General features: G+C 51.8%; 2 protein-coding genes across 3 annotated transcripts in view; one reads left to right on the forward strand and one right to left on the reverse strand.

The window, feature by feature from the left end:
• C19H17orf75 (chromosome 19 C17orf75 homolog) overlaps positions 1–1,669 on the forward strand; it is a 14,452-nt gene extending 12,783 nt beyond the window's left edge. The window contains exon 10 of the mRNA XM_059996414.1: positions 1–1,669. This exon is cut by the window's left edge and continues 465 nt beyond it. The gene's annotated coding sequence lies outside the window, so the exon portion shown is untranslated.
• Positions 1,670–7,023: 5,354 nt separating this feature from the next.
• On the reverse strand, positions 7,024–50,885 carry RHBDL3 (rhomboid like 3). Of its 2 annotated transcripts, XM_059996460.1 has the most exons (9): positions 50,769–50,885; positions 49,241–49,264; positions 35,237–35,395; positions 30,964–31,188; positions 27,633–27,781; positions 25,289–25,401; positions 19,670–19,770; positions 10,818–10,878; positions 7,024–7,852 (listed from the first exon to the last, which is right to left on the reverse strand). In XM_059996460.1, the coding sequence occupies exons 1-9, from the start codon at positions 50,877–50,879 to the stop codon at positions 7,581–7,583; spliced, it is 1,215 nt and encodes a 404-aa protein (XP_059852443.1). In that variant the 5' UTR covers positions 50,880–50,885; the 3' UTR covers positions 7,024–7,580. The 2 variants fall into 2 exon arrangements, with proteins under 2 accessions (XP_059852443.1, XP_059852444.1); XM_059996461.1 differs by lacking the exon at positions 49,241–49,264 and having other exon boundaries at positions 50,769–50,879.
• Between the last annotated feature and the right edge of the window lie 2,091 nt (positions 50,886–52,976).

Raw genomic sequence — 52,976 nt, forward strand, 5'->3', positions numbered from 1 at the left:
AGGGAGTTGTTCCTTAAAAAACTTCAGAGGTGATTTTGTGGCTTCTGTGAGGAGTTTGCTGCAGTATTTAGCAACTTTTCCTCCCAGAAAAATGATAATACTTCTTTCTCAACGTACTATAGCTTCTTTTTAAAAAAGTACTCCTAGTTTTAGGACAGATTAACACCACGACACCATTTCAAAAACAGATCTGTGCATCCTGTGGGTGCTTGATAGACTTTTTTTGTCTGATTGATGATGGATGATGAAGCCAGATTTCGTGTCAATATGCAAATAAATCATGAGTGTGTAGGGAGGTAAATGAGCTTTAAAAATAGATGTACTAGCTTCAAGATAAAACATTATCTCTGATGGAAAGCTACTGCAGAAGTGGCCCCATCACTTTTCTTCATTTGTTCACAGGTATTTGCCAAGAGCCTATATTTTCTTTTTTCTTTCAGACGAAAATGCTGGATTTTTTAAACAGAGGGTTAAAAAAGAAACAAAGTACATAAATTGTACAAGCAAATGTAACAGAGATTCTTCATGTCAGGGTTAATCATTGCTTTTAGTTTTTTGTACATTTGTTGCAAGCCTTAAATTGTTTTATTCTGAATCAATTGAAAGTGTTCTCAGAGCCGTTTATAATTCCCATGGAAGCCAACTGTAGCTACACACATATGACTGCAGTTTGTTCTGCTTAGCTCTTTAATAAATCCATTTGATAATGATTTTTGTTTAGAAGATCAGAAGTCTTGTGTCCTCACTGCCCTCAGGATGCCCAGAGGAACACAAGCCCATAAAAGTCCTCTCCTACACTCATCTAAATTCACATTAAGTGCTGAGTTTTAACTTTCCAAATGACTGACAATGGCCTTCTGCTTTCTCTTATACTGAAGTCTAGAGACATGACTCACTGAGCCATTTCTTTTCTTTAATGAGAAATATAATTCAGGATCCTCATAAAGGCTTTCATATGGTTTTAAACTTTAATAACTTGGATCATAGTCAGCGTAGAAAAAAAAATCCAAGTAGCATCTTTTTTATAGCATTAAATTCAGAATGACTATGGAAAACAAGCGATTTTACGGCATAGCCCTTGAATCTTTTTCTAATGTAGTGTTGCCCACTTGGAAATCAAATTTTTAAATAAACAATGTTAAGACATCAACATTTTGAGTCTGGAAAACATATTTTTCATTTTCAAATTCACATATCATTCAAGAGTCCATGTTGTAAATAGCATTTAAAAGCAAATGTATTACCTGCTTCAAGTCATTTATGGATAGAGTCAAGGCATAATTACATATTCTTTATATGTACTTTTATATATACTTTTTGTAATGTAAGCTCACCACATTACACAGTTATATATAAAACAGTCTTATTTTAAAAGTGTATGATGAACTGTATATCACTACTGTAGACAAGGAAAATAGTGACATGGAGTTGAATATCTTGTGGGCCATGAGAAGAAACTCAAAGAGCTCATGACCAAAAACATGTACTGTATTCAAATTTTAATAAGCTAATATATTAACTTTTAAAGTTTTAAAAAGCATTTGTTCAAGTGTGGAATACATTATGTATTATTTGTGTGCTATACACAGGAAATGTATGTTTGTCACATATCAAAAATGGTCTCAATTTATCTGTAATTATATTTATAATAATAAAACAACTTAGCTTCTCACCAGCACAGTCATTTTTATTCAGTGAGCTCAATTCTCCAGCCTGACATTTTTATTAATTCACAACAAGTTTATGGGGGAAATTATACTCGTTAGGCTAAGGAATTTGTTGAAGAAGATCAAATCACCTGCTGGGAGACACCTTTCCGCATCTTGCAGGAGGCATCAGGCAGAGTGTAGGAGCAATTTCCATCACAATGTTTTATTCATTGTCCAGTAAAGTTTACCTTTCGAACTCAATAACCCAAGTCAATTCCTTTCACTCTCATTCATTATTAACCATGACAGAATGCCTCTCCTTTACCAGAGGATCCCTTATACCAGATGCCAGAAAAGCCTGCAGGCATCTCAGAAATAAGATTCAGTTACTAGGACTACATTTTCCTAACCATGTGTCTTCTTAGTAATGGAAACCCCACTGGCTTCAATGAAGTCTTTCCATTTGGAGGTGTAAGAAGGCAGCTCCAGTCCTATAGCTGCTAAACTTCTTAGATGTGCCTCATGGACTTCATACCACTCTGCGCTGGCATAAATGCTAGATTCTGGAAATTGGGGGTGATAGGGGGTGATAGCTGCTGATTTTCTTGTGACCTACCTCTGGGAGGGCTGACAAAACGGAGATCCTGTTAAGTGACCACCGAGTTAATGTTCCAAGGCTCACGGCTGTGACCGATGGCCCTAGGCCCAGGGCAATGAGACTGGCTCTTTAAACAAACACCCTGATGCTTCTACAAACTTAGTGTCCTTAAAGTTCTATACAAACACCCGAAGGCTAAGAACACGAACTTTGGAACCAGGCCGTCTTGGGTGTGATCCTACTAGCAAGTTACTGAACTTCTCTAAGCCTTCCCCTCATGTGTCAATACGGGTGTATTTATACCCACTTCACACCAAGTAGCTGTGCAATTAAATGAGAGTAAGATTGAAAGTGCCTCTCGCCCAGTGCCCTGGCTCGTAGTAGGTACCCAGTAAATGGTCTTCATAATTACCTCATTATCGGTAAACATTAAGTAATGGGAAGAAAGAATCTTCCCATTACTTAATGGTAGAAGGGAGGAAGGGAGGAAGCCGAAGAGTGAAGAAGGAAGTGATAAGAGGCCGAGTCCAAAGCTGGCTGAACGACTTCTGGCTACCAGGGAGCTTACCTTTAACTGCCTCGGGTGTCGGAACCTGGAACTGAGTCCTGGGAACACGGCTGCTGACAGGGTCCAGACTTTCCTTCTAGGAGAGTCAGTTCTCCACACTCCAGACAGAAGTGGGTTCCTGGACCTTTAGGCTGAACCCTGCTCTCAAGTTTGTTCTGGGGTGACTTCTGCCATTCCAGAAAGCATTTAAAAATATTTGTAAATGATACACAGGAAACGGATGTGAAAACATTTAAGGGAAACGACTCCCACAGTGAATTTAACAGGGTAGTTTAATCCTCCAGCGAAAGTCATGAATGGCAAAACTACATACACTGCCATCAGCTTAGAAAACCTGGTGAGAACGGATCGCCTTCTCAGGTTTCATCCATTCAAAGCCCACTCGATTGTTAAACTTACCAAGCACCAGACTCTACCTTAACGCTTAATGCTCCCCTTCTGTATGTGAACTGTCCATGCCCTTTTACCCTGAGAACATTCCTAATCGCTTCTCAAGATCAGGGTACTGACAGCCTCTAGAAAGACCTAAAGACTAGGTCATTGGGGTAAAAAAGGAAGTACCTAGGATATTTTGAAGACAATTCCTCCAATAATAATAGTCAAAATATTAAGCTCTCATTGGGGTACCATGTAAGAGTGGAAGGGGAAGGCAGGGCACCCACCAGGACAGCTGGCACAGAAGTTCTTGACCTGAAACTATGGATGAGTTTCCTTATTCACAGCCCTTTCCCCCCAAATCGTACACAAAATTGTCTATCTGTGCATTTTTATGGGCAGAGAAATCGTGTTTTCATCAACCAGTCAAAAGAACTCAGTAATTCAAGAAACATTAAGAACCACCAAGCTGGGCTTCCCTGGTGGCGCAGTGGTTAAGAGTCCACCTGTCAATGCAGGAGATGCGTGTTCGAGCCCTGGCCCGGGAGGATCCCACACGCCGCGGGGCAACTAAGCCCGTGAGCCACAACTACTGAGCTCACGTGCCACAACTACTGAAGCCCTGGCGCCCAGAGCCCGTGCTCCGCAACAAGAGAAGCCACGACAATGAGAAGCCCGCGCACCGCAACAAAGAGTAGCCCCCGCTCGCCACAACTAGAGAAAGCCCGCGCGCAGCAACGAAGACCAAATGCAGCCAAAATAAATAAACAAATAAATAAATTTATATTAAAAAAAAAAAAAGAACCACCGAGCAGGAAACACCAGCACCGAGCATGGATGCCCCATCTGTAGCGCATACATCGTAGACCCACCCCCACTGCTGTCCACACTCTCCCCCTCCCTAACCCAAAATGAGATGAAATAGAGTCCAATGCCAGCCCTCCAGGTCACTTCTTGAATAACCAATGGCTTAAAGAAAAAAAAAATCTTTAATGGAATCTGTGCTCAAATAATATGTTACAACAAAAATATACAGAATATACACAATATAAAAATATTTAGAAACAAACATTGCAGCTTGTGTTTTTTGTTTCCACTTAAGTCCTGGGCAGAGGAAGATCAGTGTTGGGCAGTTTTTTAAGGCAGAGGAGTTTCAGAGCTTTCCAGCCAGCACTGGAGCAACATGAATGATGTCAGGAAAGGGTTTCCACTGCACCCGGGAATCATCATTATTTGCAAACTAAATTGGACACTGGGGAAAGAAGATCCAGGCTTGGCGAGCAGCAACTCCCCTAATCCTCTGGGCAAGAATGATTCTCATGGAAGTTGAGAATCCCATTAGCTGTCAAAAGCGTCTCATTAGGGAGTTTTCCTAATTAAAAAATGAATGATGAATGGTGTCATTAAAACGAAATTTCTCCTCTGAAGGTTTGTTTTCCTTTCCCCAGTTTCTGTGATTCCTCTTGCGTTTAGGGAGGGAGGGAGTGAGTCTAGGGCTGCTGTTTGGGGAACCTCAGCTTTCAATCTCTGGAGCCTGCGGATGAAAGGCAACTGTCCTCCACAGCCTGAAGATTCACTCCACCCTCTGCTTCCCAGCACCCTGGCCAGGTGGCCATACTAGAGGAGGGAGGACGGAGGACGACGGGGGCGTGCTGCTGGCAGGTGCTGGGAGCTCGGGAACAGAGGGACTTGCCGGGGAAAAAGCCAAACTCCAAAAGTAAAGCCTTCTTACCGAACAGCTGTCTCCCGGCCCTGGGTTGGAGACCTGAGTGGTGTGGAGTGACTGCCGTCATCACTGGGCAGTCTTGCTTGGAGCGATGGTTGGGAGAGGTGGTGCAGGTGGGCGTTAAGCACAGCAAAGAACTTCAGGGCTGTTTTTGGACAGGGAGCAGCTGGGGCTGGAGGCCTGAGGTGTGGAGGAGGCTCCCTCAGCGCATCCCAGACCTTGCAGGGCAGACTTAACCGGATGGGAGACAGGACCTCCGCCTCAGGCAGTCCGTCTCGGTAACAGGCTTCCATCTGAAACTCTGAAGGAACTGGGTACTTCTCTGAGGGCTTTCTAGGCTCTTCTGGTTCACAGTCTTCTTGGCCCTCTCCAGGCCGCACCAAACAAGAAGGCCCCTCTCTGCCCCCTCCACCCACATCCCAGAGCTCTCAGGTGCCAGGGTCTGGAGGGGAAGCCCCTGCCTTGCAGCAGGGCACCAGCAGCTCTGTCCCTCCAGGAAAGGACAGCGCCACTCAGGGTTAGCAGTGGCGGCAGCCCAGGGCTGAGGCCCCCCCCCCCTCCATCCTCACCCGAGCCTCTTGGCCCCCATTCCAGCTCAGAGTCTCCTAAGAAGCAGACTCTTCCAGCTACACCTGTCTCTCAGGAGGGCAGAGAGTGGCTGGCAGGGCACAGACTGGCACAGCTCAACCACACCCAGGCTCATCCCCCACCCTGGGGCTGGCTGGCAGTCCTCAGCACAGCGTTGGCACAAGTGCAGCAGGACCTCGGGAGCCAGACGCGGGCACCAGAACCATCTATTGTTGGGCAAAGCCAGGGAAGGGCTTGGCATGGCTTGGGGGTGTCCCTGGCTAGGAAGACCCTGACCATTTACGTGGCCCAAGACCCCCAAATGCTTGGCCTGGCTGACTCTGGACCTTGGTATACTTAAGGGCTCTGACAGGCATGTGGCTGCCCCATTCCTGTACGAACGCAGCCTCCTGGGCTGTCAGTGGCTCTGAGTTCCCAGAGCGGTATAAAGGGAATGGCGTAGCTTGTCAAACGCCATCCTCCCCACACCCTCCCCTCAGGGTGGGCACAAGCTTCTATCAGGGGTCATTGCCTCAGCCTTGTTTTGCCACTTGTGTAATGGGTGGGGGGATGGATTTGATCATCTCCGTATTCCCTCCCAGCTCTGAGCATCTGAGTCTACGGGCTGCCCTCACCTCTGACACTCACCCAAGCACCCTACAGTTCTTCTCCAGGAGTAGTTTTCCATCTGAATTGAGTTCCTTTTATGTAGCCTCCTGTGCCCTCAACTCAAAAGGTCACTTGGCCTCAACATTCCTGCTCCAGCCTCTCCTGCGCCCCCAAGGCTCCTAAGGGAGATACAACAGAACTTTTCAGATAGGGAGTCTATTCTAGATGGGAATTGGAGCAGAACTGGCAAAGGCAAGGAAAGCCTGAGCATCCTGAGGGTCCCTGGAAAGGCCCGAGGTCTCCCTCCACCACGGCAAGTCTCCCACGGTCAGTGATTCTCAGAGAGGCTCCCGGGAGCCTCTCTGAGAAAGGCAAGAAAGCCCAGTAGCCTCTCTGAGGAAAGCAAGAAAGAAGGGGGCAAGCTTTTTCCCATCTCTCAGCACCCTCCTTCCTCTCATGCAAACTCCCGCCCCATCCCCCTCTGCCCCTCACAGCCTCCTCTGCTGCCTCCAACTGGCCTCACTTTGTCTTTCCCACCCCACGTGCATCCGCCCACCAGACCACACACACACACACACACACACACACACACACACGCACACACACACACACACTCACGCATGCACACACGTATCAGAACACTGGCTCTATAAACAAAGGACAGGCACATTGTGGGGTCAGGGCAGTGGAAGGGGAGGAAAAGGCCCTGAACATAAGGGTACGGATGCTGGGGCACTGGTGTGAGATGTCAGCACCCAGGAGACACCCAAAGTTGATACCCTTCCTCGGGGGGAACTTGGAACAAAGTTTATTCCCTCCCACTTGGGTTCCTCTCGCTGGGTACCTGCAGGGCAAAGGTGGGGCCTGGAGTTACAGAATCGGCCTCCTCTGCCCACCCCAGGCACTAGAGGCCACATCCCAGCACCCACTGACATGCATGGGAGGGCACCCTGGGCCCCCCAGACCAAAGTCGACATGTCCTCCACCACCAGGCTCCCTTCCACTCTAGAGCTCCAGACCCAACAGCTATGGAGGGAACACTTCCTGGCCCACAGTGACCTCTGGGCTGGACAAGGGCCTGCCTGGCTACTACAGACTCAGGCCCTCCTTACGCGCTTAGGTGTCTCAGGGTGGCGATGAGTGAGAAGGCTGGTGCCCAGTCTATGACAAGGGAGGGGACCCCTGTACACATGGGACACGCCCAGCCCGAGGGGACGGCCACTCTCATCTCACCCCAGGCCTTCACCCTGGCCCGAGGTTTTCAGAACAATCTAGAAAAACTACAGAAGCCACATCCAAACCCTCCAACACGTGCCTTTCAGAAAAATGCCTCCACTCTGTTCAAATCGGAACACAAATATTACAGCGGCCCAGCGTCTCTTGTCCTCGCCTCCCTGGCCTCACTGAGCTGGTGATGAGAAAAAGAACACGGCTGCTCCTTGCCCGACTGCTTCTCCCTCCCCTCCCCGACCAAGGTCCTCCAGGCCCTTAGGGGGGCGGCGGCAGCTTTAAGTCCAGCAGGGTGTAGGCAAAGATGTTCCAGAAGACAGCGAACAGCACAAAGACGGTGTACATGGCCACAAAAATCCACCACAGCGACTGGTCCTGCAGCCTCTGCTCGTAGTTCCTCAGGATCACCACGCCCAGGGTGATGCCTACAGCCACGCCACCCAAGTGCGCCACGAAGCTCGGGTGAGGGCACGGGGGATAGGCTGATGGGTGGAATCGCAGCCACACGGCCCGCCCAAACTCCATACTCACTGCAAGGGGAGGAAGCACAGAGAAGTCACAAGAGGGCCACGGGGCGGGGGCTGAGCAGGAAGCCTTGCAGTCCATCCATTCATCCAGCTGTCCACCCACTAATGCATTCACTACCCATCAGGCCAAGCACTGTTTGCTCTGTGCACTGGAAATATAATCGTGAAGATAACACACAAACCTCTGTCCTCCTAGAGCTTACAGGGTCTGGAGATGGACCAGCATATAGTTACGTATGTAAGATAATTTCAGTAAAATAAATTCTATGGGGAAAAAAATAGGTGAGTTAAAATCAAGGCCACATTTAAGGAGGGGGATTCTTTAGTTTGGGGAATCAGGACAGATCTTCCTAAAGGACTGACATCTGAATATCAAGAGAAGACCCGAAGAAGAGCGTTCCAGGCAGAGGGGACAGCTCTGTGCAGAAGCCCAAAGGCCCTTGCACCCCTGCAGGTGTGAGTCCTGCAGGTTCAGTTTCCCCATCTGTATAAAGTCTCAGCCTCTAGGTACCAGGCTGCACGGCCGGGACATTAATAACAACCTCAATACGTGCTAGCCCTTTACATTTTATAAAGTGTCTTCATGTACTAGTTCAAAACCCTTAAAGAACCCTCAGCACCAGTGCTTTTGTGGCTGGAAGGAAGGGATGAAGGGAAAGAAGGGCAAAGAAGGAATGGAAATAAACAGTCCCAACAAAGTGCTGGAAATTAACCTTAACGGATTCTAAAACGCCCCCATCCCGCTCTCCAATCCATCGTTCTTGCACGAACTTCTTGGGTTGGCCAGTCCGATGGGGATGTACTCTCTTGAAAGGATAAGTGCTGGGAAATTGTGCCATTTCATTACCTACCACCCAAAAAACACCAAGTGTGGGGATTCTTATCCTCATTTGACAGACTAAAGCCTTTGAGGGGAATTTTCTACTTATTCGTTACCAGTTAATTAACCAGGGCACCTCTCTCCACACTAACCGTCCCAGAGATGCCAGCACCTCGAGGGATGATCCTTCCCCAGGGGAATTGCCCAGCCTCCTGGCCTGGACCCTGCAACTCCAGGGGTGGCCAATAGATGGCGGAAAAGGAGCGGCGAGGGACGCCCACAGTACCCTCCCACACGCCTCCCCAGGCCCTGGGGCATCTTCCTGCCTTTGCTTCACAGGCCCTGTGGTCCGCAAACGAGGTTTGAATGGCATTGGTTCCAGCTCCAAAACCACATTTCAGTTTTTATGCTGCTTGGAGTTGGATTCTTCTAAACAGCAAGACATCATTCTGTTCCTTTCCTTGCAAACAGACAAACTCAGTTTGAGCAAACTGGAGGCTATGCTCCCCAACTGCTCCCAGCCCACTGCCCGCCCACGGCCCACCGTGGCCCCGGCTCAAAGATTCTGTGAGTTTTAGGGCTGGAAGTTCCTCTCTGGGATTAGAGATCCTCCAACCCCATCCAGGAAACGGAGACCAGAGGGCCCTGAACGCCAGGGGTACAAGGGATGTACAAGTGGATTTAAGTGGAGCCCACCCAGGCCCCTGCTCCTTTGTTCTGGCTCAGTCTTCCTCCTTCCCACACAGCAGGTAGCTGACCCAGGCACAGACAGTCCAGGAGCTCCTGCCCAGCCTGGCTAAAGTGTGGGGCATTAGAGATGACACAAGCTGGCTCTGAACACTGGCTCTACCACCTCTAGGGCGGGTGACCCCAGGCAAGGAACTTCACGCTCTGAGCCTGTAAATTAAGCCTGACAATAACCCACTCTTCACAGCCATGTTCTGGGGACTGAATGAGAGTCTGTGTGTCCCTCTTCTCTCCTCTGTTCAGACTCATCTTTTCCCATCTCACAATGAGCCTCTTGGCCTCTGGTCTCATCCCCCTCAGTCAACATCCTCTTCATCCTGCAGCCTGATGAGTGACTGCAAACTCAAAACTGTCAGTATCTCTCTTGTTTAAAGGCCTCCAGTGGCCTCCCAGTACATTCAAAATGAAGCCCAATTTTTCTCTTTGCATTTAAATCCCTCCATGATCTGACTCCAATGACCTCTTACATAATCACACACAGTCCTGAACCTCCTGGGGCAGTTTTGTTAACTGACTTGCCAGCCATGACCCTTCACCCACCCGTGTCTTTGTTCCTGCTGCACCTGAAGTGTCCTCTTGCATCCTGTCTATCTGGCAAACACCTGCCTGTCTTTCACACTCAAAATGCAGGTAGACTGACTTCTCCCAACTAAGGCCCCCATGGCACCTGCTCACGGGGGTTCATGGATTAGCTACAGTTTGTGAACCTGCTGAACTGCGAGTTTTAGAGTGTGTGTGTGTGTGTGTGTGTGTGTGTGTGTGTGTGTGCGCGCGCGCGCGCGCATGCGCGTGCATACCGGCACTTTTCTGGACAGGAATCCTGAGCTTCCAAGGAGATCTCAAAGGATCAACTCCATGACCCAAAAGGTTAAGAAGTGATTTCTCTCACAAGGAAAAAATATTTTTTTCCATTTCTTTAATTCTTTATCTGTATGAGATGACGGATGTTCGCTAAACTGACTGTACTAATCATTTCATGATACATGTAAGTCAAATCATCACGCTGTACACCTGAAACTTACACAGGGCTGTACGTCAATTATATCTCAATAAAGCTGGAAGGAAAAACATTTTTTCAAATAAAAATACTAAAACCAGAAATTTTTTTGAAATAAAAGCCAAAAAAGGTTATTCTTCTTGATCTGACCATTGAGCTGGACACTAATCCTGCATGCCCTTTCCCGTTTGCAGATTATACATCAGTGAAAAGTTGAAGAAAGGTTAGGTAGCAGCATCGTAGGCCAGACCCTCTCGTAACATCCCCACTGTGTTGCACATTGTGGACACGTCTCCCTTTTCTTTTTGACCACGAGTCCCAGAAGGGCACAGGCCGTGCCATCTCTACATCCCCCAGGCCCAGTACAGGGCTCCCCTCCCCCAGCCTGCCCCGTCAGAACTTACTACAGATCAAGGCCACAGCCATCCGAAGCAGCTTGAATTGACACTTCATGCCTGACCAGTTCTAGGGAAAAAGGAGAGAGAGTTCCATTAGTTCCAGATCAGACCACTCCTCTGCAGAGGTAACCCGCTTAGGAAAATCTGACATTTAAAAAAATCATCTTCATTAAATCCTGAATGAGCCGGTTGTGGTTTTGTCCCAGATCACACCAGCATGGCTTTGAGATTTCAGGCAATGGTAAGTTTATTAGCGTCATAAAAGCTCTCAAGCTGCACGAACAGAGGAAGAGAATCTAGATCCTGGGAGATGACAGTCCTTGTTTCCCTCACACAGATGTCTTGACGGTTGCCTCAACTGCTGGGTCCCACGGTTGCAAGGGGATGCAGGACAGCAAAGCAAACCAAGTTAAAGCAGAGCCATCAGGATGATAAAAGAACTCAAAATCCTCCATCTGAGGAACGAATGAGGAGACGACTCAGGGGTCAAGTTCATTGCCGTCAAGTATGAAGCGAGTCAACGCAAGAAAGGGCATATTCAGTGTAACCTGTAAGCGGAAGACTCAATGGATGAAAACTTCAGAGATTTTTTTTTTTAAGCTCAGGATAAGCTTTCATTTCTAATAAGCTGAGCTGTCCAAACAAAGATGAAGTGATCCATGGGATGGTGAGTTTCCCATCATCGAGGGGTTCAACAGGGGCTTCACATCACTCAGAGGGGATGCTCAGGAGAATCAGGCATTGGAAATGGGGTGGGCCAGATGGCCTTCAGACAAATCCCTCTTTCCCCTGAGAAGCTCTGAAACTCTGAACCTCCAAAGCAGATAATCAGAGTACAATTACTCACTTTACAAAAGGACTGTTCAATTTACAAAAGACTGCGCCACAGGGCTCCTTTGAGGGGCACTCCTGCAGCGCTTTCAAAGCTCGATTCCATTTACCCAGAAGCAGAAACGAGCCTGGAATCTTCCTGGAACACATCAGTCCTAGGGTAGGAGGCAAGTGGGGACAGCGAGGGCTTGTGCTCCCTCCCACCCACCTCCCCTGCTTCTAATGCCTGGCCCAGGCCCAGCTCAGGGGCATGTCTTGAACTCCTTTGACATTGGGGGACCCATGCGTGAAACTTGACAGAGGCCCTGAACACTGGCATGTACGATAATGTCTATGGAAGCTTCACTGGACCAAGCAGGATGCCGGGAAGCCGCCAAAAGACAGAGAAATCCTGCCACATTCGGCTTCTTGCCCTTTGCCTCCCTGTTATTCCCTATTATTCCTCAATGACCTGAACCTCACAAAAAGCGAGGTGAGTGACACACGGCCCCTCTTTAGGTGGGAGAGTCGAATCTCTGCTTGCTGACATGTTCTGTGCTAAAGGAGCAGACGGCAGGACAACGCTGTCACCTGCTGGCATCTGCCCCCAGGGGACCCTCGCTGGGAGACAGGCAACAAAACGGGAGTTGGTGCCCTCCACCGGATCTGGCCATCTAACCCAAGCTAGTTCATTTGGCCGAAGGTCGGTGGCCCCTCAGCTCCTCTCCAAGATGAAGCCCAAGGATGGGAGGGTCCTTGGGAGTCACCTGATGGGCCATCTCCACCCAAAGGGACACCCCTGCCAAGAAGCTGACAAAATGGCCCTCCAGCCCCTGTGACCGGGAACTCACCACCTCCTGAAGCAGCCCCGTGAAGGGGCTCCACTCACTGAAAAGTTCTTCCTGCTATTGTCCAGGCAGGCTTTGTCTCCCTGTGAGGTCCACCCATGGGTTGTCATTCTCCCTTAAATGTGACACCCGTGTTCACAGCAGTGTTATTCACAACAGCCAAAAAAGTGGAAGCCAGCCAAGTGTCCATGGACCGATGAATATAGAAACAGAAGGTGGTGTATCCACACAATGGAATAGTACTCAGCCTTCAAAAGGAAGGAAATTAAGACACACGCTACAACTTGAATGAAACTTGAAGACATTACGCTAAGTGAAATAAGCCACTCACGAAAAGACAAATAGTGTTTGATTCCACTTGTACGAGGTACAGACTACAGAGGTAGTCAAATTCATGGAGACAGAAAGTAGAATAGGGGTTTCCAGGAGCGGGGGGAGGGAGGAATGGAAGTTGTTAAATGGGTACAGAGTTTTTGTTTTGCAAAATAGAAAGAGTTCTGTGGACAGATGGCGATTCCTATGGATATAGAACATTTCTAAGATCCCTTTTCCTCATAAAAACCCTCTGAAGGGGCTTCCCTGGTGGCGCAGTGGTTGAGAGTCCGCCTGCCGATGCAGGGGACACGGGTTCGTGCCCTGGTCCGGGAAGACCCCACGTGCCGCGGAGCGGCTGGGCCCGTGAGCCATTGCCGCTGAGCCTGCGCGTCCGGAGCCTGTGCTCCGCAACGGGAGAGGCCACAACAGTGAGAGGCCCGCGTACCAAAAAAAAAAAAAAAAAACTCTGAATATTTTACCTGAAGTCTCTTTCACTGTGTTCTGAGTGACACTATCGGGCAGAGTTAAGTCTAGAATGTATTGGCCGCTCTCTCCTTCAGCTGAGGTCCAGGTCCCTCTGGGCCCTATCTGGGATCTGTCTAAAAAAGCACTGTCTGCATTTTGGGTCTGGCAAGACCACTGGTGTGGGGGCTCAGAATTCCTTCTTTCTAGTGTCCTCGTTTGTAAATCTGAGATAACAACAGTACCTAACTCATTACCCACCTCATGGCTTGTTGCGAAGGTGAAATGAATTAATATGTGTAAAGAAGAACACTGTCTGGCACGTGGTAAGAGTCATCTAAGTGCCTGATAGGATCTGGACCTGGGGCAAAGATGGTGAGTTTGCCCTGCAGAGCGGCTTCAAAACTTCAGAATCTCTGCTAAGTCAGACAGAGAAAGACAAATACTGTACGATATCACCTACATGTGGAATCTAAAAAAATTCAACAAACTAGTGAATATAACACAGAGGACAAATGAGTGGTTACCAGTGAGGGGGGAGGGGAAATATAGGGATGGGGGAGTGGAAGGTACAAACTATTAGGGGGTAAGACAGGCTCTAGGATGTACTGTATAATATAGCCGATATTTTGTTATAACTGTAAATGGAAAGTAACCTTTAAAAATTGTATAAAAATAAAAAAAATTTTTTTAAAAGAAGCTTCAGACTCTCAATGACCTTGGAGGAGGCCGGGGAGCTCCAGTTTTGCAACATGGCTCCCAGGACCAGCTTCATCTACCATACCTGCCGAGCCCTGGAAGGCTCTGAAGTTTGCCAAGCTGATCTGGTCATCCCACCTCTGATCTGCACTTGAGGGCCCAGGAGGGCAAGTGCAAGGTCACAGTGGGTTAATGTCGAGCTTGACAGGGTTCCCAGTCCAGGGCTCTGTCCGCCCACACTTCCAAGGCAGGGTCACATTCTGTCTGTCCATGCTGGCTGCCCCCAGAGCTGAGCAAACATCAGTAAATGAGCAGCCTCCCAGCAGCTGAGGGGTTAAACTAGAAAGTCACTCCTTTCCACCAGCTGCCTCATCTCCCCCACTCCTCCCCATTATTCCCTCCAATAAAATAAGCACAGTGAAACAACAGGAGAGAAGGAAAAAAATCTCACACAGAGCCAGCACTGCTGCTGCTATAAATGTTGAAAAGCCTGCAGGCCCCTGGGGAATATAAACTTTTTTCAGGTCCTTTAATTTCATTCTCTACCAGAGCCTCACAGGGTGAGACGGTAACTCACCAACGACAAACAAGGCAGTAACCAGTCCCCTAGGCATCTTGCTCACCCAGTCAGTCAAGAGCTCAGAGGCTGAAACCCAGGAGAGGTTCTGTTCCCAGACGGCTTTACATAACCCCAGTGGAAACAATTTCTTGTCAAATCACTTCAAGAAAACCCAACACAGGAAACAAGGAAAGCGTGACACAGATAAAAAAGAAAGCACGACACATAAAATTACATTTTATTAAGTAAAAATCCTACAGAAGGATTTTTACTTAATAAAATGAACCTTATAACAGAAATCTTCTGTGACTTTTAGACAACAACCTTTCCTTGTGCTTTGACAGTATGGTTCCATTTGCAAAAATTTAGATCTCAAATGTTTTAGAAAAACATCTATCATATGGGGCAAAGTTAAAGAAAATATCTTGTATATTTAAAAATGAGGGCTACCCTGGTGGCGCAGTGGTTAAGAATCCGCCTGCCAATGCAGGGGACACGGGTTTGAGCCCTGGTCTGGGAAGATCCCACATGCCACGGAGCAACTAAGCCCGTGCGCTACAACTACTGAGCCTGCACTTTAGAGTCTGCGAGCCACAACTACTGAGCCCGTGTGCCGCAACTACTGAAGCCCACGAGCCTAGAGCCCATGCTCCACAACAAAAGAAGCCACCACAATGAGAAGCCTGCGCACCACAACGAAGAGTAGCCCCCACTCGCCGCAACTAGAGAAAGCCCACGCGCAGCAACAAAGACCCAATGCAGCCAAAAATAAATAATAAAATAAAATAAATAAATTTTTAAAAATTAAAAATAAATAAAAATGAAACTCTGTCCTATGGGCCCCAGCAAAAGGCAATTAATAAATTATTCAATTATGTGTGCCTTTATACTGCTAGAATTTAAAATAAGAAGTCTTGATTACAGGTCTTTAATGCCATCCAGATCATTTGCTGAAATATTTTTTAGATTTATTCCCTTGATGTAAACAAGCGTTTTGAAACTCAGAGTGTCTTTTATGAAAAATAAGACATACTTTAATTTAAGGCAGAATCTCTCCCTTAAACAGAGTCCTGAGAACAGAAGTGTTCAACATTTTTCTGTTATGTATCTGAAGCATAAAGGACACATTTTCAGATTATTCTCTGTACAGGTATCAGGTGGAATTTATAAAGATAAAGAATTATATGTATAAAAATATATAGGGCTTCCCTGGTGGCGCAGTGGTTGAGAGTCCACCTGCCGATGCAGGGGACGCGGGTTCGTGCCCTGGTCCGGGAAGATCCCACATGCCGCGGAGCAGCTAGGCCCATAAGCCATGGCCGCTGAGCCAGCACGTCCGGAGCCTGTGCTCCGCAACGAGAGAGGCCACGACAGTGAGAGGCCCACATAACGCAAAAAAAAAAAAAAAAAAAAAAAAAAAAAAAATATATATATATATATATATATATATATATATATATATATATATATATATATGGCTTCCCCTGGTGGCGCAGTGGTTGAGAGTCCGCCTGCCGATGCAGGGGACACGGGTTCGTGCCCCGGTCCGGGAAGATCCCACATGCCGCAGAGTGGCGGGGCCCGTGAACCATGGCCACTAAGCCTGCGCGTCCAGAGCCTGTGCTCCGCAACAGGAGAGACCACAAAAGTGAGAGGCCCGCATACCGCCAAAAAAAAAAAAAAATATATATATATATATATATATATAAATACACACATATACATACAGGGTCTCCCAGCTGTCTGGTGATTTGTCACATGAAAAACATTTTCACATCCAATTTTTTCATGTCTTTCTCACAACTACCTTGTGAAGAAGGGATTACAGATGACAGAACAGAGTCCCTGAGAAGTTAAGGGACTCACAGCTATCAAAATGGTGATACCAGTCCTCAAATCCAGATTTCCTGGATGTCAAGTGCATGTTCTTTTTCCTTTTTGTTCTGATGAGGTGCTTTATTGGGACACACAGACAAGTCTTCATTTTGGAATTAAAAATCAATAGTCTAGGGCTTCCCTGGTGGCGCAGTGGCTGAGAGTCCGCCTGCCGATGCAGGGGACGCGGGTTCGTGCCCCGGTCTGGGAAGATCCCACCTGCCGCAGAGCGGCTGGGCCCGTGAGCCATGGCCGCTGAGCCTGCGCGTCCGGAGCCTGTGCTCCACAGTGGGGGAGGCCGCGGCAGTGAGAGGCCAGCGTACCGCAAAAAAAAAAAAAATCAATAGTCTAAACATATACACACTACTATATATAAAATAGATAACGAACAAGGACCTACTGTATAGCACAGGGAACTCTACTCAATATTTTGTAATAACCTATATGGGAAAAGAAACTGAAAAAGAATAGATATATGTATATGTATAACTAAGTCACTTTGCTATATACTCTTTTTTTTGTTTTGGCCGAGTGGAATGTGGGATCTTCGTTTCCCGAGCAGGGATCGAACCCCTGGCCCCTGCAGTGGAAGTGCAGAGTCTTAACCACTGGACAGCCAGGGAAGTCCCTGCTGTACTCCTGAAACGAATACAACACTGTAAATCAACTATACTCCAATATAAAATAAAAATTAAAAAAAAAAGAACTCTCCCCATACATTTGCTAACATTCTGGGAAAAAACAAATCGATAGTCTATCTATTAGGCTGAACCACATGAAATTGCCGATGCTTCAATGCTTCTGACCCACAGAAATGGCAATTTCACATGGTGTGTCCTAATGTGTCTCTGAATTGCTGGGCACTGAGCTAGCTTGGGTAAAGGCAGCCTCTTGATGAAAGGAAACTGACCTAAGGAGGAAGTGAGTGTTTTTCACTGTCCAATAAGCACCACACAACTTTCTAAGGGAAAGGCTACCTTATGTCACACTCCAGGGGACCCCAAAGCTCCCCGTTGGTCAGGGAAAGCCACGTCCTTCTGTAAGACCGCTGGGCTCTTGGGTGGGACAGCTCATCTGCACAGCCACAGGCTACTTGCAGAAAGAAACATAAACTGGAAGAAAACTGCTCTCACACCCCCCTCCTCAACCGCATGCCCCAGCCCTCGGTCCGGGTCCTAGAGGTGGTCTGCCCTCACCACAGGAACTTCTAGGGCATCGGGGCTGCTTCCCAGGCGGTGGGAAGGGGTGCCTCTGTTTGCCTGTTTGCCTCTTCTTTCTTAGTTGTGCTGGCTCATCCCCTTCATACACAGATGCACCTTGGGGGGAAGGGGAAGGGGAGGGTGGCCTTTCCTCCCCCTGCAGAAAGGAATTGGGGCAGGGGGAGGGGGGAGTGGCAGAAGCAGAATCCAGAGGAAAAGCTGTATCTGGGGAAAGCTGTGGCACTGATACAGAATGACCCATTTAAAGAGCCATGTGAGGCGGCCCTGGGCTCCCAGGTGTTTAGCAGACCGAGCCAAGCACGCTGTGTGTAAACATACTGTCACACACCCACCCGCCCCTGCTGTAGCTCTCTTTCTCTCTCAGTGTACAAAGGGGACTTTGGTGCAAAGAAAGGGGACGGTGCTGAGGAGCAGGCTAGGTGACAGTGGCCATAATAATGAAGAAATGGGGGTGGGACTTCCCTGGAGGTCCAGTGGTTATGACTCGTGTTTCCAAGACCTCCATAAACTGCTGTCGCTGAGCATTCACACATCTGCCACGTGGGTGACGACAGTGATGGAGGAGAGAGGCGAGAGCAAGAAGACCCCAAAGAGAAGCTACTCCTTTCCTGACAGTCCCTCTTGCCCTCCCTCCGGCCCTTCTCTCCCTCCTTCCCCCCAATTTAGTGGGCACCCTCTGCCATGTGTCCAGCCCTACTCCAGGCACTGGGGAAAAGATGAGTAAGATCTGGGCTCTGCCTGGAGGCTCCTGGGCAAGTGGGGGCATCGGACAGGGTGAGCCAAGCACTGCCAGTGACTCCTCTTTCAGCCTCCAAACTTCAGACTGCTTCTAAAACAAGGAAGCCGTCTTGACCTCCTCTGAGACTACCAGGTGGCTTCCAATTGCTCGCCTTGAAGATCCTGTCTCTATTCTGAGTCTACCCCGGCCTCTTCTGTGGGGAGTCAGGAATTAAGTTCACACTTATACTGAGTGGCTATTTTCACTTTATGTCATTGATCCCATCTCATCCCATTTCACAGATGTAGACACTGAGGCACAAAGCAGTAAACTCATTTGCCCAAGGTCACTCTTTAGGAAGTGGGTAGCTGGGATTCAGATCTAGGAGGAATAACAGCTCCTGCTCTTAGCGAGTTACACTAGATTGCTTTTCGGGAAAAGGCAAGGAAGAGCATGAGAAACGGAATGACGGCGTCCAGTCGCTTTGAAGGGCTGGTGGAGGAGAGCGACACTAGAATGACTGCCAGGAGATGTGGGTTCAAGTCCCCATTTTGCCACAGATTTGATTGTGGCTTTGGACAAATCACTTAACCTCTCAGAGCCTTCTTTCCTGTTTGGGATTTTTGATGAGATCATCTCTAAGATCCCTTTACTTTTTTTTTTTAATTTTTGGCTGTGTTGGGTCTTTGTTGCTGCAAGCGGGCTTTCTCTAGTTGTGGTGAGTGGGGGCTACTCTTCGTGGCGGTGCGCGGGCTTCTCATTGCTGTGGCTTCTCTTGTTGTGGAGCATGGGCTCTCGGCGCACAGGCTTCAGTAGTTGTGGCATGCAGGCTCAGTAGTTGTGGCTCACGGGCTCTAGAGCGCAGGCTCAGTAGTTGTGGCACACGGGCTTAGTTGCTCTGCGGCCTGTGGGATCTTCCCGGACCCGGGCTCAAACCCGTGTCCCCTGCATTGGCAAGCGGATTCTTAACCACTGCACCACCAGGGAAGTCCCTAAGATCCCCTTACTTTTAACAGCCAATGACAAACAACAAGTTACAATTACAACGCATGCTAGTGGTCAAGGATTTAAACTTTTTAAAGTCACTGAGTAGCGAACAGTTGGAATAGGAAGATGGGCAAAGCCATGGCTGGAGAAAATATGAATCATATGGAAGGGTCCCACTGGAAGTATCCCAGCAGAGGGCGAGGAGTGTCCTTAAACTCAGCTACTGGCCAAGGCCACCTGGTGCTTGCCAAGCCCGGGCTGGAGCGTGAAGGAGGATCTAAAACCCAGCTCCAACAGATTAACGCCAGGCCCAGTGACAGCAGAGGGGAGGCCAAGAGAGGGCTGCTGGGACAGGGGGTGCTCACCATCACGATGTTGGCCAGATGGGCAGAGACAAGCGCATACACCCCTCCAGAGGAGCCCACCACTGGTGCGGTCATGTCGGCCACAGACACCGCCAAGGACCCTGGTACAGAGAGAGATGGAGAACTCAAGGATGCTGGAGTCGGCTCCCCACCCCAGTCCCCGGCCCTCGGATGCTGCAGCCTCGGGGCTGAGACCCCAGAGCAAGAGGCTCGCTCTCTTCCTCCCTTGATCGCATGTCACCTCGGAGCTTCCTAGAAGATTCATTTATGGCTGAAAGAACCACTTGGTTCAAACTTCTCCTTTTACAGCTGGGAAGCAAAGTCTCAAGGAGAGAAGTGACTTGCCCAAAGTAGAACTCTGCCACCCAGATCATCTTGCCTGGCAATCCAGCCTCCCCTTGTGCTATCTCAGGGTTCTGAGCAACGACAAAAATAGTAGCAGTAGTTCTTGCAGAAACAGCCACCTCTTATGGGGCACTGTGTGTCAGACACCAGCCAAGCATTTTACAGACATCCTTCCCTTTGACCCTCAAGCCCACCCTCTGAGGCAGGCACTAGTAGCCTCACTGCAGAGATGAGGCTGAGCCCAGAGTCACCTGGTAGGAAGGGCTGGAGCCAGGATATGAGTCCAGGTCTGCCTGACACAAAGCCCGTGTGCTCTCGGCCTCTCTAGCAGCCACTCCCCAAAATGGGTCAGAGGTCAACCTCCACCCTCTACCCTCGCTCTCCTCAACAGCATCCAAAAACCTGCCTAGCATCACCTCCAACCAAGTGAAATGACAACAGGCCAACAGGATCTCCAGAGCGGGGCTTCTTTGGAGGAAAAACGTCCTTGAGAAGTCCCGGGGAAGAGAGAAAGATGATGTCATACCCTCTGGGGGAAAGGAATGGTAGAGACTCTTGGTCTGGGGCATGATAAACTTTCATCCTGGGAGGGAAGCTGGGCAGAGAAGAAGATGGGAAATGTGTTGTTCTGGTCTCATTTAAGTGTGATCAATGCTTTGGCTTTCAGGGAAGGACACAGGAGACTAAAAATAACTGGGAGTTAGAACCCAGGGCTCAGAGGATGAGAGGTGGCTGGCCTGGGTGAGTGTGCAGAAATCACCACTGGAAAATGCCCGCAGGCTCAGGAGCCAATTAGCTGCTGCCTGGGTGGAGAGAAGAGGGACAGGCAGAAGGCCAAATTCTGCAGGCCCTACAGGGGTGGAGGGTTCACTACTTAGCAGGAGGCAAGGCCCGGCCCGGGAACCAGAGTGCCTGACACCCTGGGCGTGGAGAGGCCCCTGCAACGTCATGTGCCTTCTCCCTGGCTTGCCGTCACCCCCAGACCACTCTCAAGGCTTCTTGTCTCACTGAGATCCTTGGAGGAAGAGATCCCCACAACAGATTCTTAGTCTCAAGGGGAATGTCATCTCTCAGGAAAATACAAACCATCATGAACTAAGGACACCCAAGTCCTTCTCCCCTCCCAGGGCAACCATAAATCTTTCTTCTCCCCTTTCATGCTTTCCCTCTGGCTTTAATTAGGTATTGATCTATTGTCAGATAACTTTCTTTTTTTTTTTTTTAACTGCCTAGCCATGGGGTCAGCCCTATATAACAGGAAAAAGAAAAAGAAAAAAATCCCAGGGTGGCCAACGGGCAGGCAGCAGGATCTGCATGACAAAGGATTCCCACGCTCTCACCCTCCCTGGCGGCAGGGCTGGCCGCAAAGGCTGCACTGCAGGGCTGCACAGGGCTGGCTGCCCATTAATTACCGTCTGGACAGAGGAAGCCCCAGCCTCCTCGGGGCTGGCCTCTCTCCTCCACGTGAGTCCCCACAAACCGGGCCAGATTCTGCTCCCCCGGCCTCCCTGCTGGGATCCACCAGGACAGGGAGGCGGCAGGGAAGCCCCCAGGGTCCAGCTTCCGTGCACTGACCTTTCCCTCACCCTAAGGATGGATGAGAGTCCTGACCCCAGGACCAGAGGTCAGTCTGGATTGTGGCAGGATTATGGGATGGGGGCGTGACTGGTTACTTGTGTGACCCTGGGCACAGCTCCTGAATTCTTTGGGCTTCAGTCTTCACATCTGTGAAATGAGGAGGTTAGTCTAAGGCTTTCTAACTTTTGAACAGTGAGACACTGTTTTCAAAGAAACCTGACTCACACCCCTACCCCATGGTGCAGAGAGATGCTCTGGCTGAATGGGGATGGGACCTGGGGAGTAAAGTTTACCACCCACTGGAGGGCATCTCAAGGGTTCCTTCCAGATCAGAAATACAATAATCCAAGTCTAGGCCTAAGTCCAGGTTCTGAGGTTCGGATCCTGGTTCTAGAATCTGGAAGGTGACAATCTGGATCCACCTGCCCTCCATTTGTGATAGAAAGACTTTCCTTGGGCTTCCCTGGTGGCGCAGTGGTTGAGAGTCCGCCTGCCGATGCAGGGGACGCGGGTCCGTGCCCCGGTCCGGGAAGATCCCACATGCCGCGGAGCGGCTGGGCCTGTGAGCCATGGCCGCTGAGCCATGCGCGTCCGGAGCCTGTGCTCCACAACGGGAGAGGCCACAACAGTGAGAAGCCCGCGTACCACAAAAAAAAAAAAAGGAAGACTTTCCTTAAGTGACTGCAGATTAGACCTGGACTATAGGGACTAAGAGAAGTCAAGTATAAATGTATGTATGCATATCAATAATGTAAGACAGGTCATCCCAGGACAGAAAGCCAGGGCCAGGCAGGATTCCCGATGAACGGAATGGATCACAGTTCAATAAAGGCCAGTGTGAACTCCTGGAGGTCATGGGGGCAGAGGACGGGGAGAGAAAGGCGAGCCGGAGTGACACGCCACACCTGTACACAGCAGCAAACCAAAGGAGCAGTGCTAGTCAGGGCTATGAATTTTCCCCCGAAACCCTGGGTCCATGCCAGCACGGGGATGAATTGGTGACTTTGCCATAATGCACAGCTGCGATAATTTTAGCCTGGAAAATTTAAAGCAGGTGTTCTCCAGCGTCTCCCTTAGCCGTTAAAAAAACCCCAAACAAATCCAAATAAAAATTGGCAGAACATCTACCTTTAAGCAGTACAACTTTATTTATGTATGTACTCTTTCACTTAGCTTACAAATATCGGTTGCTTACCATGTACCAAACCCTGTGCTAGGCTCTGGGGATGCATCCATCGCTTCTGATCTATATAATCTATCATAAAGCTGGGCAGAGCAGCGAAGAGACTGGATCTTAAAGTATTTAAACTCAGCCCTGTAATCATTAGCCGGAAGTGAGATGCATGTTGGCTTCAAGCATTGGCTAGAAGCACCGGGCGGAGGAAGGGTTTCCACTCCAGTTCTAGGGCTTCTTGGCTGAGCAAATAGAGTCATTTTACCTCTTTGAACTGCCTATAAAATGGGGGTGTCAGCACCTACCTCATAGGAATGTTGTGATGAGAAGAGCAGATAACATACGTGTGAACCATTTATCACATACCTGGACTACTAGACACGCTCAGCAGAGGTTAGTTATTATTGTTACAAAATGCGATGGCCTTGGATTTGGAATATTTTCATTGGGCAGGAATTAGAGAACAGGGGTCAATGTCTATTAAGACCTCCCTTGGTTTCTGACAAATTATGTGCATAAAGGATAAGGCCTGCCTTTTAATTCTCGTAACACTACGACAGTGTTAGAGCACAGCCTTTGAGGTCAGATAGCCTGGATTAGAGCCCAGCTCCACCACTTATGACTGTATCTTCTTAGGCAAGTCACTTAGCGTCCCTAAGTCTCGGTTTCTGTATCTGTAACAGATGGAGAGTTAACAGTTCCCGCCTCACGGAGTTGTGGGGATTAAAAACAGCCTGCACAGGACAGGCACCTGATAAGTATTGGCTATCCGGTCAGGGTCTGGCTGTCTGAACAGGACCCCTTCTCTGAGGAGGGATGCACACAGAGCAGAGAGGGAGGAAGGGGTACAGGCAGGTCAATCAACTCAATCCTGGAGATCAGCGATTTGATATGCGGTGACCAGAATGCCCTCTGCTCTGAATCAATGACTCAGATAGAACAGCACATGTAATTTGCTTTGCAATACAGCCCCACACCCTCAGGTTTAGTTGGAAAGCCCCCGTCTGCCTTTACACCATCTCCTTCTGCACTGGCATCACTGGGAAGCGATACCTGCACTGTCTTCCCGCTGGGTGTCATCTGGTTTGGGCGAGGCCTGAGTCATCTTGAATCTATGTCTGTCTTCTAGGTTACTGGCACTCCCATCTAATTAACTACCAACTGCAAGTGTTACGAGCATCTTTCCCGTTCCTCGCCATTAACCATCTGGGTCTCTGAGTATGTCGGCACGGAAAATGTGGCTCTAAATCCCCAGATGTCGACACTCAGGGGTGTGTCAGTGGCTAAGTAAGTCTGGCACACAGAGATGTTCATCAGACCTTTTTTCAAGGATGCAGAAGGTGCTGGATTCTGGGAGAAGCTGGTGTGAGTGCTGTCCAATGTGGCCAAGTTTTTAACCTCAGCACAGGAGTGAGGGAGACAGCGCTGGGCCCACCTCCCAGGCTGAGGGTTCACGAACTAGCAGACCAGCCTCTCATGGGATGGGGGTGTGTGGTGGGACCCTTCCCTCTTTGATTCCTGAAGTCATTCCACTTACTTCCAGGGTCCCTGCCTGACCACTGTTTACAAAGCTGATGCTGCCCTGCTCTCCTGATGACAACTTCAATGCCACTCAGAAAGGATTAAGATCTTACTTAAACGCACACACAAAGCTCCCCTGGGTACAGCTGTCAGGGGGGAAGAGCTGAGGCGGCAGACCTTGTAAAGAGAAAAGCCAGCGATAAAGGTGGAAACATCACGAGGGAGATCCCTCTGTTCAGAAGCCCAGTTGGTGCAGACTTTTCCTGCAGAAATCTGCTCTGCTCTCCCCACCTCATCCCAGTGCACCTCCCCTGCCACTGGGGAGGGGGATAGGGGGCTGGCCACTACCCTCAAGCCCACAATGATCACTATCATCACCTGCCACGTGCGCTGAGCCAGCCAGGGCCCCAGACTCCTCCAGCTGGCACGAGTGCCCACTACCTCCTAGGCCAGACTCTCTCCGGCCAGCCGTGGGTCAATCAAGGGCCAGCCCGGGCAGAGGCAAGATCCCCCTTAGGGTACAGGTGCTGGCCTGGCCAGGGGAGGTACCTGGCTCCACCCACTCCTTGGATGTCCCCACAGGGATCTCACCTCCCTTGCACGGTTTATTTCATCCTTCACCTCACTCTGCCCTCCTCACGCCTGGCAGGCAGATCTCATCAGTTCCCTCTTAAAGCTTAACAGGGCCAAGAGAAGGTAAGGCATGTCCCCAAGTTCACACAGCTGCAACACGGCAGTGTGAAGACTGAAACTCCGGTCAGTCTGCCTGTTCCAAATCCTGTGCTCTCCCCTCCTTTGTCATCACATGCCTCCCTCTCTGGGTGGCAGGTCCCTTTCCAGTGTCCCCAGGGAAGTGGGGAGATCTGCCTGGAGGCCAAGCCTAGTAGTCAGGAGCCTGGATGGTGAGGGTCCTCCGGAAGTTGGGGCTTGCTTGACCTCATGGGGTCTCCTAGCCGCCCTGGGGAGGTTCACCCCTGGGGACACGGGGCCCACCTGCCTACCTGCCACGACACCAGCCACATAGACAAGCGCAATGCGGGTTGCTCCGTGCACCATCTCCAGGGGTACCCCCACCAGCAGCTGCAGCACCACGTTGAGTCCCAGGTGTTCTATCCTGTACAGAGAGATCACATTCATTCATCCATTCATTTAGCATGCCACGATGCTGGGGATCCAGTAGTGAACAAGACCCTATAGCTGGGAGACCTAGTGGTCTAGTGGTTAGGACTCAGTGCTTTCACTGCTGTAGCCCGGGTTCAATCCCTGGTTGGGGAACTGTGATCCCACAAGCTGCGCTGCATGGCCAAAATTAAATTAAAAAAAAAAAAAAGACCCTATAGCTGTCTTTGAGGAGCTCACAGTCTAGGGGGTGGAGGGGAAGGAATTACAATGCAGACAGACCATTTTAGAGTGTTCCTTCCACCCTCCCTGCCAGCTGGGACAGGAACACAGGTACAGGGCTGGGGGGTGACTGGCAGTGTCTACACTTGCCAATGAGGGGCTAACAACGGTCAAGATCCAGCAACTCTAGGGAGGGTGGGAGGGAGGGAGATGCAAGAGGGAAGAGATATGGGAACATATGTATATGTATAACTGATTCACTTTGTTATAAAGCAGAAACTAACACACCATTGTAAAGCAATTATACTCCAATAAAGATGTAAAAAAAAAAAAAAAAGATCCAGCAACTCCATCAGTTGACACAAGAGAAGCTGAGGCTGTGTGACTTAAAGTCACACAGCTGGTTAGTGGTCAGGCTGGGACCACGGCCCTGGTCTCTGATGTGCGGGACCTGGTCCATTATCCAGGCTACTCAGTCGCTCTGGCTCGCTATTGTATTTGTAAGAGAAAGATGTTTTCCAAACAAGTGCAAGCATGAAAGATATCCGTTAGAGCTTAGTATATCCAAGTTATCCTCCAGTCCCTGTGGTGTCCAGATCTTGGCTCATGAGGAGACTGAAGCATAAAGGGCCTCCCCGCCCCTGCTCCTCAGCCTGTGAAGCTGAAGCTGGGACACAGCAGGCAAGGCATCCATCTGCTCAGGCTCAGAGTGGAGACATCCATCAACAGCCATCCAGAAGTCTCCTCAGGCCAAAGCACCCTTCCCAGCACGTGCAGCCAGTTAGGGGGTGGCTCTTGTGCCCCCTTTAGCGGCTCAGCAGGAAGAGAGGCTCACAGTGGAGCTTCCTCTTGGCCACTGTGGGTCTTTCTGCCAAGGAAAGAGCCATGGGGGCCGGGATAATCCTCTCCCCATTGGCAATCCCGGGGACAGGCACCCACAGGGCTTTTCCATCACTTCTCTAGAAGAGTCTGTAGAAGACACCGCAGAGGTCTGGTGTCAGGGGACTCCGATTTCCCAACTCCATGCTTCTACTATGTAAAAACAGTCTCCAGCCAAGACCATGCTCTTCAAGGGACTTGGACCTGGGTGGTCGCCTGGTCCTTATCATGGGGTAGGAGGTACCATTGAGAACTGATTGCACTCCAGGCCCCAAAAAAGGCCACACGGCTCTACAAACAGAAACTTTAAGTATTGCCAGAGTTCCTCAAGAAGACTCATGCCACCATATTGCGAGACCTCCTTTCAATAAATCTGTCCTTTATTTCACTTATGGGGCACTCACACACATGGTTTATGGACAATGAGCCTGGTGGCAGACCACATTTCCCTCTTTGCTTTGGCCACTAGGAGGTTCAGAATAAATTTATAACCCACTTACAGCAAGTACATAGCATCACATGCTGTGTATATGCTAAAAAGCTCTCTGCTGGCTTTTTAGCATTTTCCTCTCTCTATTTTCCCTTTCCCATACACTTTTTTTTAAAATAAGTTTATTTACTTTATTTATTTATTTTTTGGCTGCCTTGGGTCTCCGTTGCTGTGCACAAGCTTTCTCTAGTTGCAGCGAGTGGGGGCTGCTCTTCATTGCGGTGCATATGCTTCTCATTGAGGTGGCTTCTCTGGTTGAGGAGCACAGCCTCTAGGCAGGCGGGATTCAGTAGTTGTGGCACACAGGCTCAGGAGTTGCAGCTCGCAGGCTCTAGAGAGCAGGCTCAGTAGTGGTGGCGCACGGGCTTAGTTGCTCCGTGGCATGTGGGATCTTCGCAGACTAGGGCTCAAACCTGTGTCCCCTGAATCAGCAGGCGGACTCCCAACCACTGCGCCACCAGGGAAGCCCCTCCCATACACTCTTAATAATTTACTCATACAGTTTGGTATTAGATAAGTTTCAAGAAGCCACCTCAAATCCTGTGTCCAGGTAGATAAAAATAAAAAATATATTTCAATCCAGGCTCTCTGGACCAGTTATTTTCCCACAGGGACTCTAGATAGAGTGTACTCACCCCGCATGCATGAAGATGTAGGTCAGGTAACGCCAAGCCTGTGCTCGGAGCTGTGGATGGTAAACCAGTGAGTTCTTCAGGTATCGTGGATGGGTTACCTGCAGCACAAACTGGTCCAGCGACACCCCATTATAGAGGAAAAAGGCAACCTGGATGAGAGCACAGAATGAAGAGAGCCTGTTACTAGGTGTGAAACTGCCCAGGAACCCCTCTTGTGCTGACCTTTGGAATCTCTACGGAAGGAGGGACATCCCGACGACTAGAGCCAAGCTAGCTCTGCACCATCTCTTACCCCACTTCTGTTCGATTATTTTGTTAAATGTTCACAAAATGGTCTCTGCCCACATTTCCTCGGTGTTAAGCAGGAAGGGTTTGTAGGATTTTAAACTTTAATTCAGATAATAACTCACATACCCACTTGGGGGCTGAGGCAATTCCACATAAGTTGATTAAAAAAAAAAAAACTGTGGTAAGGTACACATAAGGTAAAATTTACCATCTTAACCATTGTAAGTGTACCGTTCAGTGGTATTAAATACATTCATAATGTGCAACCACCACCAACATCCATTTACAGTATTCTTTCCATCTCGTAAAACTGAAAGAAACTCTGTACCCATTAAACATTAATTCCCATACCCTGCCTCCCAGCCCCTGGCAATCACCATTCTGCTTTCTGTTTCTATGAATTTGACTACTCCAGGGACTGCATATAAGTGGAATCATACAGTATTTGTCTTTTGTGATTGGTTTATTTCACTCAGCATAACGTCATCAAGGTATAGCCCTGTTGTAACACATGTCAGAATCTCCTTCCTAATAATCCTCTGTATGTATCTACCACATTTTGTTTATCCATTCATCTGTCAATGGACACTTGGGTTGCTTCCACCTTTTAGCTATTGTGAACAATGCTGCTATGAACATGGGTGTACAAATATCTCTTTGAACGCCTGTTTTCAATTCTTTTGGGTATACACCCAGAAGTGGAATTGCTGGACCATGTAATTCTGTTTAATTTTTTTGAGGAACTGCCATACTGTTTCCCACAGTGGCTGTACCATTTTCCATTCCCACCAACAGTACACAAGTGTTTCAATTTCTTTGAATTTTCACCAACACCTCACATAATTGTTCTTTTTTTTTTTTTGGCTGCACTGTGTGTCATACGGAACTTCCCCGTCCAGGGATTGAACCTGTGCCCCCTGCAGTGGAAGTGTGGAGTCTTAACCACTGGACCGCCGGGTAAGTCCCACATAAGTTAATTTTAAAGATGACTGATGTGTACTTGTTTAAGCCCTAAGAGAGTATTTATTTGAACTGTTTTTTCCTGGAACTCTTTTTCTTTCTTTAAATATTATTTATTTATTTGGTTGCGCTGGGTCTTAGTTGCAGCAGGTGGGCTCCTTAGTTGCGGCTTGCCAGCTCCTTAGCTGTGGCATGTGAACTCTTAGTTGCGGCATGTATGTGGGATCTAGTTCCCTGACGAGGGATAAAACCCAGACCCCCTTCACTGGGAGCACGCCACCAGGGAAGCTCCCTGGAACTCTTTCTGGAATGCAAAATTCACGTCCCTTAATTTTAAGGATGTCTCAGGTATTGATCTGGGCTATAGGAGTGATGTCTTCTCCAGTAACTGATAGGGGTTTTGCTCCTATACTAAATGGTCCCAAATTCTTGTGTTTCTTTACGACTCACGTTTGCTTTTACATTTTCTTTTGTCCTCTCCCGCAATGCCTGGGTGTCAGCATGGTGTTGACCAGGTACTACAACAAGGTTCTTACTTCCTATTGTTGGTTGGTAGGGGGCCCCTTCTAGTAGCTTCCCACCATGTTCACTCTGTTATGGACTCAGAAAACCAGGTTACTAGAACTGTATGTAAAACAAAAAACTTGGGCTTTAGTATAAGGTCTGTGAAACAGTTATTTCATCATTTTCCAGTTTCTTCTGGATTGGTGGCTCGAGATTACACAGCTGAGGTTTCTGAAAATCTGAAACCAATCTGGACACAAGATCTGACTCCTCTGGATGACCTTGGGCAAATTATTTTAATTTACTGGTCCTCAGTTTCCCCATCTGGAAATGGGGATACTAATTCTTACACTTCCACGGTGATCGTGAGGTTTAAAAACGATAAAGTACGTGAGGAGCAGGCATGCACTGAGGGAAGGCAGCTGTAATTAGTGTGTGGTTAAGCCCTCCTGGGCTGAGCCTGGGAATGGCTCAGGCCTCCCAGCAGCTGGACTCCCGGGGCTCTCTGGGAGCCATTCTGTCCACCTAACACCATGGGTACAGGTGGCCTGGGAGCAAATACAGCTTCCAAGACAGCTTGTTATTATTGGTCCTCAAATAGAAGTTAATAAGTAGACCAACACAGTAAGTGCTTGGAAAACAAGTCCAAGAATATCTCAGAAAAATCACAACTTCCACACGTACTTGGATGAAGCCAGAGCAACACAGGAGCTCTAGCCTGCAGTCCAAATATTATGACTTAGAAAAAAAGAAGAGGGACGCCATGAAGCTTAATGATCCTGCAGTTTGATTCAGCAGGAACTTTACAAGAACATATGCAGGGGCGGTAAGTAGGCCCCTGGTTCTGGAAGAGAAACGATGGAGATTGTTAAACGCCCAAGGGAAGCCAAGCATTGGTTAGTTCAAGAGCTGGGGTTGGGAGGCCCGCTGGTTCTTGGGCTGAGGAGCAGAACGCATTCAGAGTTCCTCATACAGGAGCGCTGATGCAGAAGGCGGTACTCTGGATTCTGCTGCATAAGCATGAGACTTTTAGGATAACAATAGGTATGGATGATTTCCTAAGGGGAGAATGTTCTTGCAAAATACATGAAGCCCACATCTACCTGTTCATATAGGCTCCCTCCCATATGTATTTGTGCAATGCTTTTGTGTTCAGAAAGCACCACCTGCCGTTCTCTGGCTCTAAATAGGGGAGTCCTGTGGGAAAAGGAGGGCAGGTCTGGTTATTCCTACTTTACAGGTGTCCCAGGGGAGCACATGACTTGTCCACATTACTCACTCCAGGAGGAACTAAAAGAAGGTGTCTTCATGAGTTAGCCTGGCTAAATCCCCCGAATCAATGAACTACTGACATTGTTTTTGCTGCTGTTGGTTTTGATGGAGGTGGTCACATGGGGATTTTGCTGCAGGGCGTATTGCTTAAAGTAATGATCTCTGTAATCTCTCTACAGTCCGGGGGGTTATAACAACACTTGCGTGCCCTGTAACAGGGCCTGACTTGCAGTGACTTGCCCTTCCCCTCGAGATCTCAGATATCCTCTTGACCCTCCGGCAGTCCCTTCCCCACCCTCGTCCTTGCCTCCAGCAGCGTTACTGTGATCATGAACCAGGGCGGTGGGCAGCAGGTGTAGCTGTCGTAGTACCACTTCCGGTCAATCTCCCGGGGCAGGGTCTCGTATGCCACGTGGCGGATCAGTCGCTGGGAGAAGTTCAGCCCCTTCTCCTCCAGCAGGGCCTTGCTGCAGAGCCTGCGGTTGCCCTGCAAGATGGCCTGGCGGAAGCTGTTGGACCGTTTGTTGCTCATCTACACAGGAAACAGGGCAGGGGAGGGGGGTCAGAACCGGAGTCTCAGGGGAGCCCCATCCCGTTTTCCCAGCCAGCACATTCCTTAGACCAACCAGGCCTGATTCTACCTTCCTCTTTCTTCTGTAATAATAGTTAACAAGAAGTTAAATGTAATAGTTAACAAGAAGCAATATTCACTGAGCTCTTATGTGTCAGGGGCTGTTCTAAGCACATCACAGCTTGGCTCATTGATGCAACTAGTCTGCCTGCTAGATAAAGACGATGAATATCCCCATTCCACCAGACGGGAGACCAAAGCATAGAGAGTTTTAGGAATCCATCAAGTTCAAACCCAGTAGGGCTCCAGAGCCTGTATTCATATCCCTTCCACCCACTTGTCCATTATCCATCACGATTTCCTGAGCAACTACTAAGCATCAGGTGTTGCCAGACATGGGGATACAGTGGTGCTCAAGAAAGATAAGTAACCAGCAATAAGTAACGGTTCAGAGTGAAGGCTGCTGCGGGAGCACACAGGAAAGAGTCCAACCCGGTCCCAAGGTAGTCAGGGAGGGCTTCCTGAAGGAGGTGGCATGAGTGAGAACTGAAGGATAAGTAGGGGTCAGCATCCTTGGTCCCCGGAACCAGAACCCAAAGCTGTGCTTGTGGAAGATCATCAGCCCTGAGTGCCTCCAAGGGAACTGTGATGCTCAGGGAGCCCCAGGACTGGCCCCTCCCCACGCAGAGTCCTGGCTGCCTCACCCAGCGGTCAGCCTGACCCCCAGAGATCAGAGGTGGTCCTACTGACTTCCAGCCTCCCAAGGCTTCTGTTATCTCCCACCCACCCTCCACGACCACACTCTAGACCCTTCCTACGGGGAGATGTCCTAAAGACACACCTCTCCCAACCCCAGAGCTCACAGTGCCACCAGGGGCTGCTCTGTGGTTGCTGGGTGGGGATTATCAATATATTCCCGGGACTGTGGGCACAGCAGGGACATCAGGTTAAAACTGAAGGCGGGAGTCCAGACAGGGCTGGGGAGGTGAGCCAGCCCAACCAAGGCACATGGGTTTGAAGCCCTGTCAGGGGGCAGGGAGCTGGGGAGGATCTGGGTTCAGACCAGGCCAGGTGGAACAAGCCTCCATCTGCAGTGCCCCATCCCCTCTCCTGGGTTCGGCACACACCTGAAAAACCTGGCTTAAGCCTCCCCCATCCAGCAGGCCTTCCTGGATGAACCCCTTCCAACGATGCCCTATTCCCATCGCCTCCACGCCTGCAAAGCTTGGGTCTGGTTCTTAGTGGCCTGGCGGTTCTGTAAATGCGGATGGGACTTGGGGCTCCATGATCACTACAAGCCCAAGATAAGACCATGTCATCAAGTTAGTTTGTAGCCGTCCTCTCCCCCAATCCCTCGATGTGTACATGCACATGTGCGTGTACCACACATATACTCACAAACAATACATCTGCAAGACCCGTGGTGGGAAGGAGCTCAGCATAAACACAGGAGAAGCAGTGTGTACACACATACACACTCACCATTCAGCTGTGCCCCGATGTGCCTAGAACTGTGCCGGGCACAGCAGCAGCCATGGTCTCTGGCCTCACGGAGCATACAGGAGAGACAGATGCATAAATGGCAGCAAAAGAGGATGTCATCTTCATTATTTGGTGCGTAGTATTATCCCCACGTTATAAAGACGGGGATGAGAGCTTGGAGAGCGTAAGTAATTTCCTCAAGGACCCACAGTTAGTAAACCACAGAGTCAGGATTCAAATCCACATCTGCCTGACTCTGGAGCCCATGCTGGCTCATGTGGAGTGCTTTTTTTTTTTTTTTGCGGTACGCGGGCTTCTCACTGTTGTGGCCTCTCCCGTTGCGGAGCACAGGCTCCGGACGCACAGGCTCAGTGGCCAGGGCTCACGGGCCCAGCTGCTCCGCGGCATGTGGGATCTTCCTGGACCGGGGCACGAACCCGTGTCCCCTGCATCGGCAGGCGGACTCTCAACACTGCGCCACCAGGGAAGCCTTCATGTGGAGCTTTTGTGCCAATTAGATAAGGGAGCCTCTCCTTCCAGGTGGATGCACCCATTCCAGGCCTTGCTGAACAAAGCCCAGGCCAGATTTCAGCCCCCATTCCTCTCTCTGCCCAGCATCCTTGTGCAGTCCACAACCTGCACACCCATACATGACAACCCTGGCCACTCAGCTGTAATGCAAAGTGGTTTGTGCTATAAGCCCCTGTGCAAAGCACTGCAGGGGCTCTGGGTAAGGTTGGTTCATTCTGCCTGGGTTGGGGTGGGAAAGGGCTCACAAAGGATGCAGAGGAGTTAACCTGGTGGAAGAACATTAGAGGCAACAAAAACTTTCAAACACTTCTTGTTTAATCCTTGCCACAACCCTGAAGAGGGTCTCCTTTGGCTTCATTTTACAAATGGGAAAACCGGGGCTCAGTTTTGCCACTGAGTGGCAAAGGCAGAGCCTGTCGCAGGACCCAGGCCCACCTGACTCCAGCCCCTGAGCTCTCTGCCCTGCCCAGAGCTTCTCCCCTGGTGAACCCGTTCTTAGTCTTGGCCTCCAGGGCAGCCCTGCTCACAAGAATCCAGGCTATGGCTGGCTGCTCCAGCTCAGAATTCAAATAGAGAAATCTCGATGGTAACAAGTGATCTGCGGTTGCGAATTCACACGGACGACTCCACGAACCCCCAGCTGGAGAGAAGCAGCTCCCCTGGCCCAGCCATGCCCTCACTCTGCCCTGGGCTGAGCAGGGCATGCAGCAAACACGCTGGGGCTGTGGACGAGCCGATGCAGGCTCAACTCCGTGGCCTGGTCTTTGCTGGCACTGCTGGGTTCCCAGTCACGGGGCTCACCTCCACGGCCCATCCCATGAATCCCAACTGTCCCCAACTCCCCTGCTTACCTGAGCTCTGCACCCCCGCCCTCTAGGAGATCTGCTCCCTGGGTCCACTCTGAACAGCAGGTTTCTTCACCACTAAAAGCCCTACAGCTGCTCCCTGCAATCACGCTAACCTCTGGGCAAAGGCAGGTCCTTAATCAAGAGGCAATTAAAACAATGCCAAAGCCCACGCATCCACATCAGAGAGCAAACCTGGCACGATGGCAGGTCCTGGCTCCTCCATCACTGATGCTTTTGAATTCCAAGAGCCTGGGGACTTCACACCAGTCATTTCATGGGTGACAAGAAGAGGGGCGACTGTTTCCATTTCACCAACAGGGAAACCAAGTGGGGCCTTCCGGCCTCGTGTTCACGCTGCTAGTTCATGCAGCTTCTACTCATGTGCCATCCACCCCACAGAGGGATGCTTCCTGCTTAACCCCACTGAACCCCACTCCAATCCCGCCACAGTAGCCCCCGGGACAGCACAGCAGTAACCCCAGTGAGGAGGAAGTCCTGACTCCAAGACACCAGACCACTGGGCAGGACTCACGGGCCTCCCGTCTCCAGCCCCTCCGACAACCCAGGACAGCTGCCGGCAGGTCTGATGAGCTCCGGCCTTCACCCATGCGCCCCGTTGCTCCCGAAAGGTCTGCCCTGATCCTCCCAACATCCACTCCCCAGCTCCTCTCCTGCCAACGATAACCTCCCACCTCCCACTCCAAATCCTTCCTTTCTGTGGAAATGACCCCACTCCCAGCTCCACGGGTGGGCACTGATTGGTTTGATTCAATCAGCACAACCCACTGACCCAATCTAGGCCAACTGGAGGAAGGAAATCCCAGGCCTCACGTGGGAGCTACCAAGTCCCTCTCCTCCCCTGCGTGGTGAGGCCTGAGGGCATGAGGGCTGGAACAGCTGCAGCCACTTTGCTGCCACGATGGCAGGGTCTGGAATTGCCTGGGGCTTTTTTGAGTAGTGCTGACACTGCAGAAAGCAGAACTGACAGATAAAGAGAAATTGGGTCCTTGGTGATTTCCTTTCACCTGCTGAAGCCTGCACTTTTTCAATGCTGCAGACCAACAGATCCCATTAATTATCCAAAGGGATCCTCTAAGCCACACCCCCAAACAGGCCTCTCCCAATGGCGAGGGCCCCAGAGCGCTCACCAGGTTGACAAAATCCTGGTAGCCGATCTGCCCGTCGGCATGGCTGTCGGCGAGAGCCAGCAGCACCTCCCTCTTGTGCGGGTCCAGCTTGGAGCTTTGGCTCTCCAGGAGGCTCCGGAACTTACATGTGCTGATGTAGCCCGTGTTCCCAGGGTCAAACTGAGGGAGAAGCACACACAGCAGCGGGGTCAGAAGGGCTCCGTCTCCCTCTCCACACTGCCCCGGGTGCCCCATCACCGTCACCACTCACAGCTCCTGTCTCCAGCCCTCTGCTGACAGAGGGCCAGGCGGCATCTGGGATGTTTCCAAGGCCCCCAGGGGAAACATCCAAATAGGTCGGACAACCACTTACAACCCCAGAAGGCCCTGGAGACCTTTGAGATCACCCAGCGCAGCCCCGTGGTGCGTGGAGAAGGGAAACGGAGGTTCAGAGAGGTTATTACTCTCTGCCCTTACTCCTGACCCTGGACAAGGGGAAAGAGGGAATGAAAAGGCGATGAGTAGCGGAACATGAGGAAATCTGGGGCCTGGGGCAGAGGGACTGAGCGGGGAAGGCACGAGGCCCCGGGCAGCGGGGAGCACAGCCTGGACAGCGCTTCCGCATCTGCCTGCCAGCCCCTCTCCCATGCCTGCACCCACGTACACCCCACAACCTGCACACAGGGCTCCCCAAAGACACTGTGCTCTGAGTGTTTGGTTGTTTTTCTTTATTTTGGGGCCATGCCACACAGTATGTGGGATCTTAGTTCCCAGACCAGGGATCGAACCCGCGTTCCCTGCATTGGAAGCGCGGAGTCTTAACCACTGGACCACCAGGGAAGTCCCTGGTTGGATTTTTGACGCTGCCCTTTTCCCTCTGCAGCTTTGCACACGTGGGCACCTCTGCCTAAGACTCCCTCTCTCCCCTTGTCTCCCTGGGAGACTCCGACTCACCCTTCCGACTCCTCAGATGTCCCGCGTCCAGGGAGCCTTCCCCCAACACATGGTCTGCATCCCCTGCATGTCAGACCGCCCTCTGGCCTCCACCCTGCACTGGCCTCCATTTTCAACTCCTTGCAGGTCGGTGCACAACTTTCCCCGGGACTTAGAGCACAGAGCCAGGCAGAGTCGCACTCAGTGAAGATTTGTTGGGTGAACAAGTGGATGTTTGGGTGAAAAGACAGGTACCCATTTTCCAAGGAAAGGCTCACAGGTTCAGTTAGAAAAGGGGCTTATTCATCTCTCCCAGAGAAGCACATAAGCTTTCTGTCACCCTTCCATCGCCTCTCCTTCCCTGCAGAGCCCAGTGTCCCCACCCAGTACACACTAACGAGCTGCCAGGTTGCCCAGGGAAGTCTTGTTCACAAACCTCGTCCCCACATGAATTCACTGCACACGGAGGTGCTGCTGAGATTTTAAAAGGCAGACAGACGTCCGCGTGTGCATGACAAGGGAGCCCGAAGACCGAACCCACCTTTCCCTCTTTTCTGGATAAGGTCAGTGAAGACTATTTTCGGAAGGCTGATGCTGTGTGCAGCCTGCCTAAGACAATCCAGGAGAAAGGGCCAAGAGTCACAAGTCATGACTCCTTCAATTCTCCCCAGAACTCAACGAGAGAGGACATCTCTAATGAGGCCTAGTTAAACATCTGCCTGTGCACCCAATCCTCCACCCAAAATACCAGATTTCAGGGATGACACCTCTTCGGTTCCCACCATCGAGTACTTTAGGAAACTCACCTACCCTCCGTTCCAGAAAGACCTTTACGAGTAAAAACGCCTAATATTTGCTGAGTGTTTTCATGGGGCCAAACATCACACCAAGCACTTCATGTAAATATATGATTTCTTTGATCTCCTACCGTGACCTTATGAGCGGGTCCTATGATTAGATCTCCATGTCACAGATGAGGAAGTAGAGACACGGGAAAACGAGCACAGAGAGGTTAAGTGACATGTCTGCAAGTGGCAGAGCCAGGATTCCAGACCCGGGCAGCCCGGCACTGCCTCTAACCACTGGCTGCCGCTGACCTTCAGCCTCTAGGGCCTCTGCTCTGCGGCTCAGAAGCCAAATGTCAAGGGTCAAAGAGGTGAGTGCAGGCCCGGGAGCGGAGGGGCTCCAGGAGCCTCACGGGCCCACTCTACACAGATTTTTTAAGCAGGAAAGAGCTCAAACAGCAACAGTTCTGATCTCCTTATAGCTCAGACAGGAAATGACGCCTGGAGTGGCAAAGTGGAGACGGCAGCTAGGGAGGGTCTCCTTCTCTGCCTGGGACCCCTCCCGTCCCCACAGGCTGGCACTGGCTACACGGACTCACCAGCCTGGCCCCTGCCTGGGCCCACGTGGCCCTCGTACTGGGTGGGCTGACGTGGGGGATGAGAAGCAGCCCCGAGCCCTGGGAAGATCCATCCCCTCCCTAACCCTCCCCTGGTGAGCACGGCAGGGGGCAGTGGGCTGCTCACAGCAGGGAGCCTCTGCTGCCCAGCCCGGGGGGAGGAAGCCAATCCCCGCCCCGGGGGCCCATCCGCGGCTGGGGTGGGGGGCAGTGGGGTGGAGGCGCTGGGATCAGGCAAGGGCCCCTCTCCCTCATTCCAGCTCCAGACAAAGGACCACCTGCTCCCCTGCTCTCCTTCCCCCTCCAGGGCTCCCTGCTGTCGTCCTAGTGACAGGGGCTGCCCTGTGGCTCCTCCCCCTACCCCCCACCAGGGCCTGCCAGGCCTGCCCCTAGCACATTACAGGCTCCAGACCGCAGAGAAGGAGCTGGAAGCCAGCCGAGCCTCCCTTCTCTGCCAAAACTCTACCTTTCGTGCCAGGGCCAGACAGCCCAGACAATGGGGGGGGGGGTCATCGCTACGCTAATAATGAGGCCTCAGGGATGAAGGAGGGGCACTGGGGGAAAGGGTGGGAGAGGGAGGGAGGGGCCAGCTGCCTGGGCTCCACAGATGTACACGGGACACCTTCCAACCACCACCCCAAACACCTGGGAAGATGAGGGCAAGAGCCCCAGCTGACAGGGGGCAGGGGGCACGGGGCGGGGCGGGGTGGGGGGGTAGTGCAGAGAGAGGGAGCGAGGGGGAGACAAAAAGAAACACACAGAGAGGATTCGTGCAGAGGCGGAGAGAGGTGGGTACCACTGCCCTGACGGAGCTTCTAAAGGAGGCTGCGAGCAGCAAGGCAAAACCCCACTCTGGTCTCAGCCACTTACCAGTTTGTGTGATTGAGGGTAAACATCTCGAGCCATAACTGCCTCAGCCTCATTCATCAGGCAGGGGCGAGCGTGCCCTCGGGGTGCGGCGGGTTGAAGCAAACGCAGCGCTGTGCTCTCCAGGGCCCAGGGCCGCCCGGACTCAGCGTCCGGCTCCACTTGCCTCATTCAAAGCGAGGAGGGAGCAGCCCTGCCATGGAGGCTTGGCCGACCCTCCTGGACCTTTGGGCCTCCTCAAGGGCAGCTCTGGGGACAGGATCATACAAGCACCGTGGTTTGGAGCTTTGGGGGTAACAAACCCTACAAATGCAATTTCCTTGTCAATAATGTACTGAAGGCCCCGAAGCTCCCCGTCCTGGGTGCTCCATGACCCAGATTCACCCACTTTGGACTGAAGGGGGGCTCTTGGAATGAGGTCTAGGCTGGGTGGGTTGGAGACAACCTGACTGGGGTTAGTCTGGGGGTGGCGGGGCAGCGGGAGGAATGGGGCTGTGAACAGCCGCAGGCAGAGGCCCCTTGGAGAGCCAGGAGCATCCTTGCAGCTGCCTCCCGTGCTGTGCAAGGCCGGGTGTGTGTGTGCATGTGTGTGTGTGTGTGCGTGTGTGCGTGCGTGCGTGTGTGTGTGAAGGGGGAGCCCACATTCAGCCTGCATGGAGGCTGCTGACACAGAAGAGGAGGAAAACACAAAGTGACGAGTGACCCTCCCACAGCTCCCGCCCACCTGCCTTGGCCTTGAAAAGAGCTTCAAGACTCCAGGGGCGCTTAATCCCACCAGCACCCAGCCCTCTGGCCCCTTAATCCTCTAGGTCGCCAGTTCTCCCCACCCCCGGCGCCCCACACACGCCCTGCCATATATATCCCATCTCCCGCCCTGGGCCCCCTCCTGGCTCACTTATGACCTTGGATGCAAAAAGGACCCACCGGATTCTCTCTGTACTGTTGCCACCCAGGGCTCTTCCCCTCCTCTGGGGCAAGGAGTTGGGGGAGAGTTCTGGAAGGAACCCCGGCCCCAGCTGCTGTGCCATCTTGGGCAGATCATCAACCACACTGCCTCACTTTCCCCATCCACCATGTAGTAGGAACTCTCCCTTCCTGGGGCGATGTAAGGTGGTCCGTCCCCAGCCCTGCATACCTAAGCATATGATATGCAAATGGGGGCTGGGGAAAGAGACATCTACAGCCCACACAGCCCATGGGAGCAGCTGATCTTCAATTCTGCATCCTTGCTCGGCCAAAGGGCTGACGGGAAATTTGGAATCAGGATGAGGCAGCTCACATTTGGGGGGGGAGGGGGGGAGGTCTGTGCTGTAGGAAGGACCTGGTGACACTGGAAAGAAGAACAGCAGGTCAGGAAATTGTAAGTCATGATCCAGGAGAGCTGAACGGAACCTCAGTGGTTTTCAAACTGCTCTGCAGAGTTCTAGGGGCTGGGGGACTTCCGAAGCCCAGCAACGTGGGGCGGGGGTTGCCAAGCGGCCCCGTTCTGAGTTGTTTTCTGTGTTAGCCTTCTGCATACTGCCTGGTTGAACAGCAACGACGGTGGCTGTGTATGCAGAATACCTGCCAGGTATCAGGTGCTAACTCACTGAAACCTCAGGTCACCCCCCTATGTCCTGGTTTGTCTGGGACAGTCCTGGCTTCTTACACCTACTGTCTGAGCATGACTTTTTTTTTTTTTTTTTTTTTTTTTTGGCCGTGCCTGCGCAGCTTGAGGGATCTCAGATCCCTGACCACGGATCAAACCCAAGACCCCTGCAATGGAAGCACGGAGTCCTAACCACTGGACCGCCGGGGAAGTCCCTGGGCATGATAATTAACAATGTCCCTTTCACCCTCAAAATCCTCCCAATTTGGATAATAAATTATGCGGTCCCCCCATTTAAACCTCACAACAACCCTACGAGGTAGGTGCTATTTTACATGGGAGAAAAACGAGGCACCAAGAGCAGAGTTGCCCAAGTTTGAAGAGCTGGTAATTGGTGCAGGTGGACTCACATCCAGGGGGACGGGCCCGGGGCTTGCACTCTCCCATCATTAGGATGCTGTGGCTAAAAAGGGTTCGGGAGACCCCAGTTCAGTCCTCCCATTTGTTCATTTAACAAATACTTGCTAAGGATCGACTACGTGTCTGGCATCACACTAGCTCTATGGACAGGGAAGCAGGTGCAGAGAGCAAAAGAAACTAGTTCAAGGTCACAGAGCAAGTTAGTGGTCAAGATGGAAATAGCTCAGGGTTCCTCCACAGTGGTTGGCTGGTCCAGCATTGCTCTTCCTTGTTTTTCTCTGTCCTGTTCTGTCGTATGAAATATACCTGGCTCAGGGTTTCCCAGTGTGTGTTTCGTGGGACATCAGGCCCAAGACGGTGCATGAAATAAGGGTGCTGTGGTTCCAGAAGTTTGGGAAATCCCTTTGGAAGGGCGTGATGTATAAAACCATATTACAGGTTCTTCAAGATCTTACAGTGGAGAATCCTGTCTGATTCTGTTCAGCCCAGCATTTCCCAAACTTACTGGGTCTTTGATCATAAGATTTTTTCACAGTAACACTCCACGGGACACAATCTGGGGAAAATGCATGAATCCATAGCAGAGTTACTTCTCCCTTTTGTGAAACCAGGCCCCTTTGTCAGTGGTTCCGAACCAGCCTTTCGCCTCCACCTCATGAGTGGCACAGGCCCTCGAGACAGCTGACACTTTGTCCGGAGTCCTCCAGCCAAGTTAGAAGCCTGCCGGATCCAGGCCCCAGCCAGAGGGCTGAGGAGGGTGCCAGGCCCTGGGAGTGGCCGAGGAGGAAGTGACTGGCCTAATGGGCTGAGCTGAGCTTCCAGGGAACCAAGCCCGCAGGGTCTGGGATCTGCCTGCTCAGCACCCGGGACAGCAGCGCCACTTCTCCCCTCCCTGCTGCAGGCCCAGGAGCGCGGCCAAGGCTTCAGAATCCACCCAGCGGCAGCAAAGCAGAAGAGAAAGAAGAAAGGAACACGTCTATTTTATAGCTCTTATGTTACGTGTGATCTGCACCAACTCATTTCCAGGACAATTACATGTCTGCTCCCTTCTCTCTCCCAGGGGGATCTCTCCCTCTCCTTCATCTCGAGAGGTCCATGTCCTCAGTGAGGGGTGTGGGAGCCCAGAGGTAGCACCTGGGGAGCCATTCTTGTGCAGACCTCTCGTGCCCGGAAGGTCGGGACCTGGAGTCTAAGGAAGCCTCCCATCTGTCCCCAGGACAGGCCCCACTGTCCCCGCTCTGTCCACTGAGACAGAATAAGCCCTGGGAAAGGACCCCATGGTATGCGTGCCAGGGCAGAGGAGGGTGCAGGCAACTGCCCCTCCCCACTTAGGGGGTTACCATGGCTCATCTGCTGGCTCCCTGCATCATCACCCGGCTTCTGAGCAGAGCGGAATTAACGAGGCTGCCCAGGGGTTTCCAGCTCAGCAGAGCAGTCCCCATCCAACAGCCACAGCCCACCAGGGAACTCAGGCCCATTCAGGGATATTTACAGCCCCATAAATTAGGCCCAGGCCTGCAGCTGCTGAGGTCAGGAGGCGAGGTTAGGGGAGTAGCAGCTTTCTCTAGCGCTTCTGCCTTGCAAATGAAGATGCTAATTTGCCCCACAGAGAAAACCACCTCACACCATCCCCTGACCTTCCCCCCAGACCTGAAATACTCATTGGCACAAATATTTGATTGCTCTTATTCTCACATCAACCCTAGAGTATAAGTCTGATTCGTCCCATTTAACAGATATGGAAACTGAGGCACACAGAGACGAACGACTTGTCCAGAGGCACTTCAGTGAGTAGAACAGGGTACCATCGGGCCTGCTTTCAGCTGAAGCTAGGAGTGGATTTATAAAGACCTCAAGCCTCCCTGGGAAGAAGAGAGACCAGTTCCTAAAAGCCAGGTTCTGACCCCTCCTGCTCTCCAGTCTCCCCACATGGAGGCACGAGGGGCTCTGGTGCTCCCCTGGGATTTGGCCAGGCATCTGACAGCTGGGGAAGCTTCAGCAATTCGATGATTCCCAGTTACATTATTTCTGTTCTTCCAGCTGCCACCCCAGGGTTCTGGGGGAGGGAGCTCATCCCTCTCAAGGGGCTTCTCCCAGAAGCTCCAAGTCAGGCTCCTGAACATCCCCCCCCATAAGTCAAAGAGCTGAACCCCAGGATCTGAGGTTGGCAGGCTGATTAGGAAGCTAGAACACCCTTCCATCAGCAGAGAAGCGGAGGACGTCCTGGCCTGAATCCAGGCTGAGCCGCTGGACAATTGGCAAATTTCCAGAAAACTACCCAGCTCTCTCTCTCTCAACACCTGGGCCGTGAGAAGAAGAGCTCTCAGACTTTCCCCGGAAGGCAGGAAGCTGGGGTCAAGTGGGGGCCACCTCTTTCCTCCAGGCCTGCCCATCTCCACCCTGAGAGCGAGCCTCCTGGAAGACCCTGCTTCTCCCGCTTCAAACCACAGAGGCCTTGGAGGCACACAGACTCTGAGGGGGCAGCTGGGGGTTGTGACTCAGAGGCAGGCCCCTTGGGTCCCAGGAGCAGACGTAACACCTGTGCTGCCTCGCCCAGGTCCAACCATCAAGGACAACTGGGGACTGAAGCCGAGTCACGGCCATAAAGGTAGGAGTCCCAGGGGAGCTGCGGGCAGGGAGAGCTGGGAGGGTTCGAGCAGGGAGGGGTCTTAACCTGCCCCATCCCACCCCCTTCAGCCTAAACTCATTTCCTCTTGCTGCTTCTCCTGGAATCCACCAAGGGATCCCTCTGGTTCCCCAGAAAAGAGAGATCCAGGGAGAAGGAGGGGAGTGGGTTGTCCACAACTCGAGATACACATCAGCTCACTTCCATAATAGAGAACAGCGCCCTGGGCCCAATCTCACAGTCGATCACCAGGAACTGCCAAATCTGAACACTGGGCAGAGCAGGCCCGCCCTGGGGTCTGGCCACGTGGTGCCCGATGCCTCATTCTCACCCTCACCCTCTGCCATGCAGGCAGCCAGTGAGCGGAGGGAAAATGCTTGGGCGTCCACATTCCCCCAGGCAGCCTCTATCCAAACACTTCTCTCCTTTCTTTGGAAAGTTCAGGGGGAACGTGGTTTTCCAGCTCCTGCCCTGAAGAAGTCAGTTTGATATGGTGGAAGGAACCCCAGACTGGGGATCTGGACTCTTTGATTCAAGACCTAGAACTATTACGTGGCCAGAGGTTATTTTGAAAACAGTGTTAATTTCTTTAAATTCCAGTAACGCGGTAACCACCTCCATATTTATCAGGGGCTCACCACACACTGTGCCACGTGCTGTACACACACCATCTCATCAGGCCTCACCACAGCCCTGAGGGCAGGCAGCTTACTGATGAGAAAACCAAGGCTTGGAGAGGTCACCCGGCTTGCCCCCTGTCACATAGCGAGGAGGAAAACTGGGACCCGAGGCAGACTCCGTGTCCTCGCCCCTGCCTGAGTCACTCAGGGTGCCAAGAAAGCAGACGGAAGCCTGCGAGGCCCGGGTGCAGGAACACCGGTCAGAGAGGGAAAGAAAGCAGAGCCGGGCTCTAGTTCCAGCTCCGACATTACTGCACCAAGTGACCTCAGAAGGTCTCGGACCTCTGTTTCCTCATCTGCAAAGTGAGCAGATCGGACAAGATGCTTCCACCGACCTTCTACTAATCCACAGTCCTTGAGGTGGCGGCAGCCCCAGAAGGGCTCACACAGGCGAGGTGGCCGCACAGTCAGGGCCTGCCCCTGGAGAAGACATCAGAACCCAAGACAACATGTGCAGGGATGTAGCTGGACTTGTTCACTCCAGCATGTGCGTGCCTGTTCCGTGTCAGGCAGGCAGGAAGGCAGCGAGCAACCTCAGCTCCCTTGGCCCCGCTGCTCAACCGCTATCAAATGCATTTCTGGGAGTGGTCAGGGATAAAAGGGTTAATTCAGCATGACTGCTGGGGTCACTGGGCCAGGAGCAGGGTAGGGAAGCTGGCTTTGCGGTAGAAGGAAGTTCACAGACTTTAGGGGCCTGGACGCCACCTGATAAGGGGTTGGAGATGCAGAGCCTGAGTAAGGGAATCCCTCTCTGCTGGTTCATCCTGTGTCCTGGGGGCTGACTCTGGGGCAGGTGCTTTCTGTGCCGCTCTTCACTAATCCATGCAGCAGTCTCATCTGAACCTCTTTCCACCTCCCAGAACCCTCTTAAGCCAGCCTGCAGGGCTGTAAATGAGGCAGGCTTCAGGGTCAGGCTAAGGGAAGACCCTCAGGCTGGAGGCAAGGAGGCTGGACAGGGGAGACACTTGGGAAAAGCAAGCAGAAAAATCCTCCGGGCGCAGAAGTGGCTCTCTCTCCAGGAGCCGGGATTGGGAAGGAGCTGGTTTGGAGGCTTCAGCCTTTCCTATAGGGGCCTGGATCTCAGAAGCAGCCCTGTGCTTCTTCCAGCAAATTCTGGTTCCTGGTCAAAAGACAGCTGTCAAATGTCCACTGGGGGTTAAGACTCTGCGCTTGCACTGCAGGAGGCACAGGTTCGATCCCTGGTCGGGGAACTAAGGTCCCACATGCCACTCGGCGTGGCCAAAAAAAAAAAGTCCACTGGGTATCAGACATCACTAAGAGAGTTTCCACTTCCATTTAACTCCCACAGTCATCCCTGGAGTTAAAGATAACCCTCCCCATTTTAGAGATGAAGAGATTGAGGCTCGGAGAGCTAATGTTGCTTGACCCCAATCACAAAATCTGTAAGGCTTGAACCCAGCACTCTCTGACCCCACTTTCAGGGTTCTCCCCAGCAGCCCACGCAAGCAGCTCTGTGTTGTGTTCGTAGCATGTTTATAATTTTGGAGGGATAGTCAAGACTTGTCTGCTTCCCTTCTGGGAGATTAGCCAAGTTAGGGTCCCTTCTTGAGGTCTGGAAAATGCATGCTCCTAGTCGGGAGGGAAAAAGGGAGACAGGATCAAGTTCCTCTCAATTCTCCCTTTTCCCTCTTGCTTGTTTGAGCTTGGAAAGCAATTGTGCTCTGTTGACCTAACAGAACTCGGCTCCAAACCCTTTTGCTCATTAAACATTTGGAGATCTTGAAGGCATTTGTAAGGGTGAACCTGGAAATGGTTTTCCAACCCTGGAAACCTTTTATGGGTTAACGGGCTCCAGCCCCATACCTGCCATGGACCTGCTATTTGACCTTGGGTCCTTGAGGGCATCTCCCTGGAGTTCAGGGAGGGACTGGGAGTGAAACTATCAGAGCATAACCTGAAAAAGAGGAGCTTGTAGGAAACCTATGGGAGCAATAACTAAAGGGTACATTACCTGGGCACAATTGTCAATATCAGGGGAGAAGATCAGAAATCAAAAATAAACCTAACCACATATACAAATTTACTAAATGATACAATTTCTCAATATATAAAGGAAGGCTTTCTTGGGACTTCCCGGGCAGTCCAGTGGTTAAGACGCTGTGCCCTCACTGCAGGGGGCATGCATTCAATCCCTGGTTGGGGAACGAAGATCCTGCATGCCTCGTGGAGCAGCCAAAAAGAAAAAAAAAAATTAACTAAGTAAATAAGTAAATAAATAAATTAAGTCTTTCTTAATAAGTGATGCTGGTGTAACTGGATAGGAATAGGATCTGGATGGAATAAAGAGTCAGACAATTTTTTTTTTAAATCAGAGAAAAAACAGTAGGAAACAGAAGCACATATTTATGCGATCTGAAGAGGGAAGAAAAGTGTCTCGGCTCCAAAGCAACATAAGGAATCATGAAGAAAAGGCCCAACAGATTCAGCTGTAGAAAAATAAGACATTTTTACCATGATATTACACTATAATGACGGGTTAATATTTATGGTAACTTTAAAATCTAGTATTTAGGGAAACCACCCAAGGATATGAAAAGACAGTTTCCTTAAGGAGAAGTTCAAACAGGAAACAAACACCTGGAACATCTGGGGGTCAACGTGATGATCTTCAGGTTTCCTGTCTGTTGTAATTTCTGGGACCTGTGAGGAAAAACTGGGGAGGGGGTGAGGTTGGGTGGCGTGTTACACCCCTGCTTGAGCAGACCAGACAAATGTCCAGGATGCCGGGGGTGGGCGGCGGCCAGGTAAACATCCAAGGGACTGGGGTCACCTGTTTTCTGCACCTCCAACTCTCCAAAAGGCATTCTGGCCATTGAATTGAGGGGTGACCACATAGGACCAAAAGGCCAAGGTCATGGCTTCGAGCCCTTGGATCCAATTAGGGTCATGTTGGGTCAAAGCTACTCTACATGCTGAAGAACCAGACAGCACAGAGGCACCGGTCTAATTCCATTCCTAACACCTGGAGAAAGGTCCCAGCTGATCCTGGTTTGAAACCAGGTGACCACTGGCATTCCCCCCCTTGACCCAAGATGGGAAGGAGGACCGACTGGGGCCAGCCTCCCAATCCAGTGACCTCGGGAAGGTGAATTCCAGGACCACATTAGTTTACAGGGATTCTGACGGATGTCATGTGAATCCTACCCCATTCAGCAGAGTTTGGCCCATCAGGGCTATTTCTGTAAGAAATCGTGGGAGGGCTGCCTGCAACCACCAGCCAAACATTCTTTCCTGAGTGCACCAAGTTCACCACCACCAAATCCTTCCTTTAAGTAGGCCCAGAGGAAGAGTCAGAAAGGATAAGACCCCTCAGCTTTCCAAATAACCCGGCGTCCTTCTGAAGTTGTACATCCATTTATGAAGTTTCACACCGGCTTTGCATTCAGCCCTATCAGGGGAATGGTCCAGGTGGGCTGCACAAAGGAGGGGGAACAGACGCAGAGGGACTGGACATCTGCCAGAGGTCAGGCCCCCGCTCAGGAGCAGTTCTTCTCAAACACTAAAGCACCCATAGGAAGGAAAACAACAGAAACAGGCTGCTAAAGCCCCGTGAGGGCTGGGGAGCGGACCTAAGGCAGAACTGATCGTGAGAGAAAAAACTGTCCAGAGTTAAGTTTTGGTAGCTTCTTTCTGAGAATTAACGTTGTCTGTCCAGAATGGTTTCTGAGTGGGCCTTCCCAGAAGCAGGTGGATGCTCTCTGTGACACCCAGGATCTCCCTACAGTGGGACAAATGGGATTTCATAGGCCGCGCGCTGATATGAGGTGCTATACATTCTCTCTGCTCCCTCAAGTTCCAGATTCTTTCTCCTAAAAGTTTTCCTCCATTCGCCCAAATAGTTCATTTTACAATGTAAACACACACACACGCAGGGACTGGCAAAGGAAATTAATCAAAATGAGAAAGACACAGACAGAGGGAAAAAAAGAATGATACACTTTGTTCTAGGTTTGGATTCTAAATCTGGCAGGAGGTGTGAAGGGCTGGCAGCTTGCTGGTCGTGGCATCTGTGGCAGCAGGCAGCTCCCTCCTGCCTCAGGGCGTCAGGCCAGAAGTGTCTGTACTCTTAAGAGCCGGAGGGAGAGATGGTGTACCCCAGAGGGACAGGAGCGGCAGGATGCTCCCCAAGCCACAGCCAGGCCTTGTGTTGAGGTGGATGACAGCCCCCAATCCCCACCCCAGGCCCACCATGCCTTTCAAGCTGAATTCCGTGTTGTCAGTCCCACTTGGCCGTCTGCATTTAGCTGACTCCTCAAACTGAACTGGTCTGAAACCAAAGTTGTCAATTTTACAAACCCCCCTGCCCCCAGTCTGACTTTTCCTTCTCCTCCTAGGTGCAGAATCTCAAAGTTATACATGTGGTTCACCTCATCTATTTGGGTCTAATAAGATCTTCCAATTCTCCCATCACCATGTCCCTCTTCCTTTCCACTCCCACTGTCATCTTCCAAGTCAAGGGCTTGTCTCCATTCATGGCAGCAGGCTCCTGGCCAGTTCCTCTCATCCCTGCAACCCATCTCACCTCTATCCCACTCTCACACAGGATCTTCCCAAAGCACTGCCTGGATCTGGTAACAAACTTGTCAAAAAAGCTTTCAAAGGCTTCCCCTGCCTCCAACAGGACGAGGTCTGGTCCGTGCTACTTTTTCAGCTTTATCTACCTCTCCAACCCAACACGCTCCCTCTGGCCCAACCAGACTGGTCTCTTAAAGTCACACACACTTCATGGTATAGTCATTTTCACCCCAGGACCACAATGCTCACTATTCCCCCACACTGGGACAGCTCTTGCCACCTCTCCTTCTGCATCATGAAACGGGGAGGGAGAAGGAAACACATAACAACAGCACGCAACAGGAGTACCAAGCAAAGAAGAGAACCATTTCCCCGCTGAAGGTCAAATGTCCGTCTCCCGGTTCCAAAGCCAATGCGTGGCACTTCCAACTCCATCCACCACGCCTAGGCTCTAAGCATTGCGAACAATCCCATACAAGTTTCCAGCTATGACTCCCCCATCCCTGCAGCAAAATTAGAGTAGAGTCAGCTTTCAGAAGTGCTCATATCGAGTCGCCCTTCAAGGATGGCAGAGATTTGACTTCAGTGGCTCTCTGATGGTGGAGGGGGAAGAGGAAAGGGGACGTTAACCTAAGCCCTTCCCCCTCCTCCCCAGCCCCAAAGGTGATCCCCTGGCATACAGAGAACGTCCCAGGCTTTCAATACATATTATCCAGTGTCTCCCTGGTATAAAGCCGGTCCTGGTGAAGTGGCGTTGGGAGGAGGAGGCAGGGAGGGAGGGAGGGATCTCTCAGGGGAGCCCCCCCGCCCCCCAAACCTGGAGAGCAGGACCGTTCATTTCCAGAGCTGCCTTAAGCCACGCCCCCACGTCACCGTCTCAGGAGTGCAGAGCTGGGGAAGCCCACGCAAGCAGGGAGACTGCGGGGAGGGCTGGAAGGAACGGGGTGGGGGGGGGATTTAACTGCTCACATACCTGATCAAACAGGACTTTCCAGTGCTGGTAGAGAGGGAGGCCATGCAGGAGAGGAGGAAGAAGAGAGAAAGAAAGAAACACACTTATCACCAAGGCCTCTGTAGCCTCCCAGCGGCTGCCCAGGCTCAGGGACCCGCGCGGACAAGAGATCAGGAAAACCTGGGAGAAGCTTCCCAAACGAGTCTACACATAGCAAAGGTGGAGAACTCAGGTTGGGGAGAGACAGCGCCCCTCATTCTGGGACAGGCAGGAGGAGAGACCGGCAGAACAAGGGTACCCTCAACAATTCCTAAATAAAGTCGTCCAATTCTGTCCGAGGGCCTCTAATAACTTCTGCTGGCTAAAGCTTATCTCCGTGGGAATGCACGCCCAGGTGCAATTCCTGCAATTCCATCAGACCTGCTGCAACGGTCTCCACCTGCTGGGGGCCAATGACCCCTGTCAGGAAAATCCACCCCTGCATAAGCATTAACATTTTGCCTGTAGTTTGGGAGGAGGGGGTTTCCGCCTGCACTGAAACCCACCCCCGGCCTCTTTCCAGACTGAGTCTAAGTGATGAACACATGAGAGTCTGCCAGAGTGTTGGGGCCAGAAGCAAGTGAGGGGTTTAATCACAAGAGTTACAGGGGATACAACCCAATTCAGACTTTCCGGCTGAGGTCTGGCAGGTTGAGGGCCTGGCTTCACTTCCCTGTCCCCACCCTGAGAGGGAACGGGCAGGACGTCTGCCCAATATTTCACCTCTGTTAGCGGGTTAACCTCGGGAGGAAGAAGCTTAAGAAACTCCAGTTCCCAGGACTCCCCAGTGCCGGCTCTGCCCACGGCTCCCAGGACCGGAGGGAGGGAGACACAGCAGATGGCAGGGAAGCCCTCTAGGGCAGCCCCTCCCTATCCTCGCCCAGGGGACCGTCGCTGGCACCGACGCGGTCTGGGGCTCCTAAGCCCCCCTCTGGGAGCAAAAGCGCTCCCAGCACTCCTTCTCTCCCTCCTCCGGCCGGGCTCAGGGACAGGGGCCAGCTTGAATTTCAATCACTGTCGCGACAGGGCAGGTGCCGGGCGGGAGCTAATCCGGGAGCGGAGAAGGGGGTCGCCAGACCGGTCTGCGCCGCCGGGTTCCGGGGACTCTGCGGCGCCCGCTCCTTCCCCGGACTCGGAGAGCCCGCAGGTCGCGAGTGGGAGGGGAGGGGAGCCAAGCCACTGCTGTGACGCGGCCGCCTCTGCGGGAAAACGCCGTGTCCCAGGCACTGCACCAGCCGCGAGGAGGGGTCTCCGGCGGCCGACGGGTCCCCAGCACGGCGGCGGGCGTTGCGTTCCGAAGGGAAGCCCAGGGAGCCCAAGCAGGGGGTGGCGCGCGCGTTTCGGGGAGCCCGGTCCCTCCGCCCTCTCTCGCCCGTGGGGACCCGGCCAATCCGGGGCTCTCCCGCGTCACCCTGAAACCTCCCAGTTGCCCCGCGGGGGGCAAGCCGGGGGCAGCTCTCCCCCTAGAGCCCCCCAGAAAGTTTGCCCGGGCGGGGGAGAGGGCACTCACGTCCTCCGGCGCCGCCGGCGGCCGCTCCTCGGCCTCGGGTTCCAGTTCCTCGATGCGCTCCGCCTCGGCGCAGGCGGCCACTGCGGGGCCCGGGCTGGGGTGCTCGCCCATGCCGAGGCGGCGTCCGGGGCCGGGCGCGGCTGCGGGGCTCGTCCCGGGGCTCCAGGCTAACTTTGCGCCGCGGCGGCCGCGCCGCTCGGAGCTCTCAGCGCGCGCCGCGCCGCCTCCGCCTCCGCGCCCGCCCCCATGGTCCCAGCCCCCGCGCCGCCGTCTTGCGACCCCGGGACGCCCGGCCCTCCGCCGCAAACTTCTCGGCTCCCGCGGCCCCGCCGGCCTCCGCCTCCGCCCCGGCCCTACGCCCGGCTCCGAGGCGAGGGCGCCCTTGGGCCGGCCCCGGCCTCCCGGCTCCCCGCACTGCCTTCCCGCTCCCCGCTCCGCACCCGAGTCTCCTCCTCCCCGCGGACTCTTCGGGGGCGGCGCGCAGGCGGGGGCGGGGCTGCTCCCGGGACCGCCGCCCCCTACCCCCCCACCCCCACCCCGGGCGCCACCACCCGGGCCAAATCGGTCAGAGCGCCGCGGCCCAGGGAGGAGAAGGGCTGCGGCGGGCTTGGCGGGGAAGTGGCTGCAAGGTCCCGGGCGGGGATGGCCCCATCCCCACCTGCCTCCACCCCGGGTTCAGGTCTGTCTCTCAGGACTGGGTCGGGGGTGGGGGTGCAGCGTCTACTTGCCGGGACCCACCGGGTTAAAGATGACTTGGAGGCAGCAGACGCGTGACGGTGGCAGGGGGAAGGTTTTCACTAAGTTGGCAATGTCGGAGTTAACTGGGAGTGAATTGGGGGCCGGAGGCTGGGAAGACAGGATGCCCTGACCACCCTTCCATCTCTCTTCACTTCGGTCTCAGATCCTGGGAGGTCCAGGCAGGCTCAGTAGTTTAGGGATGAGAGAACTCAGGGGAGTCCCGGACCCCAGACCCTAAATCTTTCCCTCCCCACACCCCAAAGCTATGTGACAGTGCCCTGGCTTCATTGGACCAGGTTGACAAAGGTAAGACCAGGGAAGTGCCCCAACTGGAAGAGGGGAGGTAAGGCAACTACAGCAAGTAGGAATCAAGTTAGAGCAGAGGAACAGGGGTTCTAAAGAAAACAATTGATGCCATTTCCCTGCAGGAAAGACCTCCCAGGAGAGACTGTCTCCCTTAAGCAGAGGCCGTGCCTGTAAATGGTGCCAGTGGCCGGCTGGGACAGGTGCCCAGCTCTTCCAGGGGGCTCAGGGATTCACTTCTGGTGATGTCCCACAGTCAGTCCCCAGCCCACACCTCCTTCCACCCCTCTTACCACCACCCACTCACCCACTGGCCTTTGCTCCTCTCCCTCTCAGAAACTGATGCTCTAATCCAGTAGTGAAAGTTGCAATTAATGCTCTCATCTTCGTAAAGCAAACACATGACCCCAGCCCCAGGATCCAACCTGTGACCATCTCACCTGACAATGACTGCTCCCCCTAAACACAGAGAAGGAAATTAACTCCCTTCTAATTAGTTGAGTTTGCTACAGACACCAATTTTCATCTCGGTTTCAGAAAGTGTGATCATTCCAACTATTTTTGTTTCTCACCACCCTCCCCCCAACCCTACTCTACTAAGTCAAGATCCTGCCAAGATTTCCTTGTAAATAAAACTGCATAGGGTGTGATTTTGAAAACAGCCTTCAGGGGACAGAAGAGAGGCCGACACACTTCTTCGTGGAAAGAAGCCCAGAAGGACAAGGTGTGGCTGGGGGCCGGGAGGTCAGTGTCACTGCCGTTGACACCACCTGGGTGCTGGGTGTGTTACACTTGGATCTTTGGGGCTGGAGAAGTGGGCCAGGAAGTGGGTGGTTCCAGGGGAGGGGGGAGGAGAAGAGCTCAGAGAGGGCTTGGTCTCTGTGAGATGCCCAGCAGCCCTGGGCAGTGTTCTGACCCCAGCTGCCCTTTGGATTCTGCCTTTTCTCCAGCCCAGGAACGGCTCTTATTAACCTATCCAACTCTTTCATCTCCTCCAGTGGAAGGGACCTCAGCAGGCTCAGTTCAGTTCCCTGAACACTTCTTGAGCTCCTACTGAGTGCCCGTGACAGAACTTTGGGAAGGGAGAGGTGGATAGCATCCAGTGACCTTCAGAAACTGTTTAACTGGGGGTGACAGCCAGGGAAGTCCAGGGGGTACGGAAACCCA

The sequence above is a fragment of the Delphinus delphis genome, chromosome 19, assembly GCF_949987515.2.
Source record: "Delphinus delphis chromosome 19, mDelDel1.2, whole genome shotgun sequence".
In the NCBI taxonomy this organism is placed as follows: domain Eukaryota; kingdom Metazoa; phylum Chordata; class Mammalia; order Artiodactyla; family Delphinidae; genus Delphinus; species Delphinus delphis.

Bases quoted from the DNA above. Each gene is read 5' to 3' on its own strand.
- RHBDL3 (XM_059996460.1), bottom strand. From the start codon at position 50,879: ATGGGCGAGCACCCCAGCCCGGGCCCCGCAGTGGCCGCCTGCGCCGAG. The intron at 49,265-50,768 runs GTGAGTGCCCTC...CCTCTCTACCAG, and splicing joins CGCCGGCGGCGCCGGAGGAC to CACTGGAAAGTCCTGTTTGA. The intron at 27,782-30,963 runs GCAAGGACGAGG...GCTCTCATCCAG, and splicing joins TCACAGTAACGCTGCTGGAG to GTTGCCTTTTTCCTCTATAA.